Source organism: Poecilia reticulata, linkage group LG16 (genome assembly GCF_000633615.1).
Source record: "Poecilia reticulata strain Guanapo linkage group LG16, Guppy_female_1.0+MT, whole genome shotgun sequence".
Lineage (NCBI taxonomy): Eukaryota > Metazoa > Chordata > Actinopteri > Cyprinodontiformes > Poeciliidae > Poecilia > Poecilia reticulata.
The window spans coordinates 5,871,193-5,942,515 of NC_024346.1; the positions used below are offsets into that span (position 1 = coordinate 5,871,193).

General features: G+C 38.0%; 4 protein-coding genes across 7 annotated transcripts in view; 2 read left to right on the plus strand and 2 right to left on the minus strand.

Annotated features, from left to right (window-relative positions):
• The window catches only part of ica1 (islet cell autoantigen 1), a 10,087-nt gene extending 8,464 nt beyond the window's left edge, over positions 1 to 1,623 (plus strand). For both annotated transcript variants that reach the window (XM_017309418.1, XM_008430972.2), the window contains exon 13: positions 349 to 1,623. In XM_017309418.1, coding sequence (XP_017164907.1) covers positions 349 to 470 — 122 coding nt within the window. In that variant the 3' untranslated portion in view covers positions 471 to 1,623. The remainder of the gene's footprint in view (positions 1 to 348) is intronic.
• A 1,326-nt stretch (positions 1,624 to 2,949) lies between these two features.
• On the minus strand, positions 2,950 to 35,990 carry glcci1b (glucocorticoid induced 1b). 2 transcript variants are annotated; one of them, XM_008430975.2, is made up of 9 exons: positions 35,743 to 35,990; positions 35,205 to 35,593; positions 28,199 to 28,347; positions 17,020 to 17,109; positions 13,445 to 13,564; positions 12,083 to 12,220; positions 8,357 to 8,549; positions 7,552 to 7,672; positions 2,950 to 6,908 (listed from the first exon to the last, which is right to left on the minus strand). In XM_008430975.2, the coding sequence occupies exons 1-9, from the start codon at positions 35,757 to 35,759 to the stop codon at positions 6,587 to 6,589; spliced, it is 1,539 nt and encodes a 512-aa protein (XP_008429197.1). In that variant the 5' UTR covers positions 35,760 to 35,990; the 3' UTR covers positions 2,950 to 6,586. The 2 variants fall into 2 exon arrangements, with proteins under 2 accessions (XP_008429197.1, XP_008429196.1); XM_008430974.2 differs by having other exon boundaries at positions 13,445 to 13,567; positions 35,743 to 35,987.
• Positions 35,991 to 40,497: 4,507 nt separating this feature from the next.
• On the minus strand, positions 40,498 to 53,949 carry mios (missing oocyte, meiosis regulator, homolog (Drosophila)). Its single transcript, XM_008430977.2, has 12 exons — positions 53,830 to 53,949; positions 51,692 to 52,558; positions 49,428 to 49,917; positions 49,116 to 49,214; positions 48,781 to 49,035; positions 46,579 to 46,748; positions 45,327 to 45,392; positions 45,073 to 45,231; positions 44,421 to 44,573; positions 42,811 to 43,015; positions 42,511 to 42,640; positions 40,498 to 41,193 (listed from the first exon to the last, which is right to left on the minus strand). The coding sequence occupies exons 2-12, from the start codon at positions 52,508 to 52,510 to the stop codon at positions 41,103 to 41,105; spliced, it is 2,637 nt and encodes an 878-aa protein (XP_008429199.1). The 5' UTR covers positions 52,511 to 52,558; positions 53,830 to 53,949; the 3' UTR covers positions 40,498 to 41,102.
• A 3,056-nt stretch (positions 53,950 to 57,005) lies between these two features.
• Positions 57,006 to 71,323, plus strand: part of col28a1b (collagen, type XXVIII, alpha 1b) — a 24,383-nt gene continuing 10,065 nt past the window's right edge. Inside the window, exons 1-19 of one of the 2 annotated variants that reach the window (XM_008430976.1) lie at positions 57,006 to 57,106; positions 57,903 to 58,104; positions 61,062 to 61,627; positions 62,956 to 62,976; positions 63,063 to 63,113; positions 63,536 to 63,589; positions 63,676 to 63,720; positions 63,796 to 63,822; positions 63,902 to 63,946; positions 64,028 to 64,072; positions 65,729 to 65,782; positions 66,928 to 66,996; positions 67,880 to 67,948; positions 68,127 to 68,195; positions 68,534 to 68,602; positions 68,717 to 68,785; positions 69,326 to 69,394; positions 69,706 to 69,774; positions 71,046 to 71,117. In XM_008430976.1, the coding sequence (XP_008429198.1) occupies positions 57,074 to 57,106; positions 57,903 to 58,104; positions 61,062 to 61,627; positions 62,956 to 62,976; positions 63,063 to 63,113; positions 63,536 to 63,589; positions 63,676 to 63,720; positions 63,796 to 63,822; positions 63,902 to 63,946; positions 64,028 to 64,072; positions 65,729 to 65,782; positions 66,928 to 66,996; positions 67,880 to 67,948; positions 68,127 to 68,195; positions 68,534 to 68,602; positions 68,717 to 68,785; positions 69,326 to 69,394; positions 69,706 to 69,774; positions 71,046 to 71,117 (1,698 nt within the window). In that variant the 5' untranslated portion in view covers positions 57,006 to 57,073. The remainder of the gene's footprint in view (positions 57,107 to 57,902; positions 58,105 to 61,061; positions 61,628 to 62,955; positions 62,977 to 63,062; positions 63,114 to 63,535; positions 63,590 to 63,675; positions 63,721 to 63,795; positions 63,823 to 63,901; positions 63,947 to 64,027; positions 64,073 to 65,728; positions 65,783 to 66,927; positions 66,997 to 67,879; positions 67,949 to 68,126; positions 68,196 to 68,533; positions 68,603 to 68,716; positions 68,786 to 69,325; positions 69,395 to 69,705; positions 69,775 to 71,045; positions 71,118 to 71,323) is intronic. The other variant, XM_017309260.1, reaches the window with a different exon arrangement.

The window sequence follows — 71,323 nt, forward strand, 5'->3', positions numbered from 1 at the left end:
CTCCATGCAGAAAGACTGGGGCCGGGAATCGAACCCAGAACCTTCTTGCTGCAAGGCAGCAGATCTACCACTGTGCAGCCCGGATTTACATCAGCGATTTTTTTAACGCAGCATATAAAATTTAGCCTTTCATGTTATGGAAAAACTGTCGCTCCTCGTGATACAAACGAAAACTCCGAATTTCAAGAAACTGAATGATTATTAGTCAATTGACTAATAATCCACTTTAGATTAACTCATTAATCGATAACTTGCACCCATAGCAGGACTGAATTTTGACACTGAGAAACAAAGCAAGGAGTTTAGATTTTAATTCAATGACTCATGTTTTGTTTTCCTGCTGTGTAGAAACAAGCGGACCATCCAAAGACCTGTCAGCGTGGTTCAACCTGTTCGCTGACCTGGACCCTCTCTCCAATCCAGATGCAATCGGAGCAGCCAACAGAGAAAACGAGCTTCACACAGCATAGTTCTTCCTGAGCAGCGTGACACATTTAGAAACTACATCCATCTGTTTGGCTTCAGCTATAAACTGTTTCCAGTATGATGATAAACACTCATCAGAGGCTGGAAGGCTGGATTTTTAAACTTCTTCCAAACGCCGTAAGAAAATAAAACAATCAAGTCAGAACAAGTTACCATATATAAAATCAATCACAAATACTAGATTATAACAAAACATAATGCACCAAATGTGTTGCTCTAATAGCTGCGTTTCCATTGACTATATAATTTCGAAAACAGATTCACTTAATGGAAACGTCAATTTAGAAAAAAATACGTTATTGATTGAAAGTTTTGATGTTAGGTGGTTTGAAATTGGTTTATTGCTCAAAACTAAATTTGAAACTTTTTTTTTTTTGCATTATACACGAGTCACATGATCAACAATTGGATGTTACTACTGGCAGAAACCACAAAGAAGACAGGAAGTGACATGAGGAAGATGCCTCGGCATTTGTTTAAATGAATTATTATGTGAACAAACGTGATTTAACTGCATTTCTTATTTAGTAGAAATTGCAAAATTGTGTTTTTCTTTTATATTAGCAAACTATTAAAGTTTTGTGCACATTTGAAAACAGGAGATTGTCTTGAGGAATATTCCCCATGAAACTTAACCCTCCATTGCTGTTGTCATAACTCTTATAGATGAAATTCTGCAATTATTCTTCAATTAAAAAGTTAATGATCTAATTATTAAATATTTGAAATTACATAGTGCAACTTTTAAGCATTATTTTGTGTCTTAATTTGTATAACTTTCAACAAATAAAAACAAAATGTTGACTTGATTAGGGAATATTGTCATATAAAGGTGAAAAAATGTAAAATATTTAAAAAAGGCTCACCTACTGAAAATTTTAGCAAAAAGAAGTGAGAGAATCCAGCCTTCATCAGAACTCGGCTGTATTTTACAGCTGTAAAAGTTAAAAACTGGTCACAGAAAGTTGGTATTTTGGTTCTTTTTAACCTTTATTACAAAACTTTAACTTTAGTAATTGTTTGGAGATTTTAATCTAGATTTAAACCTGGTGGAATATTTAGGAAGTGTTTAAGATAATTTAAGTTTCACAAGGGATTTTATTAAAACGGCGACTCATGTTGCCATCAGATGCAAAATCTGTTGTTTCAGCTTAAATTTTTGACTTTTAAACTTGAATTTAAGAGTCTCTTCATTAAGAGCTGTAGAAAGCAGACATTTCTTCCACTCACAGTTCAAGCTTTCAATCAACTCAACTTAAAGGTTTCGCACTGTGAGTTTTTATAAGACATCCAGTTGGTGTTTAAGCCGTTTGCTTTATTTGAAGAGATTCCCTCTGTAGTTACATGAACTCATTACTGCATGACGCATGCTGCTGCTTTAGTTATGCTGTTGGTCATCACCGCTTTATTTATTTTCCTAAAGTCTTTAGACATGTATTTTTCAGGGCTGCTCATTCTGGGCAACATGCAGTTTTAATTTTATTTTGTGAGCCAGTAAAACAGAATAAGACACTATTTACTAATGTTGATGAAAATGCTGCATCAACAAGATGCATGTGAGGAGGGATGTCTTGAGACTGCCGTGTCAAACTCATTCTCGTTTTGGGCCATATCAGAACCGTGACCAATTTCAAGGGCCTGTTGTGGCAGAATATATTAATAAAACTGTTTAAATATTCACACTGATCAGTCCCTTCAGGATTTTCAAATTGTTTTTGTGATTTTTTTTTGTAATCACAGATTTTGTGATGCTAATTTAGAAATATTTTCATAGATTTTGTGATATTTCAGCTTTTGTATGATGGTAAATGCGACTTATTTACTTACCATACAAATCACACAGACATCAAGAAAAATTGAGGCAGCAGTGTAGTAGAAGAAATACTGCCACCTGCAGGTGGGAGTTGGCATTACAAATGTTTGCAAATCTTTGTTTATAGTCCGCCAATGTTGAGGACCACAGTTTTGGAATTGCAGTTTCCATTAAATAAGAAATGCAATTAAAATCACACACAAATAAGTTTGTTTATAAGGCGTTAAGAAAAAATGTCCCGTCACAGTTCTCCTTCATGGTTTCCACCAGTGGTAATATAGTTTTGGATCACATGACTTGTGTGATGCAAAAAAATTGTTTCTTTGCAAATTTTGATACGGTAAAAAAAAACAAAAAAAAGAAAAATCCCACCTCATCCTAAAGCTCACAAACAAATAAAAAAATCTGGAGTTTTCAAAATGTGCATGTATCCATTAAGAAAATATATTTACGAAATGTCAATTTGTGCAGTTATAAGGTAAATGGAAGCACAGCTATGCTCTTAAATGTTCCTGAAAATGTTTGCACAAAATTAGTATTAAACTAAGAATTATACATTACCATGGAAAAATGCAGGGATCTGTTGATTTTATCTACATTCCCACAATTGTTAAATCGCAAAAAATCTGCAAGGACTGATATAATTTTACTTTTTTTTTTTTAAACTGCTTTGATTTGATTGATAACATAATATTTGAGCACTAAACTTATCCTAAAGTTTCTATTTATGTGTCCGTTTGGAGTCAAGAGGTCCACATAAAAAACTACGGCGGGCCGGATTTGGCCCCCTGAGCCCCAAGTTTGACACACCAGCTTTAAGATATTTACAGATGAGACTCGTTTTGACTCTTGAAGCTACGCGTTGTTTTAATTTTTCATCATATCGACTACATGAATAGCCTTAACTTTACCTCAGCCTCTACATGTGAGATGTTACTGAATGCTGATGTTTGTCCATGTGTGTCTCAAAGCCCTTTAAAAAGAAAAGACATATCAATTCAAAAAGGCTTTTCTGTTTCCTTTATTGAAAAAAACAAGATCTACACAAAAACATGTAAAACAGGAGAATCAATTCATCATCGCCAACAATGGCAACTACTTCTTTAAACGTTCGGCACTGAATGGATACGGTCGAAGATTTTGAAGTTGCTGAACAGATTTAATTTCTGAGGAATTGGTCGTTATTTAGATGAATCTCAACAGGGTGTCATCAGCATACAACTCCAATGTTTATGCTTTAATATCTCTAAAATGTGCTGAGAACTCAGCAGCAATATCAGACGTTCTCCTTTATGGAGCCCAAGCTATAAAACAAACTAGTGTCGTTTTTCTGCTAAATAAAAATCAATTGCACATTCTTCTGATTGTTCCAAGTAACAAACTTGAATACAGCACAGAACAGTGATTATCTTTTCCTTTCCAATTAAGTGCTTACGCTTGGGTTTATTATTTAAAAAATAAAATAAAAAAATTGTTTGTGTGTTTCCCAAATTATGCAGCAGTGGTTTTATGTTGAGCACTGGTCGTTTTGCCCCTTTTTTTACTCTTATTTTTATTTCTAATAATCCCCTGACAGCCTAATGTAAAGAAATGTTTTTAAAAAACTTCATCAACTTTGTCAATTGTGACCCAAACAGGATTTATTTAAAGCCAGGAAACCAAAAAAATCTTGAAAATGCTACAAATAAATCACAATCTGTCTTTAGATTAAATTATAAAGCAGGTGAAGAATTTTAAAATGCACCTTTTTGAAACAAAATAACCCTTTTGATTGAAGCCGTCTAGAACAGGAAGGCAACTCTAGTAAAAACATTTTCAATATAAATATGTTGGATAGAACATAAAACATAAAAAAACCTATTGAGAACACAAAACAGATTAAATTAGCTCTTTTCCTAACAAGATAATTTGGGAAATCTATAACTGAAGCAGGAAGTCAACAGTATAACCAATAGATTGCAGCTGTTTTTGAGCGTTTACCTTTTTGGTAAAACAAACAAACAAAAAATATTTTCATCAATATTTAGCAGCATTTGTTTTTATTTTCTATGCATTTTAAATTCTCTCTGGTTCACCACATGCACAGCTTTAGCTCCAGAGGCGTTTTAGAGTCAGAAAAGTAGATTTTCTGGAGTTTGAGTGGCATGACGAAGACTTCATATTAACCTAAAAGCAGTTAAAACACGATTAAAAGGTGAGACCTGCATATGTGCTCACCTACTATAAATTATTCTGGTTGCAGGTATTTGATGGATAGAAATCAATACTGGTCAGGACAGGAGCAGAAGTTACAACGTCCATCTAAATCAGCGGTGTCCAAAGTGCGGGGCGGGGGCCATTTTGAGACTTTTTATTTCAAATCAAGATGAAATAAATTTCTTACAACAGAAAATAAAAACGCCACAACGTTTTACAAAGCTTTTGTAATATTAGAATCACATTTATTCATACACTTTGTTTTTTTTTTTTACGGAAAAGCCAACTTTAATGTACCAAAATCAGCTTTTTTTATTTATTAAATGTGGCAAACATAGCAAGGATTTTAAAAGAAAATCCTGTTATATATTTTTTTAAATATAGCAAACAAGCAAAATCCTTGTAAAGTTTGGGATCTACCATGAATAAGTTCCCTTTGTTACAATGGGACGCTTGCAAGTAAAATTTTGGCTCACATGTCAAAGTTTGAACAGCCCTGATCTAAAACGCTCCCTTATTGGTAAAATACAAACAGATTATGTAAAGAAAATGAGAATTTCACTTTATAGCTTGAAAATATAAATATTTTATCCTGCTGACATGTTTTTTGGGGCAGTGGGGATTTTTGCCTTTTAAATTTTAATTATTTTCACTGGTTTGAATGTTTTTCCCATCCCATTGTTAAATACTGGGCAGATATCATCCCCTTCTCCATTCTGCTACCATCAGAAAACATTTTTCCAATCTTCCTGCTCACTCAATAAACCACTTTTAAAACTTTTTGCACCCAAACAGGAAACTTTGCCTTCAGTTATTTCAGATTTTGAATTGCTGCCAGACTCCTTCAGCTTTTTTGTTTTTCTTCCCCACTTTTATTGATTTTGACCAGTGAAATAGATAGAAACCGTTTATTTACAGGTATGAAGTGGGGATGCCGGTCCTGAAAGGGGCAAATTGACCCAGAGCCTCATATGACACTGAATCACTTTACAAAAATGAAAAACACACAAACATTCTGGCACAAAAATTGCCCTGATATCCCGAATATGACGGTCTCTGTGCCGTTTTGTAGTTTGCTTTGGTTTGTGTTTAATATAATTGTTACATAGCTGCAAAATTCTCAAGACAAATCAAAGTAGCTGTGAATTAAAGTAGCTCATGCAGCTCGTTGTGGAATGTGTCGTAGGCACCTGGAACAATGTCAAAACCTAAAAATTCAGTCGGAATCAAACCTACGTTTCCTGGGAATGAAAAACAAAAGAGGACATTTTGGAAAAAAAAAAAAAAATCTTCTTGTGAGAAAATGACTATGAACACTCAGGAATGGCAGCACAGCCCCACCATTCGCCTCTGAACCACCTGAGTTACTGAGAACAGTCGGTTGGGCCCATAAGAAGGCGACAGGAAAGTCGTGTGCTTTGTGGTTACTTGGTCACTGATTGAACAGCTCGTATTTTTTGCATTTTGTGCTTAGCTCGTCCTGTTGCCATGGTGATCACACTGTGTACAGGTTCAGGCCTGGCCTTAAAAAAAACCCTGCAACTACACTCAACAAGTACTGCTGCTTCTCATTAACAAAACGCAACAAGTACATTCAAACATATATGTCAGAAATAATAACAATAATAACAATAAAAATGTCTTGTGCCCTTTAGAGCCAAAATGGGGTAAATTATAAGAAATCCCATTTGTGTTTTAGCTCCAACACTGAACAGCTGGATGATAACATGAACACAATGCAGTTTCTGCTGATATTGCATGGTTACAATTCTGGATGTTTTTATTTTTATTTATTTTTTATCTTGATAAGACTGCCAACGCTACATATAATTTAATTATTCAGTTCTATTTATTGCAGAATAAGCAAACGACTTCCTGCTATATGTGACGATGGGAGGTTAGGTTAGTGATGGGAGGAGAGCGGTCAGCAACAATGCCCAAACATCAAGTATTATCCTCAAACAGGAATCCATTTCCAGGCCGAGGGCGCCCCCTGCTGGCTAATGTTAGGATTATCAGAGTGCAATTTTTTTGTCGTCATTTTATTTCCTTTTTGTTTTTAAGCCAAACCACCAGGCTAGATGCAATGTTTTATTTGTAGGTGGTTTGGTCATGAATACCTGAGGACCAGCTGGTGAGGACTACATGTGCTGAGCCGTCTCCTGACTCAGCACTCAGGCCGCCGCCACCGCTCAGGTCTGCGGAGGACGAAAACGTAGCTGCTGGCGCTGCGGGCTGAGTCGGGGTCACCTGAGTTGTGAGGCCGCTGCTGGTGTGAAAGCTGGGGCTGATGGGGGAGAACAGGGAGGAGCAGAGGAGTTTGACGGGGCAGAAGGCCGAGCCTCTGGGGATGAAGTTCACCTTGTTTTTGTCAGGGCACGAGAACAGAGGGAAGCCTTTTGATTGGCCAGATCTGAAAAGGACAGAAGGTACTCTTAAATTACGATGGCCTCCATTTTGTTTTCTTATAAACAAAACATGGGAAAATAACAGTTTTTCTGCAATTAACAACAATTAATCAAATTAATCATGATTAATCAATTATTGAACAACTGGCAACTAATTTAATAATAAATTAATCATTAACTGGAGCACATAGCCTTTTAAAAACAAGACAATTTGCTTAAAAAACTATTCAGAACAGTAATTAAGCCAAACTTTACAGATATACCTATATATATTACATTTAAGAAATAAACTGTCTGTAAATATGTTTTACCCAAACAACAAAAACTCAAATCATACAAAGTCTTTGTGTCTAGTTTCTAGTGTAAATATCTTAGTGCACTTAAAACAAGACGAAACTAACTTAACTTTTCAGCGAATGTTTTAAGTGAATAATTCCTTAATACTGATGAAAAAGTGCTTGTTAAATTGGCAAATTATTTCACTTGTAACTTGGGAAAATGTCTTATGTTATCCTGTTTCTTCTACATGTAACTGTGGAACAATGCCGTGACAAAATGGAAGCTGCCACACCTTCAGAATTAAGTTGTTTTTTTAAAAATACATGTTAAAACTATGTAATAATGGAAACACATCATGATGCTACTTACACCAGCTCATCGAACACTTTGACCCTCTCACATCCCTCTGGAGGTTCCCGTTTGAACATGTAGCTGTTGTTTGGTTTGGGCGAAGTGGCGAACTTGGGAAGAGGAGAGCTGCACCCGCTGTCTGAAAACAGAGAAACACAAAGCAACACATGGTGAGCAGGCCTGTCACAATACACAATAAATCAATTAATCGCGCGATAATCAATCATTTCCATTTACATGATTTGTCATTTCTCTCTTTCTACCAAAAACTGGATGACAGTCTGGTGTTTTGGTCTTAACTAGCCTTTCTATGAAGCACAAACACAGACTTGATAATTCATGCAGCCCTGTGCATTGCATGTATTGCAGGGGTGTCCAAAGTGCTGCCTGAGGCCATTTGTGGCCCCCAACTGCAGATCAGCAGGAATACAAGTTTTAATGAGTTAAATTATTACCAACGTCATTTTCTTACAACGGAAAACGTTAAGTACAGGATAAAGTATTCATCATTTTATAACCAACAGGTTCGTCCAGAGTCTTTGACTAAATTTATTGAATTGAATTTGGCTAAATATTAGCAAGAGTTTTGAAAGAAACTGACCCAAATCTTATTCCTATAACTGTGTGTAAATTAGATAAATTGAGCCTAAAATAATTTGAAAACTAGACTCCTTTCTTTTAATATAGCAAACGTGCAAAATCCTTTTTACCTGTTAATGAATAACATCCCTTTTTCCTTCCAAAACATAAATAAATAAAATCGGACGACTTTATTTTAGAACAATAGTACAACAAGCTATCATCAGTTTAACTTGGAGCAAACCTTTATCGATGTCCTCAGCAGAACAGGGACTTCCGTCGTGGGAGTGGAGGTGGTCGGAGCTGCAGGGTCGGGGCGACGGGCTCGACTCGCCGCTGGACGGGGCCTGGGTGTCCGTGTCCCGTGTGTCACCGCTGCTGCTGCTGTGGCGGTTGGGAGGGAAGGGCGGGCGGCGGCCATCCACCGCCTCCATGGCCTGTGAGGAAGAGAGGTGGTACAAAAATAGGAATGCAAATGATCGATTATTGGGTTAATCTAGAGTTTGATCGATTTAAGATTAATTAATTAGTTTTCTCTTGTATATAGAGGGTCGACCATCTTTCCATAACAGGAAGGGTTAAAGGCAGAATTTTAAAAAATCATTTAAAAAATTTTACGTCATTTTGTGTTAGCTGTATTAAATACTCACTGAATAAACAGAAAATTGTGGTTTCCTCACGATTAAACTTGGATATATATAACAAACAGGACTTATAAGATTGCAGAATAGAAACATTTAAAAATTAAAATAAAATTTGTGAAACGCTTAATTCCCCATGAACAGACATAGGAACCGTCTTGTTGCTCTTAAAGTTAAATCTTCCCTCCATGAAGTGCGGTAACCTCTTTGCTTCTCTGTCGCCTTCGCAGCCCATCAGTGACTTTTGATAGAGAAGCTAACGCTACTCCGTCATGCCGCTCGGCTGAAGGAAGCGCCTTGAAGGTGAAGCTTAAGGAGCTTTTCGAGTGTTTATATTTCAAAACAGAACAACATAAGGTAAATTTAGCATTCCGAATCGGAAAAAGTCTGAATCGTTTCTCTTCACCGATACGGCTTCCATCTTTGTTTCTGAATCAACGGCTCCGCTTAGGGATGACCACCGCTAGCGGCGCCACCTGCTGGCCGGCGGCCACGCTACAACACAAAGTATAAAAGCTGAATGTTTTTAAAGGGTCGTTTGTGTCAAAATGTATTGATAAAACCCACTGAACTGTTAAAATATCAATAAATATCTGTTTGTTTCAGCATTCAGTAAGTGATTCTTAAAATTAAATAACATTTAACATCTTTCCACAAAGGTCAGTCGATTTCGTGATTGTTTTTGTGTTTTTTTTTTTGCAATCAAAATCATGGATTTTGTGGCGCTAAATTAGAAATATTTGTAAGGAATTTTTATGATCTTGGCGCAAATGCACGATGTTAAATGTGACTTTTTATTAATTGCTGTATAACTTGACATCAAGTAAGGCTGATGGTGTGTTCACACCAAAACCGTTATGCTCGTCTGGTTGACATTCAAAGTCTATGTGGAGGCTCGTCGAGGCACGTCAGACGCGTCACAATCACTCTAGCCATTGTTTGTCGTTGCCGGCCTATTTGTTGGATGCGCATGACGCATCAAAAGCTCCAAACGTGCCGGAACGGGCCCTTCACGCGCCTCCGCATACACTTTGAATGTAAACCCGACGCGCAAAACGTGTTTGATGTGAATGCAACCTGAGCCAGCAGACACTCTTTTTAGCCAATGTTGAGAAAAATCTGCGGTGAAAATCTGAAAAAAAAATGTGCTGATCTGTTGATTTTGTGTGAATTTTGTAGATTTGTGAAACTGGAGGGACTTATTGATATAATTTGAAGTCTGGAGGGCCACACAAAAGGCTAATGAGCCAGACTTTACACATGATCTCAGCAGACATTTTTAATTGATCAATTTGAAGTTGGAACTAATTTTAATCTAATAAATCATTAATGGACATCCCAGGTGAGAAGTGATCTGTTAAAGTTTGTGAATGTGGTCAGACTGTCAGAGGAGGCAGAACTTCCTCAATTGGACTTGATGAGTTCTTCGAGTACCGATGCCAACAGATGGAGGGACTTTCAGAGAAACGTCTCTCTCTTTGGATGACGTCACATTAAACTCAAAGTGCCATCTAAAACGCCCTAAATCTTAAAACATCTCCAACTAAAAGCCCTGTGATGTGTTTGTCTAAAGGGCAACTGCAGAAGCAAACAGCACACCAGATGGTACTTGAGAACAGCGTGATGTGAATTGTGTTGAGCTTTGGCTCAGCTGACTGAAAAGAGCGAGCAGAAGGAAGGCAGAGTGCACAGCAAGCTGTAAATCTGCAGGTTAGCGTGTGTTTGTTTGTGTGTTTAAGCCATGTGGGTGTGGAGCATCGCAGCCCTGCCAAGGTTTACAACCTCATATCAGGGCTGATTTACAGGCTTCTAAACAAGTGGACTCTCACGCTGTACAAATATGTGTAGAAACTGACTTTACAAGCTTGTTTTTGCACAAATGTAACGAATCCTAAGCATAACTAACAAGTTTAATAGCAGTTTCATGCCTTTTTTCAGTAAAGCCGTTAAAAAGGTTCTGAAATGTTTAGTTTATGCATTGATTACATTCTTAAAATGCAAAATGGAGATGATTCCTTCTGAGGTCCATGACAAAACTTATGCATATTTAATTACCAAATTAATAATTGACAAATGGAGCAAATGCAGAGCAGAGATCGGTATGCGTACGACTGAATTTACATGCACAATGGTGTGAAAAAGTATGTTCTCCTTATAGATTTCTTCTGTTTTTGCTTTTTTTTAATCACACTTTAATATTTCAGATCAGACAAATTTTAATGTTGGATGAAGATAACTTCCTTAGGAAAAAGTAACAGTTAAAGCAATTAACTGAGATTAAACTACTTTTTTGAAGAAATTTTTAAACAGTAGAAGAACAAAAGGTGTCCAGTTGTTTATTTACAACTTTAAGGCTTTATGTGCAATAAGTCATCTTTGCAGAACTTCACTTCCATCCCTTACCGACTGTTGGAAGCTCAAGGAACTGCCTGATTATGACACAATTCCACCTACAGCTGCAGTATGCAGCTTTTATTAAAAAATATATAAATTATAAGAGATAATTCGTGAAAAAAATCTAACTCCTCTTGCCTTCTCCAAGCGCTATCAAGAAACAACCAATCAGAGCCAGGAGGAGGGTCTTAGCGCTGTCAATCAGTCTTATTGTGGCGTTGCTCATCCCCATCTGTTCCCCCTCTCCTTCCTTTCTGTTATGAATGCTAAGGCTAGTTAGCACGGCTACAGATGTCGGCGAATAAACGGCAAGTTGTTTCTCCAACGTTACCACATTTAGCAGTGAGTACATGAGAATGATTGACAGCGCTGAGACCCTCCTCCTGACTCTGATTGGTTGTTTTTGGTGCATTTCTTCAGACAGCAATAGCAACTCAGGATGGATGTGGAGGAGATCGATGTTTTCACAGGTTATTTGTCTTATAACAAACTGTCACAACATGGTGACAGTTTCAACAAATATGTAAAAAAAAAAAAAAACATTTTATAACCCAATGTTTTTGTACCTGCAGAGCACATGCTCTTTTCTGCAGACGTCCTTACAAACATACCCATCGCTGGTGTGGTTGTGGACTAAATGTCTTTCAAATTGGACATTTCCTGTCAGATTCATAACAGTTTGTAGAAAAGGACAAAAACAAAGTGCAGATGCAGGATTGAGTCACAACTTTATGAGTTTTTCCCTCATGATTCAGGTCTTAAAAGTGGTCTCAAAATGCCGTTTGCAGTATTTTTGTTTTGAATTGTGAGCATTCCCATTTAATGACTGAATTACAACAAATAAATTAGTCAGATAAATAAACTTTACAGGACTTCACTGAGGTATAACAAGCAGTGAGCAGTAAATTACTGCACATCGCAGCCCGATGCTGTACCTGCAGGCCGTGCTCCCAGTCGACTCGTATGAAAACGTTTTCCAGCTCGTGGTTGATTCCCTCCACGCTGCTCGGCACTCTGCATATCAGCGACTTGGGCATCGGGTTTGACGTTAAAGTTGAAGAAGTTCCCTTGTACTGAAAAGAAACATAACACTGTTTGAAGGTGGAGTAATGATTTAGACATCTTGAAATAAGACAAAAGTAACTTACAAGTAATGTTTCAGCACAATATTGCTATAATTTATTTAATATTGATAAAAAAGTTTTAGTTGCACTGGCTGATTATTTCACTTACAGCATGAAAAAATATTGTTAGAAATAATAATCTACCAGTGGAAATAGTACTTTTTAGATCAATCTTAAAGGAATTATTGACTTAAACCAAGCTCCAATATTCAGCTTAAAAGTTACTTGTAAATTAATTTAGTCTTTTTTTCAAGTGTACTAAGATATTTGCACTAGAAAGACACGATTGGATGGAACCACAACACTGCAAAACACAAAATCTTACCAAGTATTTTGTCTAGTTTCTAATGCAAATGAGACAAAACAAACTTACAAGTAACTTTTCAGTGATTTAAGTAAATAATTCCTTAATATTGATGAAAAAAAGAATTAGTTATTTCATTTATAAAATGGGAAAAATATCTTGTTATAAGTGAAATAATCTGTAGTACTCCTTAGTTAATTTTAAGGGACTATTTAAGCAAATAAACCTCCTTTATCTTGCCGAAATGTTACTTGTAAGATAGTTTTGTCTCAAGATATTTGCACTAGAAACTAAACCAAAACTACTTGGTAAGATTTTGTGTTTTTGCAGAGAAGCGGTTTCAGTTAAACAGAACAGAGTTGTGGTCAGAAGCATCAGTATTAATGCTGTGTTAGTGCAGCAGCACAGCATCTCTTTTCCTGGGTCTAATGAATGAGCTGCAGCTCAGGGGAAGACATGCCCAGACACATTTCCCTCCTCTCCCTTCGTTTGACCTCAAAGATCAACTTCTCCTGTTTAGGAAAAGTCAACTCAACAGCACCCTGCATGTTAAACACATAATAAATCATGATATTTATTATGTAAATCTAAACTACATAACACTAAATATAGATGTTGTTGGCTTGATGAAAGCTTAAATAAATATGGAACTAAAGGTATAAAATAAAGTTACACTGAACTGTTTACTCAGTTTTCTAATCTCCAGCAGCTGTGTTGTAGGTTTGTAACCGTCCGTTTCGTTTGGATGTTTTCCTCCAAACTGCTGAGCTCCCTTATCATATCTGTGTGGCCTGTGTAAAATCTTGCATCACCAAGTTGAGTTAATGATAATGTTTTCACCCTAACGGAGCATGACATGAGAAGCCTACCTGTGATTGGCACGCGGCGCTGTGCTGCTGCGGCAGCTGCTGCAGGGAGCTCTGCTCTCTGTCTTTGTTCTGCCTGGTCACCTGTTTGCTGCGCTGCAGCTGCAGGCGCAGCTTAGCGATCTGCTGAAGGTGAAATAAGACGGAGACAGTAAACCAACAAGAAAAACTGTGTTAAATGTCACATCGACTGCAGTTTTCTGGCCGATCACTGATTACCAAAAGCCTGACCTGCAGACTCTGATTTTTGTCTGAAATGTTGCTAAATGTAGCAAGAAAGTCGTTGAGTTGGCAATAGTGGGGCGACTATTGCTAACTGCAGACATGAGCAGGTGAGCCGGTCCAGTGTTTCCCAACCCTGGTCCTCAAGGCACACTGTCCTACGTGTTTTAGAGATCTCCCTGCTTTAATGTGCCTAATTCAACTGATTGCAGTTCAGCAAACGCCTGTTAATCAGTCATTGATTGAAATCAGCTGGACTGAAGCAAGGAAATACCTAAAACATGCAGGACAGTGTGCCTTGAGGACCAGGGTTAGGAAACACTGTGTTAGACAAACCTGCAGAAGAGGACAATGGTTGGATTTTAGACCTTTGCATGGAAGTATCAGCCGATCACCCAAAATTAAGAAAATCGGTGTCGATAAATTGGTGCACAGTTCGTCACACGCATCCAAATATTTAGGATCAGTTAAGAATTTGTTTTGCAACAGTTAATGTATAAATTACACATTTCTTTACTGCAGCTGCTTTTCCGTTAATGTTCAATAAAGTCTTTGTTTTCTTATTCAAAACAATTATTTGCTTATTTGCATCTTTTAAAGGTGTTTCAAATATTGTGTCAAAAAGGCTTAACTGGTTAAACGAAAAATTTGTATTTGATTGTCGAAATAATCATTTAACAAAATACGATGAGTACTTTTGCATTCTTCTGAAAAGATTTACTGAAACAAACTCAACCTGAATGCAGCCCTGCCACCACAACAAATTTTTTGAACGATAAATTCCTCCAGAAGTTAATGCGATAAACAGTAATATTATTGCTTTGAGACAAATTTCAAGTAATATAATGGTAATAATGGCATAATAATGCAAGAACCTACTAAAATAAACTTTAAAAATCAAACAAATCAATAAACTTTAAATTCTAATGAACATTTAGAGCTGGAACATTTCAAATATCCAAAATAAACAAACAAAACAACAGAAACAACAAGTAAAATCAATTATAAAGTCTCTGTTAACAAATTGTTTTTAAAAAAGAGATAGTTGAGACCATAGTGAAGAATTTCATCATCCAGTTTTTGTAGAAAAAGAGAGAAAAGAGAAAGATCATAAATCATTGATCTTGTTTAAATTTATCATGTGATTTATTGCTTATTGCAACAGGAATAGCTGAATGTTGCTGCAACACTTCCAGAGTCAGCCTGCTGATGAAATGAGTTGGGTCAGTGGGTGTTGCTACATCAGGCCCAGTAAAAAAAAAACAGGATACCCTTTGTAAGACTAACAGACACAGTTGTGCTGTGCAGACAAAGGTGTGGTTCTTCAGCGCAGATCTTGTACTCCAGGCAACACAGTCAACAAAGAGACCTGCTCCTTTCAGATGTCCTCCCACTCGTTAAATTGCAGAGGTTAGAGAGCAGGAATCCTGCTGCCTGCGCTCGCTTAGTGGAAGCAGTCGATAATGACAAGTCCAGGCAGCCCGGGTGTAATCTTAGTTGATGGGAAAAGAGAGATTTTCCTGGCTGTGCTGAGCTATTGATTTCTAGGCCAAGTTGTTCAGGGATTGTCTGCAGAACAGTGAACGCAACATTTTCCAGGCAGGTCAAGTTATAAAGTTAGAGGTGTGCTTAAAGGTGATTTATGAAATAAGAGCAAGTCAGAGGCCAGAAGCTGCTGCAGATGCATTTCATAAAAGATTTCATAACTTGTTTTATACCTGCTGTGTTGCTCTGACAGTTTGCTTAATTACAGCTAAACTGGAGCTACTACTGACTTCATGCACTGCAAAAACACACAGTCTCACCAAGTATTTTCTATCTAGTTTCTTAGTGCACTTGAAATAAAACAAACTGACTAGGAACTTTTCAACCAACATATGAGCTTGGTTTAAGTAAATTATTCCTTATTTTTTATTTAAAAACATTAATTCCACTGGCAATTTATTTCATGGGCTGCACAGTGGCGCAGTTGGTAGAGCTGTTGCCTTGCAGCAAGAAGGTTCTGGGTTCGATTCCCGGCCCCGGTCTTTCTGCATGGAGTTTGCATGTTCTCCCTGTGCATGCGTGGGTTTTCTCCGGGTACTCTGGTTTCCTCCCACAGTCCAAAAACATGACTGTCAGGTTAATTGGTCTGTCTAAATAGTCCCTAGGTGTGAGTGTGTGTGTGCATGGTTGTGTGTCTCTGTGTTGCCCTGTGACAGACTGGCGACCTGTCCAGGGTGAACCCGCCTCTCGCCCGGAACGTTAGCTGGAGAGGCACCAGCAACCCTCCTTTTACACAAAGGTGTAAAGAAAATGGATGGATGGATTTATTTCACTTACAACAAGACATTTTTTCCATGTTAGAAGTGAAATAATCTGCCAGTGGAACTAATATTTTCTAATCAATATTAAAGGAATAATTTACTTAAGCCAAGCAGCGTCCTGCTGAAAAGTTAATTGTAAGTTAGTTTTGTCTTTTTTGAAGTGTACTAAGAAACTAGATCAAAAATATTTGGTGAGATTTTGTGTTTTTGCAGAATAAAGTTCAAGACCAGGATCTGCTCTTGACTGCGCACTGCAAAAAAATACAAGAACTTACAAAATATTTTTGGTTTAATTTTTAGTACACTTGACGTAAGACAAAACTAACTTATAAGTAACTTTTCAGAAAGATATTGGAGATGGTTTTGAAAATTATTCCTTATTTTTATCTAAAAAAGTTCAAGATCCACTGGCAGATTATTTCACTCATCAAATAGGAAAAATGTTTATAAGTGAAATAATCCACCAGTGAACTAGCACTTTTTCAGGAATTATTCATTAAACTGAGCAATATTGGGCTGAAAAGTTATTTGTAAGTTAGTTTTGTCTTACTAAGAATTAGACCAAACATATTTGATAGGAGTTTATATTTTTGCAGGGTGGAGCGAAGGTGCAGCTCTCTAGGAAGAAAAAAAACAAACAATCTGCTGATTTTAAAAAGGGAAAAAAGCGGCTGTATACTCTGCCCTCCTTCAGTGTGGATCCTCTATACTGTCTGAAAAACAACAGTCCATGATGAGATTCACACAGTGCAGCCATGCAGAGAACAGAGCAGGATAAATTTAGCCTGTGGTCTGGAGGCCTGGAGTCCATGTGGTCGGCCAGACGGGCTGCCAAGGCCAGCAGATAGACAGGAGTGGAAACCGGCTTTAAGGAGGGTAATATTTAGGCTGACCTCAGACTCTGACAAATAAAAACACACTTTAAGTAAATGAAGAACCTCAAGAATGACAGAAACATTTTCTTTACCCAGCTGTGTGGATATAATGATGCGTTAGCTGAGAGCAGCAGCAGTGACCGGATCGTCTGGGAGGTGGAAGAAGGGAAAGTACCTCTTTCAGATGATCTGCGCTCCCCCACGACGCTGATCGCTGGTGAGGACTTCCCAGTTCGGCGGCTTCGTCGATCCAGAGACCTGGAGTCTGAAAAACAAACAAAACAAAGCACATTACACCACATGAGTCAAAATTAAGACTTTTTAAGACCTTTTTTTAATACCAGCTTGAACGAAATTTAGGCTGACGACGCGATAAATATACAATATAAGTGGAAAAAACAGTGGCAAAAACAGTTGATGATACATTTGCACTAATTTACCTGTGATAGATGCAAAAAATAGCTAAGTAGCTAACTAGCAAGCGTATATTAACAGATAGTTACAAACAGCCTCTGCAACTTTTACCTTGCAGAAAAATCCTGCAGGAATAATTAAAAAGAACTGCAACAGTCCAGCCAAACAAAATTTAAGACATGTGATTAACGTATTCAAGACCGACTTACATGTTCTTAAATTAATTTAAGACATTTTAATGCTTTAATTTTAAGTACATGAGTTTAAGACTTTTTAAGGATGTGCGCACATCTCATATTACTAAAATGTTACCAAAACTTCTTGCATATCTGTTGTTCCCACTAAGTTGCACCTTTTCTGCAGAACAGGCCGACAGATTTGAATGCTTGTTTGTGCAATTAAAAATGGGTGGAGTGCATGTTTCTGCATCTGGGCGAAAGTAAACAAAAAGACGTGTTCACATTTGATTTCACTGCCTGTACATGAAATGCAAAATTCAAATACTCATAAACACAAAGAACAAATGTTTACAGCTGTTTTAAATCTACAGGAACACCACGAAAAACTCTGAAAATTGCGTAAAAGTGTCATATTTTTACCAGTCATCTTAGAAAAGTGGAACTTGTATGTTATATAGAATCATCACACATAAGGCGTCTTCGCACTGCAGGGAACGGTATGGAACGGAACGGTTCCGACCGTGTTTGCATTACAACTTGCGACCGGTTCCACCCGGCCCGATTGGAACCACAAGAGCTGTGGTTCCAATCAGACCGGCCAAGCGGTTCTGCTTAGAACCAGCAGCTGATTGGCTGCTGGCTGCTATGGAGTCAGACGTTGATTTTCCGTTGACAGCTGGCTCTCACTAAACTGTATTTTGTAAAGAGTGCTCTTTTCAATATGTTTATTGTTAGTTTTAATTAGCAATGGATTCGTCTCATTATAGTGCAATCACCTGGTCTAATGATGAGGGTTTTTATCCTCCGCTTACTCGCTGATGAACGAGTACAGAATGAACTAGATCGGTCAACGAGGAAAGAGAAAGTTTTCCGCCGCATCTCTGAGGAAAAGGCTTCGGCCGCTACATCATTGTTTAGTTTAAAAAATAATAACATCAGGTTCAGCTTCGATGTATATGCAGTGTATATGCAAACACAACAGGGCTGGAACCGTTCCGTACCATTCCCTGCAGTGCGAAAACGCCTATAGAGTGATCAAGCTTCTGTTACTCATAATTCTTATAATTATGGCTTATAGATAATGAATACCCAAAATTCAGTGTCTCGGAAAATTAGAGTTGGAAACTCCTGGCGTCACTCCCTAATCAGCTAACTAACTCTAGACACCTTAAGATTAAATTTAAATATAACTGCATTGGTTTTTTTAACATCTTTTCAACAATAAAATAGATATGCAATAATTTAATGAAAGTTGTGGATTTTTGCAGAAAAATCTGCATTTTAAGTTTGTTTTTTGGTATAGAAAGAAATTATTTTGTCCACTTTTCAGCAAAAAGAAGAGGCTGTGGATCCCGTTCTGGTCAGAAGTTTCCATCCATCCATCCATTTTCTTGCACCCTTTTTCCCTCAGTGCGGTCGGGAGGGGTGCTGGTGCCCATCTCCAGCCAACGTTTCGGGCGAGAGGCGGGGTCACCCTGGACAGGTCGCCAGTCTGTCGCAGGGCAACACAGAGACACACAGGACACACAACCATGCACACACACACTCATACCTAGGGGCAATTTGGAGAGGCCAATTAACCTGACAGTCATGTTTTTGGACTGTGGGAGGAAACCGGAGTACCCGGAGAAAACCCACGCATACACAGGGAGAACATGCAAACTCCATGCAGAAAGACCCCAGGCCGGGAATCGAACCCAGAACCTTCTTGCTGCAAGGCAACAGCTCTACCAACTGCGCCACTGTGCAGCCTGTCAGAAGTTTCCATTTAAGTAAAAGTTTGGATATTTGTGGTTCTACTTGCTATGAAAATAAAAAAGCAAGGACAAATGTGATTGATAACAGATTAATACTTTTGCTTTAATTTAGCATAATCATAAATAATCTCACCCAAAACATTTTAAAAAGTGTTTCATCTGCACAAACCACCAAATGTGGACCATTTTGAAAGCCATTCTGAGGCCTCCAAATGGCCCACGCGCTGCACTTTGCACTCCCCTGATTTAAGACCTGAAACAGAAACTCCATTTCAACCAAAACTAAACTCCAAGAGTCTAAAATGTTCAGAAAAACCCATCTGAAAGCATTTAACAAGTGGTGTGCGTTTCAAAATAAAGCTGCATACCTGGAATCAGTGAAAATAAGTACAGCAGTCCCTGGGGAAAAAATCTCTTAAACAACAAAAACCTTTTCCTTTTTTTTCCTATTGCGGAGTAGAGTTGCACCAAACTGTGTTGCAAGACACTGAGCTCACATATTTGTCTTCTGACAAGAAAAACACTCCAAACAAAAATCCAAACACATTTAAAGAGCATTCATGCTTACTTGCCATGAAGACATCTCTGTTAGTTAAAGGTGACATAAAGTTTCCGTCTTTATGTTCCTTCACCTTCAGCAATACAATCCAGAAATTATCCAATAATACTGACTCTAGTTACAACTGCAGGCGTATCAAAGCTGAATGAGCCAAGCAATAAACGTTGAGATGTTTGTAGATGATTACAGAAAATCAGCTGATAAACGAGATATTTCCTCCTAGAGAGCATAGAGATAGTTCTGTCTCGATGAACTCGCCTTTTCGACCTCTGCTGAAAGAAACGAGGCAACGGTTAAATTATGTAAATTAATGCAAAACCAGAAGCAGGGAGCGGATCTTTCATAGGCCTGCAGAAACCACATACTTCCCCCTGATTGTGTCTATCAGCGGCGGCTCCGCTCCGACAACACGAGCACAGCGGCGCAACACATCGTAAATGTCACCGCCTTCGCCCTGCCTTACGCCCGACTCCGCACAAACAACATCTTCTTTCTCTAAACAGCGCAGGGTGATATGGAATATCACCCTGTGAATAATGACGAACACCCATGGAGCTGTGTGAGCCGGCGCGCTGGCCACGGCTCCCCCAGAAAAGGACACACATTAAATGGATGCTTGTGCTCTCGTAAAAAGAGACCTCTGTGCTTGGCCGCGCTGGATGGCAGATGTGTAACTAGCCTTTAGCATTAACATTTCGTCCATGGCCTCTGGAATGACTTGTGCAGTTTGAAGTTTCTGCCAAACATTCAGGAACTGGAAGCTGCAGTCGAATCTGTTCTTACCCGATGCAAATGGCTAGAAAGGGCACAGTGGCTTCACACAGTTCACTGCTGAGGAAAAAAATTAAGCTTCACTGGCGAACTGCATCAGAAATACAGCTTCAACACAAGGCATCTTTTAAACCTTTTATGATTTAAACAACTCTGAAAGCTAAAGATCTGAAGCATCTGTCTGGATTTACAATCTGCAAACTGGAACCACGAGTGGCTTTTAACAACTGGTTTAAAATGTTAAGGAATCAACTAATGTTTTTAATACAAATCTGATAACAAATGTCGTTTAATGCAGTTTTATCATGTAATAAATATTTATTTCATGACAAAAATCACACAAATATTACAAGATGCTGTTTTAATGTGAAGCATAGATGTTTCTTTTAAACTTTCTATTATTTAAACAACTTCAGTTGTTAAAGATTTGGTGCATATTTCTAGATATGCAAACTGCGGCTCTGGAGCCACAAGTGGCTTTTAATAACTGGCTTAAAATGATAAGGAATCAACTAATGTTTTTAATATAAATCTGATAACAAATGCTGTTTAAAGTAGTTTTTAATCATGAAATAAATATTTATTTCATGACAAAAATTACACTAATATTTCAAGTGGTGTTTATTAGATTTAGTTTTTGTTGTTAAGTTGTAAACGATACATTTGCTGCAGTTGAATCAATGCAAATGGCTAGAAAGGGCTTCACACTGCTGAGAAAAAAACAAAGTTTAACTGGTAAACTGAGTCTACTTTCGTCAGAGATGCAGTTTTAATACGAGACATAAAACTATCTTTTAAACCTTTTATGATCTGAACAACTGCAGTTGATTTGGTTCATATTTCTAGATATGCAACCTGAGCTTCTACATCAGGGAGTCAAACTCATTTTCATTTTGGGCCAAATCAAGATCATGAATGCTCTTAAAGGGCCGGTACGTATTGACAAAGCCTGTTAAAATATCAATGCATTCTTAAAATTAAACAATATTATTTAACATCTTTTCAGTCCCTCCAGGATTTTGTGTTTGTGGCACTAATTTGGAAATATTTGCACTTATTTATAACGGTAAATGTGACTTTTATTAGTCGCTGTATAGATCTTGGACCTTAATCCTAAGTTAAAGCTGAAGTAGCTGTTTAGTACAAGTAAGAAGGTTTTTGACAATTTTTGAGAAAAATCTGCTGTAACCTCACTATTATGTATTAGCGCAAAAAAGTGTGGGGATTTGTTGATTTTGCGTGAATTTTTACAATAATTCTCAAGAAACTGGAGGTCAATTAATAATACCAAAATTATTTATTTGTGCATCTTTTATTCAGACTTTGTTCCATTTTATAGAATGTTTTTTTAAACCAATTACTTGGGTCACATTTTAGGGCTCTGCTTGCTGTGATTTCGGCTCATTTCTCCTGCCAGAATGATCATAATCGGAGATTTTCATTCTGTGATTTACACATTTATTACGCTTCACAGTCAAAGAAATGTCCCAACTCAGAATGATCCGGTTGAAGTCGACCCACCAGCATCACGAGTCTGATCCGCCTCAGCAGGTCGTTAAAAACCTGCAGCACCAGAAGGGTTTTCAAAGATCGGCACAGAGCGGAAACACTTTATCATCCTCCACCGTTTATCTGATTCGAGAAAATGTGCTGATCGCAATATTTAATGCAGATGACAGGCAACGGATGGCACGCCACAACGCTGCCTGTATTTGGAGCTTTTTGGATTTCCTGCACACATAAAGCACAGCTGCGTGAGGATTCACCAAAGGCATCTTATCAAAGCATCTGATCAGCTTCAATGTGAAAGGGCAAAGTGCTAACGCGTTTACTGTAGCATGCTACAGTAACGGTTACATCATTCATTCATTCATTCCCAGGCTTTTATTTGACATCTACATCAGTGGTGTCCAAACATTTTGCATCAAGGGCCAAAATTCCCACGTTGAAAGTGTTCAGGGGTTAAAATTTCAATTAAAACACAAAAATATTGAGGTGAATTTTTTTTCATTTACCTGCACAACAACAAAAGACATTTGCCTAAATGTTTAATTATTTACCTTTCTGGGGCTTGTTACTTTCCGCTTTTTAAGTCTATGAAACGTTTTTAAGTTTATTCCAAATGTAATTTTTTGATATTACACATTCTTTTTTTTTTAACTCAAAAATATTTATGCTTTGACTAAAACCTCCTGGATATTAGTGGCACGACTTAATATAATAATGAAAAAAATACTATAAAAAAGTCTTTGTGTTGTTCTTAACATTTTCAGTTTTAGAAGACATGAACTAAAAAAAGTACAAAAACTGTTAAATGGCCAAATTGGTGGCATTCTTGAATTAAGGTCAAGGGCCACACCAAATTAACCCAAGGGCCACAAATGGCCCCTGGGCCACATTTTGGACACCCCTGATCTACATGATCCAGTTGACTCTCAGATTTACTACATCAACAGCAAAACCTTGGCGGATGACAACTTCCTCATTCCGTCTCCAACAGTGTCCAAAATACCGACGATCAGAGAAAAGACTGAAGCCTGTTTTAGCAAAAATAATAAATAATGAAACAATGGACCCAATCTTACCAACTACATGTCGTTTAATACGACATCAGTCATCGTTAGAGCATTGCCAGAGTAAAGGGTTTCCTACCAACGCCTGGTCAAAAAGCTCACATGCTTTCAGTTTTAGTAGGTTAGACAATTGAGATGGTCAATAAAGCAGGACTGGAAAAACCAATCAGGTGGCTGCAACTTATCCAAAATCCTTTCTGAGTCCTGAACCAACACCAGGAAAAGAAATCAGTCAGAAAACCTGAGAGGAGCAAAACCTGCTGGTTTCTTCAAGCCAGAACTGAGAACATTATGGTTTACTGTAGCTTTCCTTTAGAGGCAGATCACTGCTGCATCATTGTTTTAAATTTGTATTTATGTTATTCTTACATTTCTCTGTTCCTTTATTTCCATGTAAAACACTTTGTGTATGTTTACGTTTTTGACAGTAAACTTTGAGCAAAAAGAAACGTTTCAACTTTTTAAACAACACGCCAGTGAAGTGAGAATGTTGTGAGGTTTTTGGTTCCAATTTTTGCATTTTTATTTAAATTAATAAGAGATTTTGTTCTAAAAGAAGTCAAGCAGGCACATGTGGTAAAGCATGGCGTCTAAATCCCAATTCAATATGCTTCAAGGTGACCCGTTGATGCTTCCTGGAACAGGATAGTACAAATCTACCGGCTGTACAACATGTTCACTACATTATCTAAAGTCATTCTTAGATAATGTGATTTTATAGTGCGCCGCTGTGCACACTAAAAATCACAGTTTAGGATCTCTCGTCCTTTAAATCCAAATAATCTGCTGCTGGCCACACCCTCGACTCAACTTTTACACTCGCACGTAAAAATGGCTGCAAGCAGATGTACAATTACACAACCTTACTTCTTTGAAAAGCAAAAGTGGAGCCTCCTGCACAACCAACAACAATGCAGGAAGTGGTTTCTGGATGCCAACAAACCCCTTGTCTTTTCCAGCAGCCATTGTACAGCCTTTTACTCACCTGAGCCGGGCAATGCGCTCTGTTGAACCTGCAGCCTCAGCTTGGTGCCTTGCGAACAGTGAAGCGTGCCAGGTGTTGTGCCTGACAATGTAATGCTGATAAAACTCATAGCCTGCAGCTCGCTTCCTATTGTGATTCCCACCCAACGGGTTACATGCCGACAACATCCTCAAGAATCCAGCTCTGCTCCAAAGCAGGAAATAATGACTGGGCTTCAATTGAATCACAGTGGAATTTGGGCTGTTTTGTTTAGATTGCACGCCGAGACATGCATGCAGAGGCCTGCTGCTATCATTTGGTGGGAGTTTTTTAAAAGGTTGTTTATCTGAATGTTTTAAATTCACTTTTCTTTATAGAAAGCAGTTGATTACCTGTAGTTTTGTGCATTGGTCTAAAAGTCGCATCAGTTTTTGAGAGAAAATGCCAAACTACTAACAACCAAAACCAGGATTTTAGATTCATTACCAATTATACTACAACTTGTCGTCCAAAATAAACAAACATTTTAACCTTAAATCAATCACACTTTCAGAAATTATATTTCAGGTATTCACAGGATTATGTGGATAAATTATTGGTGATTTTAAGGCGTATTCCACTGTAACCATTTGGTTTACATTATTAAACCAAATTTAATCCTGAATGCACAGAGCTTTAAAAAAAAAAAAAAAAAAAAAACCGGTAATGATTATTTTAAGCCTAATAATCGTTTGTGTCAACCTTGGCAGCAACAATTGACGTCAAGGACTTGTTATAACCAGCAATGAGAAGGCCTGTCATTTTGCTGGACGATAAATTATCCCAGTAATTATTGCAATGCATGATAATATTGTTGTTTTGAACCATTTTGAGGTAATATTGTGATAATAATTGCATAATAATATATTCTCAAAAACTATAAACTTTAAATTCTAATGAACATTTAACACAGGAACTGGAAGATATTTCGAATATCCAGTTGTAGGATTTCTCTCATCTTTGATAAAAGACCACTCTAGGTCTTGACTCGAGCTTTTGTTTTGGTTGTATTTACCCAGAATGCCCTGGAGAAGTCTCCGGTCCGCCTGGCGTTCCAAAGTTAATTTTAATTGGAATGAAACGTTTTTACCAGGGTTCGTTTTCTGGGTTTTCTGTGAGGACTTTGGTTTCTGTGTATGTATTTTGGTTCACTTAGACCCGTGTTGTCGCGTCATGCCCTTGATTGCTTCTCCTGCTCCCTGATGTGTGTTTAGTCTGTGTCGTCTCTTGACCGCTGGATCCTTCACTCCTTCTTTGTCACTCTCTTATCAGTTAACTGGTTTTTGGACATCATTAAACACATTATCTCTCTTTACTCTAGATCTGACCGCGTTCAACCTCATCTCAACTAGAGCCGTAACGATTCCTCGAATGACTTCAGCACCTCGAATATTAAGGTTCCTCAATAAAAATGATCTGTCCTGAAGTTTCATCAAATTATGTTTTATTATTTAGAGCACCATGTTGTCATTATTATTGTTGCTCTGTGCTCTCATTTCTGCCTGTGAGTTGTTGACAAAAGCTAAGTGTTAGTGGCAAAACGTTCAATTTTCAAGTTCAGTCTGGGAGGATTTTATTGATTTACGATAATGTCCGAGTTTTATCATTTTGAGGGCCCAATAGACATCCTTAAATTGACTGTCGCGATGCCGGTTCAGAATGAACGGTGGTGAAGAGCGCAGCGGGTGTACTTACACAGGTGAGTGGGATAACCTGAACACGGTGAGCAGCTCCACTGTCGTTGATGCTTAACATAAGTGTAACGTTACGAACGAATGAGAAAATACATTTCATATCATCCTGGTCTCAACATTACACACCTGGTAGGTGAGTTTCTGTGTGTGGCAAACGACAGCATCAAATCCCGTTGCTAACATGAACACAAAAGCTATGAATGGCTGGACAAGGTGAGAGTTCAGCTGTTAAACTCACTGAAGATGAATACATAAACCAAAAACTGGAGTAGATGGTCTTTGAACTTACCAATATTTTATTTGATCAAATTTATATTTGATTACTTGATTAATCGTCAGAATAATCAACAGAATACTCGATTACTAAAATAATCGTTTACAACAGCCTTAATCTCAACCCTTCATGACATTTTTGGTCATTCACTCCACAAACCAACAGGACTTTCCAGACAAATGGACTGGGGTTCGATTAAAGCGGAATGAACACAACTGGTGTGAATGCACCCTTATTTAATGGTTCAGCACAATTGCAACAGTGTGTTTTTTTGACAAAGACTTGCACTCATCTGTAGTGGAAACGCAGCTACTGACGATCTGTGGTTTGTGCTCACATATAACTAATAATGTAAAATGTCAGGCTACACAAACTGTTTGATCAGTCTGCCTTTCTTGTGTGTGAATTGGTGTGTCAGAGCTTTAATCTTCATACGGATTCTCTGTGCTCTGTAACCGCAGGGTCTAGGGCTTGCAGACATATCCTGGAAGCGCGATTAGCATATGTATGGACCCTCTGCTCCTCAACTCCCACACAAAAGGCAGGCAGCCATGAGGGCCAGGTGGTAAGCAGTGGGAATTCTCCTCGCCTCGCCTGGGGGACAGGTGCAAACAACTTCACCTCCATGCAGAGCTGCATTACAGCTCAAAGGAGAGGCCGTCTTGAACTGGTGCAATGCAAAACAAAAGAGAGCAGGGACCTTTTGTCTGCTGCTTTCTGCTGTTGTCTTATAAAAAAAGAGAGATGGGCTCAGGCAGAACTTGCAAACAGGAAGTGGTCTATGACTATTCCTTAAGTGGGTTCGAGCTCCGACAAATCGCTCTGGGACTGTGATGTGCGTCGCATTTTCTCACATTACAATTTTTACTGCCATAACAAATGTTTTCCATCATCCACAGCTCTGTGAGTCAGACTCTTATGAGCTCATCTCACCAGGACAGGACAGGCTCAACATCACTTTGTGCCAAAAAGCATGAAGTCTATGAGATAACGGCGTGCCTAGATGTTTCTCTGCATTTTTATGCTCTCTTTGATAATTGTCAAACTGATTTTCCATACTTTCCAGATCCAGACAGGAACCCTGTAATTAGATGTGTTTACTTTGCACATAGCCACTTCGAGAAACCTCACCAGCTCCCCCCTACCACTTCCTCGGAGAACAAACAAAGAAACGCAAGGCAAATGAGGGGTAAAGGGACGAAGCCCATGTAAATTAGGCTTGGCGGTCTTCATTCAGTCACATGAAAGGCTTCTGTTAGCAATAGGGAGAGCTGCCCTCTTGCAAATCATACATATTCAGTATTCTTTCATAACACAAGCCCGCAACAAGCCACGGTCCTTCAAAAATTAAACTCTTTCTGAAACTGGATAATCATGCGTGGGCTGCCAACCAACAGTGAGATCAGGCTAAATGTAAAACCGATGCATGGATATGGAGGGTCAGCGGCAACAAACACCAGAAAAAAAGACTAATCAATTCTGGCAGATCAATCAATTCTGAATCAATTTCTTTGGTTGTCAGCCAATAATTTAACAAATCATTAACAAACTGCATCCAAACTTTTTGGACAATTATGCTTTAGGTAGTTGGACACTTTTGTTTTTTGTTGTTGTTTTTTTACAGTTGGTAGCAGCTAATTAGTTAGCATCTTAAAAGCTAAAGCAATACCTGAACTATGACCCCAAATCCCAGAGGAGGACGTTCAAACTTCCAACAATCAAAATGACGATGAGCTCATATCCCCTACTCCAACGTCTCTCTGCCACTTACAACACTTATGAATTTCACTTATAACAAGACATTTTTCCCATCTTGCGACTTAATTTATCTGCTAGTGTAACTAGCACGTTTTCATCAATATTTACTTAAAACAAGCCTCTGTCTGTTCCTCAAAAGTTGCTTTTAAGTTAGTTTGTCTTATTTCAAGTGTATTAAGACATTTGCACTAAAAACAAAACTAAAAATATTTGGCAAGATTTTGTGTTTTTGCAGTGACGGAATTGCATGCAAATGTAGAAAGTTATAAAAATCCTTGTATTATCTCAATAATTTTGGTAAAGTGTGGTGATAGCCTGTCATAGTCCCAGTAAACACCTGGTTTGAGCTGGACTCTGCTGTGGTCTGAGTACCTGTGTGGCTTTGTCTTTCATACAGGAAGGGTACGGTGCGTGGGAGTCCCGAGGCCACTGGCCAGTGAGGTAAGGTCCTGTGATGGCGTCCAAGGAAGACGCTCTCCGTATGGCACTGGAGCTACGCACCTGTAGTTTGGATCTTTCCGCTGTGAAGAAGGAAACATTTGACTTAACATACCATCTATATGCAACCCCAAACAACTTAAGCAAACCAATTTCTCAGTTGGTCCATGTGTGAGTGACGTTACTTCAGTTTTTCGTGTTTGCACTTAGGAATTTGACCTTGATCCCTTCTTGTTTTCAAAGATGTTGTTGAACCACATGAGTGAGAAAGAGAGAGAGAAAGAAAGGAGCTTGAAAGCAGAGAGAAATGCCAAAGGCTGAGCAGGAGTATCTCATGTTATGGGAGCAATCTGCTGTGACCTAGAGCAGTTAAGCACACACCACCCACATAAAGAGCTCATAAGCCACCACACTGCAATGCACATCAAAACTGCCTGCATCCACACAACAATCCTGCAGAGGCACGCAATGGAAGACCAAACAGGACAAATCCAAAGTAACCACTGGACTATCTGAGGCCGCAGTGAAACGTGTTTGTTAGCCTAAATGAAACCATTCAGGTGTGTAATTACTGCAATTAAGCTGCTTCGTTTTGACGTCAAATGCTGAAGGACGGAGTCATATGTGGGAGATGTGTGCATTTGTTTTACTTCTTGCCAGAGGAGCCAAGGCAAAGGCCTTTCACACACACACAAAGCACACACAGACTAAACCATCTACATGAGGCGCCCCGTCCCTCGTGGAGCTGCACAGCCAGTCATTGTTGTTCTTTGTTCATAAAACACACAAGCCTACCCACCCAAAGGTATTGCCTAAGTAAGCTTACTGGGCTACAGTAAAATTCCCTGAAGCATTGCAGACAAGGGAAGCAGGCTAAATTTCCATCAATATTGATATAAGCGAAGCCATCGCTCCCTGAACTGGGATTGTGGTTATTTTCCATTCCCCCACTAACTCCCTCCTTCCCATTCACCAGACTACAATAATCTCCTTATGAGAAAAAAAGGAAACGGTGAAAGAAGTCGAGACATCAAAGAAGTCCATCTGCTGATTTCAGTAGTAAGAAAGTGGCGTTGAAGGAAAAGCTTTATGTTGGATTTTAACGTGAACTTTCCCTTCACAAGACATTTCCAGGCTTTTAGATGTTTGGCTTTATTAACTGAGAGACAGAAGAAAATATAAAAACAAACATGCGGTCAGCAGTTTCCTGTGGGTTTTCACAAGGGTTCATCCTGACAACATCTGAAAACAAAATTCCCAGAACTTCGCTTGATCTGAGGATCGCAAAACAAAAATCAGTCAGCATTTAGATTCACGCTTCACCTGGGGTTACACACCTAACCCCAGGCATTTCCCAGACTTTATTATGACAGCAAAGTTTGGTTATGTTTATTCTTCTACTCCAGTGCTTTTCAAACTTTTTATACCAAGTAATGATGCAGCACATGCTAACATTACACTGAAGCTTTTTAATGCAGAACTTGGACGTTACCAGTTGGTTGCTGGTCATTTTGTCCCTTTGTACCAAAATTTTCACTTACAAAATGGTGCTATAAGTAATAAGTTTTTAAACAACATATACTGTGCAAGTAAATATTTCAGTGTTTTCATGACCATTTATCTCCATAATTCATTAACTTAAAATAAACTGATATGCAGTCATTTAAGGTATCCTTTCTCACTCAAACTAGCACTAAAAATAGCAAATTTTTGCTTTTTTTTTACAGTTGGTTTTGTTATGTATAAAAACATAACAAAAGTTTTTTTAAAAATCCAGCGCCACTCCCTTGTTTGAAGCACATAATCCATTTCATTTTTACTCTGAAGAAGAGATTTCAGAGTTTTTCAACAAAATTATCAAAACGGTTTTCCTGATTCCTGCAGTCCAAGAAGGAAAATTACAGATGAACATTGTTGTATCGCCAACTGGCAATAAATTTTACATGATATTGCTAGATGCAAAAAAGTTAGCTAACTAGCTAGCAAGGGTACATTAGAGGCTAATTAGCAGCAGCCACAATCAGCGCAAGTTACAGAACAGCATAAAAATGTCTGTGGGCGACTCCAACGTTTACCTGACGGAAAAAATCCAGCAAGAAAATTAAACTACACAGAATGTAGGAAAGTAAATGTCACAACAGAATTTAAGACCTGGCTAACATATTTAAGGCCAACTTACATTTTTCAAGTAAATTTAAAGACATTTTAAGGCCGTAATATTAGATTCAAGAATTTAATACTTTTTTAAGGATACAGACACCTGGAGATGCATTTTCTAAAAAGGTAGTTCCTTCGATGACAAGTCCTGCAATTTTGAACATTAATTTTAGGAATGTCACAACAACTAATTTTGCTGTACTATAAATTGCTCCAACAGTTACAGTAATATAATGGTAATGACATAATAATGCAAGAAGACGTCTTCAAAGATCAATAAACTTTAAATTCTAATAAACATTTAACACTGGAGCTGGAAGACATTTTAAATGTCCAAAACAAATAAACAAAACAACAGAAACAACAAATAAAATGAATTATTTGTTGTTTCAAAACTGATCTTCAAAGAAATGGCAAGATGATATCAAAACACCAGACTGAAGAATTTTATCATCCAGCTTTTGGTAGAAAGGGAAAACGCTAAATCATGCTAATGGAAATTATTGAATTTGTTTTATTTTATTATGTAATAAACTGATTTATTGCTTAGTGCAACAGGCAAAAATATCAAGATGATATTGTGCAGAAACAGCTAACATTTAGCTTGGTAAAGACAACATTTACACTAACAAATGAAAATCCAGAAATTATTTACATTCAAGTAATAATGTTATTAGAACAGAAATAAAAACTAACTTCGACAGCTTAATTCAACAGAATCAGATACTTAAACCTTTAAATCTGTGAGTTTAAAGGTTAAAGTTGAGCTGTTTCAGCAGAAGCAGCATTTTGACTGTGAGCAGTAAGCAGTGTGGTGAAATGACGTCACGCTGGTGAACCTAAAAGGTCACAACAAGTTAACATGAAACTGTCGGTGCATCCAGAAAGCAGGACCATCCTAATCCTCTGAACACAGAATAGCCATAAAATCTGTGCTGATTGGCCTTCTGATTGTTTGGATTTGAGAGTTCACATGCATTTAGGAAAACCTTGCCTCCTCCATCACAACTGACATGAACAACCAGCTGGGGTTAGAGGTAATCTCTTTTGGAGGATTGAGGAATGTGTGGCATGCAGCTGGAGTAGGAAATCAACACCAAGAGCTAGCTGAACATGGCTAGCTCATATTCACCCTGCCTGGCAAAAGTGACTTCAGAGTTGTTATTGACGGGACTTTGCTTCCTGCGCTGCATGGCAGGCTGGCCATCAAGGCTGGAGGTCATCCCGTTCAAAGAAACAAGGAATGCAAAGCACTTCGCAAGCATAAAGTCCCCCAGTTACACCACCATGACCTGTACTGTGAAAAGTGGAGGACCGTTTCAGCTAAAGGTAAGACTATAAGCTAATTTAATTTGATTCAAAAACACTTTATGTATCCCAAAGTGAAAATAAATGTTGTCATAACTCATATATCCAAGTATTCTCAAATAGTCATTGTGGTTGGTGAGGCTGTGGTCAGATGGCTCTGACTTAAGACTGTAACTGTATAACAGTTTTATGGCTGTCATAACATGCTAACAGCTAATTATCCAGGCATCAGAGACGGTATCTGACGTAGCCTGTCCTATATGGAGGTTCACACAGCAGGCAGATGTGAACCAAATCCACTTTTCCTGCCTGTAATGCGACCAATAACAGCTCCCACAAGTTTGAGCCGGAAGTGATCTGTGCCACTGAACCGCCATCTTGGTAGGCAAAGCGTAGATGAACCATGGCTTAGAGACCAACAAAATGAAAGTAGAGTACTCAAAACTGTAATCGAGTAATAGATGCAATCTACATATATTCTTTATAAATTAGATAGGAACTAGGCAAGCGCTAGTTCTAAAGCTGCATTAACACCAAACGCGATTTGAGCGTCTGGTTTACATTCAAAGTCTACATGAACGGACGTCAAGGCCCAGCGCTGCGCGACTGAAGCGACGCACGTCACACGACTTATTTTTTGCAGTCTAGTGTAACAGACTGTAAAAATTATCAAATGTATCATTTATAATGAAACAATAAATTGTCCCAGAAGTCACTGCGACAAACAATAATGTTGTTTTAAGACCATTTTTAAGTAATATATTGGTGATAAAGTCATAACAGAACAGAAATTCTCAAAACTCAATGAACTTTAAATTCTAATAAACATTTAGCACAGAAACTGGAAAACATTTTAAATATCCAAAAATAAATAAACAAGACAACAAATAAAATTAATTATGAAGTTTCTGTTAGCAAAATTGTTCTTCAACAAAAGCGCTAGTTGAGACCAATAAACTTGTTTTAAATTATCATGTGATTAATTGATTTATTGCTTATTGTAGCAGGCCTATTTGTAACACTAACATCAGAAAGAATTGCTAATTATATTCTCACAGGCAAGGAAAAAAGAAAAATGTTGATTTTCCATTTTTAAGCATTCATACAAAATCTGCAAAAACAACTACGAGAAGGAAATAAGTTAGAAAGGCAGATGAAAAATGGATAATCAAATAGATAAATGAAAGGAATAAAGTCGTCTGAAAATAAAAATACCTTTGTATATTCTAATTTTCCACATTTTTCCAGACTATAATTATGGTAATAATCCCTAACTCATATTCCAGACCGTGTGGGAGCCCTGTTTATATCCTATTAACGATACACAATAGAATTGCAAACACATGATTTTCTAATATCCTGCAGGACAAACTGGGGAGTTCTGTTTCTGCCCTTTCCAGTGATACCAGTCATTAGGTAACATTCCCTCAGCCGTGTTTCTGCAGGGAATGAACTGGACAGATTACAAGTGGCAGCATGTCTCTCTGCCACGAGGTCCTTTCTCTTCTTCCTTTCAGTAATGGATTTACAGAACTTCTTCTAACCACATCATGAATGCCTAGCTGTGCGTGGAAAAAAGGCTTTTTCCAGGCTTTTAGATGATGTTTCCAAAAGTTACATCCAGGGATGATTGTTAGCAAAGTCCTGTGCACAAAATCTACATTTTTAATGAATTAGCACTTTGTAAACACAGACTTTTACTATATACGTTTTCAAATACAATAACAGCAAGCTTTAAATTAAGAATCAGCAACTTTACTGTGACATTGTGAGTCGTATTTTCAGCATACAGATAAACACAAAAGGGATGCAATACTACTGTTATTATTATTAGAAGGTTTCTTAGAGTGGACAAATATGCTTTTGTCTGGAAAAACCTCTAAGACATTGGTCAATGCGTTAGCTACTAGGCTAGATGTGGGAGTTGTAGTTTGTTAGATTTGTAATAACATTTTGATTCCGGGTGCAAGTTATCAATTGATGAGTTAATCTAAAGTTGATTGAGCTTATTGATTTACTAATTGTTAATTAATAAGCGGCCATATTCTTAAAAATTTCTGCTTTCTCTTGTATGAAGATGGCCGACCGTCTTTCCAAAACATAGAGTTAAATTTTTAATAACATGCTGACTTGGCTGAATGAGCGCTACTCAGGTGAAACTTAAGGAGTTTGTCAAGTGTTTATATTTCAAAATAACAATGCAAAAAGTAAATTTTCCATCCCACACTGGACTCCGTTTGGAATATTTCTCTTTCCAGTTCTGGTATTGCCGCCATCTTTGTTTCTGTATCACCAGCTTTGCCAAAGGATGACCAGCGGCGCCCTCTGCTGGATGGCGTTCAAACTATGACACTAAAATAAGGTGTAAGCAGACATTATACACAGTTCTCAAAGCGGGCACATTTAGTATGTAGCTGACAGCCATGTTGGTAGGCATCCCTAACCTCCATGGCAGTTGCTATGACAACAATAAACTAGCTATAAGCTCAGAACTAGCTCATCGATTACTCGATTCCAATTTTTGAACACTCTACCCATCTTTGTGTAATACCAAGATAATTATCAGTGATATTTACTGTACTACAAAACTAGCAAGATTATCTTAGCTAATGTAGCTTTTAGCTGCTAGCTAAGACGGACATATAGCCTATGTGTATGTTACATGTACTTACTCTGCCAGTAACCAGAACCTTATTTACTTGAAGAGTTCGCAAGTCCTTTACAAATCCGTTTAAACATTGATTGTTTGCATCCATGGTGTAGGCGCTCCTCACTAGGTAGTTAACTATGTCATAGTAAACCGGAGGCAGCTTGTCCACATCATGTTTCCATGACGTTTCTCTGTCTCATACAGGTGCACCCCGACAGCAGCAAATTTGTTGATATATATTTTTCTCGCACACTAGTCAGTATATTTTCTTTTTGTTGGTCTTGAAGCCATGGCTCAGCTATGCTTGCCCTGAGCTTGACTACCAAGATGGCGGTTTATTGTGATATACATTATGTTTAGGCACAGAGTTTCTCCACTCTCCCCAAACTTTTTTTGTTTTTTCCCCCACTGTCTTGACTCTTTATACAGTGGCGATGTGCTACCTCAACCAAATTAATTTTTTAAAAAGTGAACTGTACATCCAGGGAATATTTTTCATCCAATCTTCAGTAGAGCAGATCTTCCACTGCACTGCATGGCAACCAGTCCCAAACGCCGATGTGTACCTAATAATCAACAATAGTGTAATCTGCATTCCTGAAAGAAAGTGTGTGTGCGTGTAGGCCTCCACGACTGGCTCTAGCCCAGGAGCCCACATGCTCCTAAATCCAGCCCTGAAATTTTAACACACATTCTCACTTTCCACTCTTAATTACATAACAGTAACAACAGAAAGCACAATGACACGCTCTAAGGCGACCACACACGTGGTGATATATCATTTATGTGTGTAGTTAAGTATATAAAACGCTCTTTTCGTTTTACCTTTTGACACTGGGGAGTCTGGGGGACAGGAAGCCTCCTTATTTTCGGGTGACACTCTTTGCTTTGTACTTCCTGCAGTGAGCGGAGGGCTGGAGGGGGGACTGCTACTCGAGACCCGGCTGGTTGTTGTCCCACCGTGCAGGTTTTGCGGCCGTGTGGGGCTGCTCGGACCCCCACGCAGGAGCTGGTAAGGCACAGTGGCGCGGATGGGGTGCAAGCGGCTGCAGCTGCTGCCGCTCTGGGTGAACGAGCCCGGGGAGCCCGCATTGCTGCGCCTCACCCTCGGCTGCTGAAGGGAGTTACTGGGCGCTGACATCTTCCGAAACTGGCTGCTTACTCTTATCGCAGGGGAAAAACACGCACTGCCCAAGGCTGCTGCTGCTGCTTCTCTAGAAAAGGAGGAGAAGGTTGGAGGACTATTGAGATAAACATCAGCCTGTTAGCGAAAAACGTTAGCTTCCTTTAAAATTTCTCAACTCCTGCTTTTAAGGAGGGTAAAAAAAACAATCCGACATGACTTATTTTGAAGCAAACTTACCTGTAGGTTACTAACATGTGCTGTGGTAAACTCCAAACATGGCATGGATAACTTTTAAAGTTGTTTTTACAACTTCTCGTTACATTTTTTTACGTGTTTTTGCTGCTATCAAGCCGTCCCCATCCTGCTCACTCACTTGACAGTTTTTTAGCTCGACTACTGGCTGGCGTAAGTAGGCGGGCCTTAGCTATGAGTCTCTTGGTTTCTGATTGGACAGTCACCGTGTACAGTAAGATCAGTGATTGGCTTCTGCCAGCCCATAAAGAGTTACTTTCAACCAATCAAAATTACATTATGTTAAACATTTTTCACCCTACAATCAAATGTGTAAAGTTATTAATCCTTATTCATAAGTGTTTTAAGTTTTCATAAAAATACTTAATTGCAGTTAAAAGCTGTAGCTGTTCTGGAGCTTTCATTCATTGTCAATTGAAATGATAAAGTCATACATTTACGCATAATAAATTATTTTCCCAAAATGTATCTCAAAAGTTTACTTCTAAACTATCATATTGCATTTGAATTGTTTAACCAGTAGAATATAACAGATTAAAATGCTAATCTCATTGTTTATATACATTAATTTGACATAACTACATACATTAAAGACCCAATGTTTACTTATTACGCTGTGTTTTTACTGCTCCTTATTCTGCGTAGAAATGCTCTGAGAGCTTCAAGAAACTTGAGTCAAATTCCTTTTATGCCTTAACATGTGTAGCCGATGAATGTGGTTAGACAGATGGGTAATGGCTGCTTTCCGATGGCTGGACACAGTTTCAACCTCAGCCTCTGAGACTGGACTGTTCCATGACAATATGCCAACATGTTCACACAGAAAAGCTGCACTGTGCTTCAAATGATCTGTCAGCTTCAGTTAGTTTGCTAGAAAGACGTCAGAGTATCATGTAAACTTTCATAACTCAAAGGAAGGACTTGTAGATACACAAAGAACCACATTTTGTTACACCACAACCACAAACCTCAGTGTATTTTAAGACTGCAACATATGATTATTTTAGTAATTAATTAATCTGATTTTAAAAGTTGGCATATTCTGCAGATTTTGCATTTAACCACGTAAGCTTATTTGGTACGATATAAGACATACAGTAAAATACGCAAATAACCATATATTTATTTTTTTATTTAATAATGAACATTTTACTGTCTAAAATGCAATAATAAAGCATTTCTTTAGTTTACATTTGATTATTTGTAGTAAAAGATGCATCTGCAGCTCTTTCTGCTTAAGATCTATACAACGTAGAGCTTATCTGTTGGATTTATTGATTAATAACTGGATAGAAAGAAGGTGTCCAACAGGAGATTTATTTAGCAGAATTTGAACCAGAAGAAGATAAAACTGCTGCTTAATGTGTTCTGGGTAGAACATGTTTACATACAAAGTTTTTTTTTTTAATCTTAAATTAAAAATATACCAATTTTTTAGTTTTGACTTAATTACTACTCTGAATGTGCTGCTCTTTCAGTAAATGTTCTGATTTTACATTCTCCAGAAAACGATTAATCAGTTATGAAATTATCACAATTAATCAGATTAATCGTTTCAGCAATAGTGTATTTTATTTAAATCTTATGCTTTATATACAAGTCAATACTGTCTATAATCACCTATAACTCCAATTACAGCTGTAAGTTTTTTTGGTTGTTGCTTCTAGCTTCCCACATTTAAAATTCTAATTTTTGCAACATGATAAAACAGGAAAAAGTTCAGGAATGTGAATACTTTTGTTTTCTTTTAGGTCTAATACTTCATACTTTGTCCTCATTCTCTGTTTTTGAAGCTCATACTGCATAAAGTTTTTGTACTTTGAGGTACCACAACTGAATAGGAAATGTGTGACAAACTCCAGGAGATTTATTGATTACCGATTTGAAAGATTACAGGGAGACTAAAAACCTATCTCATTTAGAGGATGAGATTTTATTCTGTCATTTTAAATCCAAATAATCTGCTTCTGGCCACGCCCCCCAACTCAAAATTTACACTCATACATTTTTAAGACGTCTTTGAAAAGCAGAAGTGGAGCCTCCTGCACAACCAAGAAAGTTGTAGCAAGAGGTTTCTGGTTGGTAAGTTAACAACAAAGCACTTGTCTTTTCCAGCAGCCATTGTACAGCGCATACAGCGGTAAAAACCAGCCGACCAAACGTTCTGGAACTCAGGTTGGGTTGCTAGGTAACAGCACAGTGGCCATCGAACAAGACTTAAAAATCAACAGCAGATACCAAAAAAAATTAACATGTTGCCAAAATAAGGGCTAGGTGTTTTTTTAAGTGCTTAGGCTGTTTTTAGAAGCAGTTGCGACTCTAATGGAAGTATAAAAATGTGTAAAAAGTTAATTTTGTATAATAAGTCCCCTTTAAAACTTTTTGCAAAGCACTGTGTTTGTGTGAGACTGTTGGTTGGATTTTGAAAGGAACGTCTCAGTGTCCAAAATATATCGAATTCCCAGTTCTTCTGTAGTGAGGTGAAAATGTGACATTCTGTGGAAGTTTCCACATAAGATGAGGAAAAGATTCAGTAAGCACAAACCCACACCATCTGCGTCTGTAAAACATAACATAAAACAAACCATGCAAACGTATGGAAAACACCTCCATTCAACAGCAACTTCTATTTGTCAACTGAGATTTATTTAAAAGGCAAAAACACAAAAAAACGGTTGAATAGGATGAAATTCCAGACGCTGTGTTTTCCAGGGCTCACCAATTTGTCCGCCCCGATCCAAGATGGTCCACAAAGGGGAACGCAGGCCTTTAGAACCTCGGAGAAACTCCTCCTCAGCTCTCCATGACTAAGTGATTTAGGCAGCTATGGGGAAGGCCGCCCAATTTACAATCAGTCCCTGCGCTGGAGACCAAGCAAAGAAAGACACAGACGCCATTTACAGGCGACGGCTACCCCACAGATGGCGGCCATCCCTGGATTCATGTGGTATGCATAGATTTTGGGTGCAATTTGGACATCGGCGAGGGGAGAAAAGAAAGAGCAGGGCAGTGTGTTGATGTTGAGGTTGTAGGAGGGAGGGGAGTCGCTGTTCTCTCGTTTTCTCTTTGAGTCAATAGTGTTCCGGCAGCTGAGCTTCTTTATGAGGGGAACAATCTGGAGGGTCTTGTCAGGGTGCCGAGCAGCTGCAGTTTTCTGGGGAGCTTCTTTCACAGACCACAGGCCTGGAGTAGGCTGGTGAATACAGACGCACCCTCCCACACTCCTCTTCCTCCACAACGTCTCTAATCCGCCCCCCGTCCCTCCATCCCTCCCTCCACTGCAAACCTTTCATACTGGAGAGCATCACTAGAAAAACACCAAAGCTCATCAAGTCTAGTTTCTGATGCAGAGGTGTCAAACTCATCAAGATCATGGATCTCCTTAAAGGTACAGTATGTAACTTTAATTAAAAATATGTCTTTGTACATATTAAAACCATGTTGTCACACTTTGTTATGAAACAGATAATCTGTGAAAACATGAAGCTCCTCCACCTTCTCCTTGAGCAAATATCGTCATCTGAAGAAATGCAACGCTCCGCGTCGAAAACAACCAATCAGAGCCAGGAGGAGGGATTTAGTGCTGTCAAACATGCTCATGTAATTGCTGCTAAAGTCAAAGAAAACACTTGCCATAACAGGAAAACCATTTATCTGTCATCATCCATATTAGTTAGCCTTAGCAGGCAGAGAGCAAGGGGTGGATAAGCAGCCGCGTACAGCGGGTGATGGACAGCGCTAAGACCCACCTCCTGGCTCTGATTGGTTGTTAGCACTGTGAGAAGACAGAGGAGCTCAACGCCTTCACAGATTAGCTGTCTCATAACAAACATAGTGACAGTTTCAACATATATGTAAAAATATATTTTTTTTTATAAAAGTTACATACTGTGAATTTAAAGGGTTGTTTGTGCTGTTACCATCTGAAGAAATGCACTACTCCTAATCAAAAACAACCAAAAAAAAAAAAACAATACAAATAAATAGCTCTCTGCATTTGATGGGAAGTTCTTCAAATTAAAAATATAAAATTCTTTTCACATCGATGCCATTTGGCAATACACAGTTAAAAACTGGTTTAATTTGACTTATAAAATAATGTTATGAGATCTACAATAGGATCTAGTGGGCCACAAAAATGGCTATGGTGGGCCAGATTTGGCCCGCGCGCCTCGAGTTTGACACGTGCTCTAGTGCAAATATCTTAGTACAATTTAAATAAGAAAAATATAGGTTACTAGTAACTTCTCAGCAATAAATAGGAGTATATTTTTCCTTAATATTAATTTTTAAAAAGTGCTAGTTCCACTGGAAGATTATTTCACTTATAACAAGACATTTTTCCTTGTTATAAGTAAAATCTGCAAGTTTAGCTAGAACTATTTAATCAATATTAAAGAATTATTGAGTTAAAACAAGCTCATATGTGTTTCTGTAAAAATACTTATATGTTAGTTTTGTCTCATTTCAAGTGCGCTGAGATATTTGCACTAAAAACTAGAATAAAATTGCTAGGTAAGATTTGATGTTTTTGCAGTGCATTATTGTAATCGCACCCCGAACATAACGTTTATGAGGTATGTGGAGATTTTCTTTTCTCCACCAGACGATAAATACGGACTAAAACACAACAAAACTCACTTTAGAAATAATGGCACGACCTGATATCTGACTGTATATTAAAAACAACAGCATCCTGATTCAGGTTAGACTGGAAGAGGCTGGAAGCAGCACAACCTCTTGTGAGATTCTCCTGAGAGTGATTTTTATTAGTAGAGCAGTAAATTAGTAGTTGCTCCCTTTCTCTCGTTAACATGGTTAGTCAAATCATTACCCACACTTTGATTCCCTTCTTCATATAGACAACATTCCCTAGACTAATGCTTAACTGCATCACTCCAAATAACAAACATATTCATGTTTTTGTTTAGTTTCTAGAGCAAATATCTTAGTAGATTTGAAATAAGACAAAACTAACTTACAAGTAACTTGTAAGTTTTAAGTCAATAATTCCTTAATATTTTTGAAAAAGTATTAGTTCCTCTGGCAGATTCTAAGATTTTTCATCAGTTCTAAGGAATTATTGACTTAAACGAGCTGCTATTACTTGCTAAAAAGTTACTTGGTAGTTTGGTTTAATTTCAAACATACTAGGATATTTGCAGAAGAAACTAGACAAAAGCTCTTGGTTAGATTTTGTGTTTTTGCAGAGTAACTTTCTATCCAAGCAGCGTCTTCAGAGCGGGTCGTCGCCGACGCTCGCTGGTGTGGCGGCGCAGCAGCCGGTCTGCACCCGTTGGCTCCCGGCTCGTGTTTAGCTTCGGTTTCCGACACGCGTGTCCCGTTTAGCTGCTGTCTGCCGGCACCAGGTTCCCTGTGGTGTCCAGCTGCATGCATTTACACGCACAGGCCGACACCGGGCACTCTGTGTGGTCTCTGTGGGGCACATATGAACACGTTCTTATTCACAGGTAACTGTAATGTGTCAGGGCTGCAGCACAGTTAGGGGAACTGATGAGGATTTGTCGACTGTACTTACTTTCTCTTTGGGACCAATAAAGTATGTTTGAATTTGAATTGAATTTGATTCGATTACATTATCGATCTCGCTTATCGAGTCGATTCCTCATTGAGTTAGGAAATAAACTCTTTAATTCAACATATGCATCGAGTTTTCATTTTGCTTGTTCGATTCAAACTAAATTAAAACTTGCTTAAACGATAAAATCCCCCTGTAATTTTAAAACGAAATGCAACATTCAGGACATCAACAGTTTGTGTTTTTAACATAATAAATGAGCCTCGTCTGAAACCATATTCTAATTTATTTAATATGACTGTAAATGTTGGAGATTATTCATTCGGTATGGCGTTAATATTAACACAATACACAGAAAGTGGAGGAGTTTAACGCTAACTGGGACGTTCAAAGCAGGAGCCGCTGGGATCGAAGCTCCGCCCCCTTGAGAGTCACCGCCGTTGCTAAGCAACGTATCAAACACTTTACATTCATACAAATCGGTTGCCGGCTGTGTGGTGAACTGCTTGAGGATGCTGGAGGGGTTTCCTCCTTCTATTGTGTTTAAAGTTTTTAGCAACCGGCCCGACAATCGTCTTTCTTTTTGTGTAATACATATTTTAAAGCGTTTCTGCCGCGACGCCATCTTGGATATTCTCTAAAGCAGAATACGCAGCGTGTTCAATACGTCACAAGTTACGGGAACCGACAACGATTCCAAGTAATTGAACTCCTGAGAACCGGTCCTCGGTTCCTAACAATCCATCAATCGATTTTTAAAAGCTGCACCATCTGCCAATTTCTAATTTAAACCGTTATATACAATATTAGAACCACATTACAATATATGAAAGAAAAACTGCACTGTACTTTAAGTCGTCTCTCAACTCGAATTAGTTTGTTGGGAAGAAGTCAGAATATCAGGTTACCTTTCATAAAGGCAGGACTTGTTTTCACATGTTTGACCAAGTTTGTGAAGCCAGTGGTGTATTTAGCTGGTGCAGAATTATCAAATACATTTTAAATTAAGTAAATGTATGTCTGTATTTTTTTTTATTTTTTAAAAGACGTTCGATTCACCTCTGTTTTTCTGCATCGGATCGTTATCAGTCGATACCAAACCTCTGATATCTGTATCGATAAGTGAAAGCAGTGAATCCCTAACTTGAATACCATTTTTGGGTGTTACATGTGAATTTCAAAAGCATGAAAATAGTTTTCAAAATGTCGCCCACCTGAACCAGCTCAGCATGTGACCAGCATGCCCACCATGTCGACAGTTGTGACACCAGGTGAACCAGTTGTTGAACTGGGCGAGTTTGTTCTCCCTTGTTAAGTCCATTTTCTCATCCGACTTTCCAGTTCCTGAATCCAAAACATTCAACATTTAAACCCGACTATCAGCGCTGTTAGGAGTGATGTCACAGCAGTAAACGTCCAGGTGCTAACGGGTTTTAAACGGCGACCAAAGTCCAGTCATTCCTCCTAAAGTTAAGCATTACAGCATCTTCAGCTCCGCGTCCAGCTGATCCTACCTGAGCAGCTGGAAACAGGTGTGCCCATGTTCATGAGGCAGAGCGCACAGCGCGGCAGAGGCTTCCTGCAGCCAGGACAGCTGGTGACTTTTGATTTGGTGGGTGACCCGCTGACCCCGTACTGGCTGAAGCCCCGGCCCTGATGAGGCATCGCAGAGCAGCTGTAGGAGATGGACTTCCCGCAGAAATTACAGCTCACAAACACCTGCAGAGAGCAAAACACAGGGCTGGGGCTCAAACGATTAATCAATTAATCATGATTAACTGATTATTTAAAGTGCGTTATATCATAAAAACATAATAGACACACCGACTGTGAAAAAGCAATAAACATCACATTTGTCAACATGAAATATGTTGATCAATATTCCACATTCTACTCGGGCTGCAACTAAAGATTATTTGATTAATCCGATTTAAAAAATGGCACATTCTACAAATTTTCTATTTAACCTTTTTTAAAATATTATATTAGAAATACATTAAAATAAGCAAATAGTTCAATACATTTTTTAATAATAAAATAATCATTTAATTGCCTAAAATTCAATACCTTAGCATTCCTTAGTTAATCTGAACCAGTATTTCAGATTAGCCATTTTTGGCTAAAACGTATTTACAGACAAATGTTTTTACCTTTGATGCTTTTGGCTTAATTCCTGCTTTGAATTTGTTGGGTTTTTTCACCAAATGGCCTTTATTGAGACTATAATTCAGTTAACGATTAATCGATTAATAAATTAGTTGACAATGACTTCAATAATCGATTAATCACGATTAATCGTTTCAACTTTACTTACTAATCAAGGGCAACTCAAAACAGGAACTCAGTGCTTCGGTTTTGAGGTTTTCTGGGAATCAACTAATTTAGTAATTGATTAATCGTTAACTAGAGTACACAGACTTCAAAAAGGCCCTTTGCTGAAAGAAAAACATACTAAGAGCAGTAATTAGGCCAAAAATATACCAAAGAAATATGTTTTGTATTGTTTATTTTTGCAGTTATCTTTATTTTTTTATTTATGTGACCCATGTATGTTATGTATTTTTTGTTGTTCATGTTTTATGTGTAGATTCAGGGAATTGCCACTAATGGAGATCCAAATGGTTCAAATTCTTAAAAACAACCTCCAACTAAGCTTTTGTTATCCAGTTATTAATTGGTTAATCCAAAAATCAATCCCCAGATCAGCCCTACACTGCACTGATAAGCAGAAATGTCTGAGCTTTTCACATGTTGAGGTTAGAAGTATTTTTTAAGTTGTTTAATTGCATCATTTGCTACAAATGATCAGGTATTTACAAAAGGGATGCCATGTTATTGCATTTTAGGCAATAAAACGTTTATTTATTTAAAAAAGGAATTAAATTGCATTTTTAATGTGCTATCATATTGTATTAAACATGCTTAAGTGGTTAAATGAAAACTCTGCAGAATGTGGTCATTTTTAAAATCCGATTAATCGACAGAAGAACTGATTATTAAACTAATCGATAGTTGTAGCCCTGGGTAGGCCTGGTATAATGAGTATAAAACCAACAGCTTCATGCTGCCTGGGTTTACATTTTGTTGGGATTAAAGGCTCTGCAGCAGAAACGAGCGTCGTTACCTGAGCTAGAGGTTTGGAGCTGGGGTCCAGTTTGCCCCTGAGGATGTCAAACTCGGCCCGTTTGTGCCAGAACCTCCATGCGTCCAGCAGGTTGCGGTAGTTTTCGATCCAGCACTGGACCCGAGGGTCTTTCAACACGTCGCCAGGGGAGCCCTGGCAGCAGAGATCAGCAGGTGTGAAAACGCCCTTTGACCTTTTCATTTCAGAGCAGTTAGCAGAGCAAAAGGCAGCCTCATGCTAGCAACATGTTGCTCTGCACAGGCTGAGTGGTGAGCGCTTCAGTACCAATGGCATGTTGGTACAAGACAACTAAAGTAATTAAATAACACTTTGATGTTCTAGTGCTGCTTCATCGGAATAAGTAGATTTGAAGGTTTAGTACATTAAATTAAGTTTTTTTCCTCTTACATTTACTGTAAGTAATTACTTTGCAAGATAACAAAACTTTCTGGAAAAAATTTTGATTCACTGGTATTTAGCTGGAAGCTACTAACTATATATCATCTGGGCTATTATGACTATTTTAATAATCAAATAATCTATTGGATATTCTGATGATTAATCAAGTGAAACATTATCTCGTTCCATAGTAGCTACTTAAGCTATCACAAGAAACATATGGAGGAGAAAATGGCAGTGTTCATCAGAGTACCTTCAGCATGCAGAAGCTGGCGGTCTGGACGTCCCCGGTCCGGTCCACGTAGCTCTCCATCAGATCGACGCCATCTTTAGTGAGTCCGGTCAGCAGGATTCCCTCCAGGTTTCCTGCCTCCTTCATCTCAGCGGTCAGTTTGTCGATGTAACGAGGCAGCTGCAGGGAAATCAGCAGCAGACTCAGATGAAGCTGCTTCGCTACATGCGACACTTGGCACGTCGATGTGCTGCAGGAAGCTTCGCTCTGGTTACCTGAGCATCGCTGAGAAACATGCAGGCGAAGGCGACTCTGTCCCGGACGGCAACTTTGCTCTCATACTGAAACGGAAACAGAGGTAACGCAACACAATGCTTCTCTACCAGGACATGGGGGGGGGGAGCAACTACGTAGTTACATTTACTTAAGTAACGTTTTGGAAAATAAATAATTTTTACTACTCTGTGCTTTTTATTTCTACACTCACTTGAGTAAAATGTATGGATTCTCCAGCAACTGAATGAAAAACAAAAAATTCCCTAGACAGAGACCTTCAGTTTTTGTTAAAGTTTCATAAACTTTATATTGAAAGCAAAATATATTTTGCCTAATTTTGTTATTTTGTAATTGTGTTACGTCTATTAACCATTTTCATTTTAAAATGCCAAAATAAGCTCATTTTTAAACTCTTTTAAATCTTTTTCAAGCACATTTAACACTAACTGTTCAGGTAATTATTAAAATTTAAAAACATTTCACAGAATTAAAAAAAATGAAAACAATAAGCACAAAAATTTAAATAATTAAACCTTTAGGCAAACATAAAATATTGTATGTTTTTTTCTTGTTGTGCAGGTAAAAGAGAAAAAATGAACAACAATATTTTAGTGCTTTAAAATTATATTTTGGCCCCTTAATACTTCCAGCCTGGGGATTTTGGCCCTTGGACACAACTGCAATACATTTTGTTAATTTTCCTTTTTTACCTGGAATACATTTTATAACGTTTGATTGCATTCCTTAACATATTATCAGACCATAAAAAGTAGATATGCAGATTTTTTTAAGACTGTGTGGGAAGTCCTGCATGTGTTTTAAACTTTGAGCCTGATCTGAAGTGGAAACATTTCTGAAAGCAAACATCCACAGCAGCCCATCATTTCTATAAAAATCCAACCAGCCCGGCTTGGAAATGACTCACTGGATCGTCTTATCTCATTACGCGTTTTTACCAAGAAAAACTTTGAGAGAAATTTCAGCTGGAAGGGAAAACAAACATGGATTCTGGCCTTTCTCCTTTACACAACAGTTTTATGACTTATAAAGCCAACAGTGGAAATGGAAAACAAGTCTCTTCCTGTGCACCTGAATTTTTTCCACATAAAACCTCTGAAGTAATAGCAGCCAATTTATTACTGTGTTAAGTATAAATAAACCTCCTTATGGAGTCAGAACAAAAGGGCCACTGTCTTGGCTTTTCTGTATCAACTAACTGGCTCACTAAAAGTCGAAGGCGCAGATATTTACCAGCACGCCGTCGTAGGCTCCAGGCTCACTGGTGAGGAAGGCGAACATGACGCAGAGGTAGGGGTTCTTCAGCTGCAGCCTCAGAGAGCTGCACATCTCCCTCCACAGGGACGACTTCTCGTCGGTGTAGCCCGACAGCGCCATGGCAACAACGTTCAGGTTCAGGTCGCCTGTAAGTAACACAAAACTATTGATACCGAGTCGTTCACAGCCTGCTGTTAAGGAGGAACAATGTATGGAAGCAACTGATATAAGCCTTTATTTATACTTTGGTTTGTTTGTCTAGAACAAGGGTCAAACTCAAGGCCCGGGGTCCAAATCCGGCCGCACAGCTTTATATGTGGCCCTCTGGACTCCAGAGCTTTTAAATATTATTTTATGAGTCAAATCAAACCAGGTTTTATTGCTATACTGCCATATTGCATCAATTAGTCCCTGCAGTTTTTCAGGAATCCACAATCGCCAAAATTCATGCAATAATAAACAAATTCCCGAACTTTTGCATGCTAATAATAGTAATAATAAAGTTTTTTGATAAAGTGTTTTCAAACAAAGTGCTGAACAATAACAAGGAGATAAAACTAAAAGAGAACAATAAAGTTTATAATGAATAAATGTGAGTTTATTGGAATTTTTCTGCAAAAATGGTCAAAAGCATTGGGGTCAAGTGATGCTACCTCCCACCTGCAGGTGGCAGTATGGTGTAAAGTTATCCAGGAATATTTATCTATTTTGTACAGATGTGGTTTAATTACTGCTCTGAAAAAGTTATATTTATTCAGGAAATAACTTTTTCTAATATGAATACTCTAGTTAATGATTAGTGAATTACTAAATTAGTTGACGATTATCTGAACGATCGATTAATCCGATTGCACAACTAAACAAAAGATAATAAAAACATTGTTAATCTGCAGATTACATGATTTTTTTTCAACGAGTTCTTACATAAGTTTGTCGGGTTAAACATATTTTCTCTTGAGTAAGTGTGTGCAGAGGAATCACTCAGTAGGAACTAAAGCAGCGGCTCCGGCTGCCACGGCTCTGTTGACGCACCGTATCCACAGAACGGCTCCGTCAGTCGTGATCAGGAAACACAGCAGAAAACTCTTGACCTACTTTAGTGAAATTTTTCCTCGTCACACGTGTGTAAACAGCAGCACAGTGAACGCACTGTGTGCCGTGGAAAACATGACTCCAGTCGCCACATTCTGCTTTATTCTCCCTATAAACTTTATTTTACTTTATTTAAATATTCAGTTTGGTTTTTAACTTAATTTACAGCCTGTATTCATAACACATTTGGAAACACTGGCTGATTTGTTGAGGGGCTCTTCAGAACGAGTGATTCGCCCTACCACAGACGGAAGCATATCTTTAATACAGCCAATAAATAACATTAAATACAATGTGATTTATAAAGCATATTGAATACAAAATACAGAGTTTATTGAGTAAAGCAAGAAGAAGAGCACTAAAATATTTCCATAAACAAACTCCTAAACCTCATAGACAGCCTTCCTGGAAGCTGCACTGGATACCATATTAAGGCTTTTGTATTGAAAATAGGACATTAAAGTGTATAAAGTTAAGTGACTTTACTTTTGGTAACAAAGTGTAACTCAACTCCAAGCATATCCGATTAATATCCCATATTGTTGCGTCGTTCTTTTGGTACCTTATCAGTATTTTATCAACTTGGATTTTATTTTAAAGTTAGTTTGTAACCAGTTTGTCTATTTAATATAATTTATTTGTTGGCGCTTTATTACAGCATATTGAACAGGCACAAAATATCAAAACATTCCTTTAATTACATATTTTTGATAATTATTAAGTCAGTAAGTGAAACATTTAATTAAGCATGTTGTCATGAGATTTCAGTTAACAGCTGAAAATATCAGTTATGAGGGAAACTCTTTACCAAAGAGCTTCTTGTTTTAGTTGAGTTTGCTGCCACCTACTGGATGAAAATGGAAACATATTTGAGCATCAGAGGAGAGGAATGCATTTTGTTTCCATGTTCACAGTCTCCATGCTGGATAAGTTTAATTTTCCAGGTCTTTCCAAGCAGAATTCATGTCATTACAAGAAATTTAAGACTTTATTCTGAGTTATATTTCCTCTGGAGGACGCAGACAGTTTATTCTGTAATGCAGAAATGTTTTCGCCGTGTTCATTCAGCCTCGATCTACCGCTCACCTTTTTCGGTGACGGCTCCCTTGCTGAGGATCTGGATGGCGCGGCGGATATCCAGGTTGAAGAGAGCGATGGCCGCCGCTCGCTCCCACTCGCGTTCCTGCTCCAGAGAACGCAGGAAGGTTTCCACGTCGATGTCGGGACCGCGGCTGATCCATCCGCAGAGCCGCAGGGCGAGACAACGCTCGTCGCTCTGGAAGCGGGTTACGTCCGTCTGCCGGTCCGAGCCGCTCCAGCACCTGCGGCTCTCCGTCGTGCCTTCAGGAAGACAGAGAATTAAAGAGGAGCGGCAGCAACAACCCAGACAGATGTTTCAGGTCAGCGATTTGTTTTCTTACCCGAGCTCGTCTTCACAATGTTCTTGATGCCGGAATAAACCGCAAACTGCTTGTTTCCCTGCAGTTTCAGCTCCGCGTCCTCTGAACACTGCTTCATATGTGATACTTGGATAGGAAACAGTACAAATGTTCCAGTTTTGATAAAAGAGGAACCGATGTGTATTGATCCCATTACTGGTATTGAGAATGAACCCAATCCAAAACGGCAGATCTATTCAGTCCTCCAGACCGCTGCTGCTGGAGTTCTGACTAAAACCAGGAAGATACGACAGGTACCAAGACAGGTGAACAGGTTTCCTAGTGAAAGGATATAGAACAGGTCGAACCATAAAGACCTGAGCTGCGGGTCGCTCCCTCCGGCCAGCAGGTGGTTCCTCCAGACCTGGACGGTGTCGTGTCCGTACCTGGACTGAGCGCGCTCCCTCATCTTGGTGGCGATGTCCTTCTCGGCTGCACCGTCCGTCCCTTCGGCCTCGTCCTCGACGCAGCTGTACAGGTGTCGGCCGCAGGCCCACATGAGCGACGCCGTGGAGCTCCAGGCCAGAGAGATGCGCTCGAACACGGTGAAGTCAGTCATGACCCGGTTGGCAGCGGAGACCACCACCATGCGGTTCTGGGAGGAGGGGTGCCAGGCGAAGCTGCCGATCTGGCTGTCGCAGGGCTGCACGCTTCGCTCGATGATGGTGGGCTCCGTCTCGTCGCCGATGGGGGTGGGAGTGTGCTGCATGTCGTACAGGCGGATGATGTTGCTGTCGCGCGTCAGTGTCGCCAGAAGGCCGGTGCGAGTCGGACACCACGCCACCTGGTGGTAAGAGAGGAAAACTGGGATCAACAATATAAAATGGACCCAGTAAATCAATAGAAACATCTGTATCGGCCCATATCTGTCATTTTGGAACATATTAGTGTTGGTCGGGTAACTTAAACTGTTCTGACGTTAATAAACAATCTAACTTTCTCCCAAAGTAAAGTTCAAGCACTTTCCAAGCACTTTTAAGGTAAGTTTTCAAACTTTTCCAGCACCACACTTTGGAGATAAAAACAATACAAACGAAGTAGGAATGAACCGATTACAATTTTATGGTCGATTGCTGATTACCAATTTTTAAAAAGTGTCCAACCTGCCGATTCCGATTTTGGCTGATGCCAATTTTTTATGTCTGAAATGTCACTAAATATACAAAAGCAGCAAACCTCTCTCACTGCAGAGCAGAAGAGAACAGTGGTTGACCTTTAGACCTTAGCTGAGGTTCATAAGATCAGCTTCACATGTATCAGCCAATCAACAATCTCCCAAAATAAAGGAAAACAGCCAAAGTAAATTAGTCCACAACTAAATTTAAGTAATAAAGACAGTTTTAAATGTGTGATTATATGATGTAAATATCCCTAAATTAAGTTTTTTATTTGCTTGAATCCATTTTTGGGCCTTATCGCCTTTACTTAGTTTTATCTAAGAATAACTTCTGGTTTTATGTTTGATGTTTTTATTTTAAGTGACCATTTGTTATGTGTTAAACGGCAGTTTGACAACATCTTGTTTTTAGCAGCCCCTGATAGCGGCACGAGGTGTGCATGATGTAAATAAGAACATGTTTTAAACATGCATTTCTTTCATTATGTGCTAAAACTAAAGTTGCTTTTAGATAGTATTTTAAGTTGCAAACATAAACTTTTCTAAGTTTGGATTTTTGGCTTAGACTTTTTTAATGTGTGCATTTCCTGCTCTTACAGTAAATTTAAAGGTTTTTAAACCTGCATGTTCATCAGTAAAGTCGTCCTTATTTGTGAGGTATGCAAAGTATAACATCATTTAATAGTTATTAATGTAAAATGTTGTTTTGAAACATCTCTCACACATGCCTGAATATTCAGAGAACAAAATACTGATTTAACAGAATTTTTTTTAAACGTCCTATTTTAATAACATTGTTTAACGTATAAAATATAGACAATCTTTATTTCAATTACACAGATCAAAATGCCACTGAGAAATTCGAAATAATAAATATTAATTACATTCAAATAATCCAAACAAATTGTGTTACAGTAAATAATCTTCCTGCTCAAATTAAAAGCTTAAACACAACATATAAAGAAAGTTACAAAAAAATTCCACACTAATTTATCTGGCATTTAGCAAATAGAAATAATTTTGGTAATTCTCCCTGACCTAAAACAAGAAAAGTTTTATCTTCTCTCACTTCAGACAGTGATAAAAAAAAAATGTGTGTGTCTTTTTATGATTTATTTATCACTCATAACTTTTTTCTGAAGTAAAACTGGAGTTTTTATTTTTGCATTCTGGTATAAAGTAGAGAAAATAACAGCAGCGTGAATCTCTTTCAAAGACTTTTATAACCGACGAGCGCCGCTGCTGTTCTTAAACTGGACCTTGTACCTTTATTATGTTTACTTTTTTATTTTGTTTATTCAGTTTGATGATCATGTCAAACTTTTCTCTTGTAACGTTGAGCCTTATTTGATTCATTTTGTTAAAAAATAAAGAAGTTATTAATCTTGAAGAACTTCCTGCTTGAATAAATCAATAAAACAGAGAAAACGTCAGGCCGTACCTTAGTGAGAGGTTTCGGCTGTTCTGTGAGGGTCAGCACCGGCTTCTCAAACTTCCTCAGGTCCCAAATGGCTACCTGGCCTTCAAAGAAGGACGCCACGCGGTCGGGAAAGTGCGGATCGACCGTCACCCCCTGGATGGCCTTAGTGTTCACAAACGTTTTCTGGCTCGTGTTCCTCAGATCAAATATTGCGAGGTTTCTGTGCATGCCAGCCAAGAGCAGCTTTGTGTCTCGAAGCAGCCAGCAGAGGGACAGGCAGGCGTCGTTTTGGCCCAGCTCATACAGCGGCTTGGTCACCACCGTGCTGGAGTCCAGATCGACAGACGAGAGGCGGATTTTCTCAGCTGCTACGCTGGTTTCTGGGGCAAATTTGCTGCTGATATCCCATATGAGGACAGAGAAGTCTGCACGGTGCTTATCCAGCCCAGCTGCCAGTAGGTTGCTGTCCACCGGGTTCCAGGCCAACGTGTTGCACTGCCGGGCATGCTTGGGCACAAACTCTTTTCCCACCAGCTCTTTACACGTAGAGTTGTGGTTCTGGCCCAAACTGGTGAGCACGACTCTGCCGTTAGCTTGTCCCACAGCCAGCAAACATTCAGGCTCATGTTTTGGGTACCAGGCCACACATTTCATGTATGGAGTGTCAGAATTTATGGCTAGTAATGTAGCAGCAGTTTCCTCAGAGAGGGAGAGAGTGCCGGGTTTTGTTTCGGTGCTGCCCACAGGTCCGATGCTGTACAGGCCCAGCTCAGAGTCGCAGATGACGTAGCGGTTCGGGTGGTGAGGAGACCACAGGATGTCCGGCTTTGAGCCACTCATGATGGAGAAGCAGTGAGGAGGATTTCAGGAGAGTCCGTCTTCTGCAGCCTGAAGAAAGTCACACAAAGACACAGAAGAATTAAACATATAAATTTAAAAATTAAGAATCTCTAGCCTCAGAAAAAAACAACAGTATACATGATAAAACTAATAAAACAACACTTTGACTGTGTTACATGTAAACTATTTATTTATTTTGAACAGACAAAAAGTAAAAGCAAGAAAAACTACAAAATAAAGCAAATTATCAAAACCACTGATATGCAATTTTACATTATTTTTAAAAGGAGCAGGTAGAAGATACAGGCTCTTATGATTTCCTTCCCCTCTCATACTCATAACCTACAAACATTTAAAAGTTGCCTGATTTTGTTACTTTGCAATTATGTTATATATATAACATAATTATTTCCATTTTGATCCTTAAATTTCAAAATTTCCACATAACCATGTTTTAGTCCACATGATTTTATAATTTTTAAATATTAAATTACTGATATTTTGGTCAGTTACTCAGTACTTGAGTAGACTTTTTACAATTTTTTTTTACTTACTTGAGAAATTTCTTGGATGGCTACTTTTTACTTTTACTTCAGTCTAAAATATGTTGAACTCTTAGTTGAATAGAATTTTTGGGTACCCGTCTCTGGTTATTTGTTTTTTTTTTTCTTTCTCATTTGTGTTTAAAACATCATAATTTAATATTTTTGTTTATTGCATTGCATAATTCTTAACTAATCGATCAGATGTTATGCTCACTCAGGTCTATAGAAGCTTTTCTACTAAGTACTTTTTTTTTGCACTTAATTAATTAGTATTACCAATGAAAGTAGTGCTACTCTTACTTTGGTAAAATGCATAGTTTCTCTAGCTACATCTACTTGTAAACTCTATTTTTACTGTCAATCACCAACCAGTACGGATATATCTAGTAATGGAGTACTCTCTATTTTGCTCAGAGACCGATAGACATGTGACACGCGGGTCCATAAGCGTTCACTGTCCTCTTAAAGTTACAGCAACGTGTTCATTAGCTGAAATATTACTTAAATTTAAGCGACTAACTTTAATCCGAGAAATCAAAACGGCGCTAAATGATTAATAACAGTAAAGTTCCTACAAATTACATTATCAATGTGTGGCTAAATCGTTTGGAGGATCACAAAAAGCCAAAAGTTTCACTCGGTAGAAGAAGAGTTCAAAGTTTGTTGACAAGCTAGCACCGAGCTAATGCTAAGGAGAGCAGCTGAACCGCTTCTAACAGCTTAATGCGGAAGTCAAAACTATTTTTACGATATACGACTAACAACAGTACTTACACCGAGAGCGACTAAACTACAGGAAGTTTTACGTTTTGATGCACACATGTCTCCAGAAGGAAGGTTGCAGCACCGCGAAGATGTTGTGGGTTACACCAAAACAAGTCCGTGTTGTGTGACGTGTTCACCACATAAAGTTCCGCTGGTTGGAGAGGCTTATCATCAACCAAGTGGTAGAAAATATTTACTTTAATATAACTGAACGAACGGTTGATCATTTTAAATGCGAAATTTTACCATTTCGTAACTGAATTAATACATTTATTATTAAAAACCATCCTAGATTGATGAAAGAAAAAATATATTTTTCTTTTTTTTTAAATACTGTGGCTTTGCTGACTCTTAATGACGAATTCAGTTAATAAATAACTTTAATAATAATAGAAATATTTTTCTTTATCACGCTAATTTATTGAGAACCTCTTAGTTTTTTTTCTCTTTTCAATTCATGAATACTTACAAATAATTCAGTTATTTTGACCGTATAACATAAAATGCTTTCCATAAAGTAAAAGCACGGGGATCACCACTAGAGGGCGCCGCATGCGACCAATTTGATAAAGAAAATGATCCAACACCTTTTTAGAAAACTGAATGTCATGAATATTATCTGAGGCAAATAAAAGTTTTTAAACGTGTTGATTTCTGCCATGGGAGTGTAAAATTCACCCCTTAAATTATCAAAACCTGAGTACGATACAACTAAAATAACTATTATTTTATATGTATTTATCTATCTTCTTCATGAATACAAACAGTTTCATAAGCTACAGGCATGTTTTGAAGACATAAAAAAACTGGATTACTCTACAGATAGAAGTTGTCATCTTTGGACCAGAACCTCTGAAACAGAAAGTCAGCTTTTGTAATCATTTGAGCTTTGACGGCATTAAATAAAGAACCTCAGGGTTGTTTATTTAATGAAGTTAAATCCCATAATAAGCAGGTTTCTCAGATTTTCTTAGAATATTTGCAAAATTAGAAACATCCTGTCCAGAAGTGATGATAAAAACTAGCCCATGCATTTGTTACTTGAAAGCTGGACTATTGTAATTCTTTACTATCAGGAAGTCCACCAAATGCAGTTAAACTGGGAGTTTTCCTCTCCTCTGTCGCCACATGACTGACTGATTAAAAGTCAACACACAACGCAAAGGATTGTCGACTGTCGCTGCGTTCCCATCCAGGAGGACTCAATGGTGCAAGTCAAAAACTCTGTCTGCTGGGTTTCCTTAGATAGGAAACATTTAAAACTGAATAATAAACTGAGCTTGACTGCATTGTTTAGTAGTAGGGTTAGTTTATTACATACTGGCAAAAATATTGCTACAATATATAGTCTTTTTTTGTCTTTTGGTGAATTTGTGTCTTGCCAAAATCCTTCAACATAAAAATGTATCTTTAAAAACCAAAGTTAAATTACTGTCGTGCAAAAAGTAAAAGTAATTTGTGATAATGAGAGTTCTTAAAGTACTTTATTGTGAAGCATCTTAAAGTGATAAAACTAAAAATCTTTAAATGTTTTCATCACAGATTCCATTAGAAAGGCCGGTGTAAAAAATAATCATCTTCTGTAAAATACTCCAAGTTTCTCTTAGTGTTCACATTCATGGCCTTTGTACAGAAAAAAAACACAAAATGTATAGAGTTCTGGAAAAATAAATAAGAGCCCACTGCACTGAACCCCATAGAAAACCTGATGGTTGTTCCACAAAATGTTGATTTCTTAACTCTCCCCGAGTTAAAACATTAGTATTGTCGTTTATAAATTAATTTGAACTTGCTTTCTTTGCGTTATTTGAGATCTGAAAGCACTACATCTTTTCTTATTATGAAGCCTCTGCGAAAATTCAAACTGGACGCTCTATTCATCTCACCTGCTCAGCCAAGCATCTCGTCATGCGCCTCGACTCCAACCTACCGGTGACGGTACCGGGGACGGTCTCCTCCTCCAATCAAGCGTCGCTCCCTGGATCAGGTCCAGCTGTTCGTCTGCTTCCGCTCCTTGGCTGAGCTTCAACCTTCCTCCACCCTCCGCCTTCAGCTCGTGGTTTCTTCACCATTCTCTCCACCACCGGTGTCCGGGCCCGATGGGGGAAGACGTCTCTAATCTTCATACGCAGCGGCTCATTCTCTCCGGCAGCGTTACCAGCGCATCGTCTTCCTCCTGGGTCCGAGCGCTAAATACTTTCATTTCAATTAAACTTTATAAAAACCACCATCTCTCTCTGTGTGTGAGTCTTTCCAGGTTGAATTGACCATTTATAATTTTCTGCAAATAAATACGAGATTGTTGCTTGGAATTTCGGAGACATGTTGTCAGTAGTTCATGATAAAATAACAATGTTCATTATACCCAAAACTATATTTGTAGTAAAATCAGAGATAATGTTTTTCCAGAGGTGTATAGAAAACAAAAATGTGTCAATGTCGACTTTATATTTTTTTTTACAGCACTTCACAACAAACAGGTTGCACCAAAATCCAAAAACAATAAAATAATAGTAGTTAAAAAGAAAAACATGCAAAAGACATGAACAAAATTATTAGTTAAAAAAAAAAGCCCGAAAAGATTTAAACAAATCCCAAATATAACTTGTAGTTAAAAGCAGGATCTCTATTGTTGCCCCATTATTGCTGAGGTTTCCTGACGAATTTTAAATCAACGCTCTACCAAATCTGACTAAACTGTATTAATCTGTGTAATTAGATTAGATTAGCCAAAAATTGTACTCCAGTAAAACTAGCACTACTTCAACATATTTTTACTCAGGTGAGTCTGAAGTTAGTCGATTCCTCCCAGCGGCTTCTGGAAACCAGCCAAGACAGTTTCCCCATAATATAAGTGAAATAATCTGCCAGTGGAACCAGAACTTTTTCATCAATATGAAGGAATTACCGACTTCTGCATCTTGCCGAAAAGTTACTTTTAACTTAGTTTGTCTAATTTCAAGTGTACGAAGAAATTTGCACTAGAAACTAGACCAAAGGATTTTGTGCTTTTGCAGTGAATTACATCAAATATTTCTCACGTGAATGTGTAGCTTACGATTTTAGTTCATTTTTATCAGCTTCATATTCTGAAATAACAAAGCCCAACATTACTGTGACTCACCCAAGATTAAAAGGTTGGCAGTAAGCCACGGCGTATCAGCTCGCCTGCTGCTCCTCTGGTCATGTCTGTCGGGTTTATAAAGACCCGATGTTGTGGGAACGGAGAAATGCCCCGAAGAGCCTCAGATGAATGAACAAGAGTCACTCACCATCACTAAATGAGGTAAAGCAACATTCCAGTCCATTTAAAACCTTTTTCATTTTGTTTAAAATTTTATTTTGTACTTGTTTGCAGACAAATGCAAAGTTTTAGCTGCAGTATGTGACATCATCAGGTCGAAGTGGATGTAGAACCCAAAAATTGTACTCAAGTAAAAGTAAGAGTAAAACAGTATGTGGTAAAAAGCCTACTCAAATACTGATCAAATTATCAATCATTTAATATTTTAAAATTGCATCATCAGATGGAGCAAAATATGAAGCTAAGTGGAAATGTTGTTATTTTAAGGACCAAAATGACAGTAATTCATATAAGTAACAAAAAAATAACATGGCGTGCAAAATGTTTGTTTTTTTTTCCAAATCAGTGTCTTTCAATAAAAAAAAACTTTTGAAACTTTGACAGAAACTGCAGGTGTGTGTCTGTGTCTGGTGAATGTTTGGTTAAAACATGTTTGTTTTTCATTCAGTGGGTAGAAAATCAAGAGCAGAAATACTTCACAATAAAATAACTAACGTAAAAGTAAAAAGTACAGCATAGTAAAAATACTTCTAAACAAGTTACTTAAGTAGATGTAATGGAGTAAATGTAAGTAGTTCCTACCCGCCTCTGCTGTTCAGTGTTTAAATCCAAAGTGAAAGTTGTTGTTTACCTGCGGTTCCATGAAATGAATGACTAACTTAAATTAAATTAAATTAAAAGTCTGATCCATTTTTTGTCCGGATTCTCTGAATCTACAGTCATGCAAACGCCGGCTCTCTGCTTGTTTTGCGTTTTAAACACTTATTTCTTGTATCAGTCTCTCCACCTGCTGCAGCTGCTCAGTTTGAAAATGTTCCTGCACAGAAGTCCAATCAGAGGCCTGGGGCTTGGGCTTCTCCTGCTCGCTCTCACGCAAGGCGCCTCAGGCCAGAGGAGGAAGGAGGCAAAAAGTAGCAACTACAAACTGCAAGACGAAGGAGGAAATGGTATCTTTGTTACGAAGTCTTTGTATCCCATTGGTGAGTTTAACTTACTTGATTATTGACAGATTAAAAGGGGTAACATTTACTTATTGGAAGGTCTTTAAAAGTCACGTTCGACACCTCTTTTAATAGTTGTTTATTTTTCCTCTGAACGGACCCCAAAGGACTTTGTTTTGTTTCCAAACTTTCACCCACATCGGCCTCTTGTACTTATATTACTAATATTTAATCAAAAACACTAAAAAAAACAAAACTCACACAATTAACTAAAACAATTACACACTTCACACCAGCTACAATTAATTCACTGCAAAAACACAAAATCTTACAAAGTATTTTGGTCTCGTTTCTAGTGCAAATATCTTAATGCACTTGAAATAAGACAAAAGTAACTTACAAGTAAATTTTCAGCAAGATGTAGGAGCTTGTTTTTAATCAATAATTCATAAATATTGATGAGGAACTACTTGTTGAATTGGCACATTGTTTCACTTGGATCAAGACATTTTTCCCTTGTTAAAAGTGAAATAATCTGCCTACTTTTTTGTCAGTACTAAGGTCTTGTAGACTTAAAACAAGCTCCTAAATGTTGCTGAACAGTTGCTCGTAATTTAGTTTTGCCTTTTTTCACCAAGTGCATTAAGATATTTGCACGAGAAACTAGATGAAAATTACTTGGTAAGATTCTGTGTTTTTGCACTGTTAAACTCCTTGATGGAAAGTTATCAAAAAACACACTTCAATCTGATTTTTAACAACCCGATCATCAATTCATAAACTTCAAAACAGTATAATCAGTTTATATTGTTGAATGAATTGACCTGGAGGGATAAAGATGGAAAAGTACATTTTCTCTGCTATCAACAACATAAATCCACCACTAAATCTAAAACAAACTTGGGTAATAACTCACCGGAATCAACTAAATTATTAGATATATTAATGAAAACAACTAATACCAGTTATCCAGACTATTTTAAATAACTAATACAAAAATATGTAGTCTTCTGTCACAATCATACTTCACTGTGCAAAGTTAACAGACTACACTGAAATCTTTAATATAATATTTTTACACTTTTTGTCTGTTCACTTGTTCTTGCTGACCTTATTCATCTTGTTTACCCTATAATAAAGAAAAAACTAACAGAAATGTAGGACAAATCTGATCTATGGAGCCCTAATATTATATAGCAAACACTCCTGAACCATCAGGATATCAATTTCATGACAACGAAGCCATCCTGTAGCTTTGTGCGACACATGCAGCAAATCCTGCGCATTGTTTTTCCAGCACATCCCTTTGAGGTCAGGCCAACACTTTGTTCAAACTAATGGCAGCTACTTTTCTAGAGCGGATGCGATCTAAAGCCGTGTATGATGTGTGTAACCAAGACTGCCAAGAAATATGCACATCTTTTGTTTTTTAGCAGGTTTTATTAACTTGTAGAAAACTTGAACCCACCAGTGAAGAGAGTGGGTGACAGGACCCAAAAGAAATATGTTTGTTGTCTAGGGCTGTTGTAAAAGAATATTTTTACTATTATCTGAGGGATGGATGTCTCTCTCAGCACCGTTCCTACCGTTTGCTCCAAAACCATGACAACTCGATTCCGACACCACAAAACCTGTCGTAGTACAACCATCGCACCGCAAAACGCAGCACAATTCAACACCATGCTGCTAGCACTTCACAACAAGTGCTAGCAGTATTGTTGTGCTAGCAGCATTGTTGTGCTAGCAGCATTGTTGTGCTAGCACACAATGCTGACAATGCTGCTAGCACTTGTTGTGCGCTCACCACCACAAATAATGATCCGGGCGGAACACGGTGTGCTACATAATAAAACATAATTTAACGAAGCTTCAAGGCTGATACTTTTTCCTCGAGGAATTTTAATAATTGAGGTACTCCAATCATTCGAGGATTCGTTTCAGCCCAAATGGGACTTAAGTTACTTGTGAACAAGAAAGCATTGTCACAACTGAAAGGTTTTTGGTTAAAGACCCCAAGTGTAACGAGCTACAAGAGAAAATCAGAGAGATTTTTAATGACAATAAATGTGAAATTCAGGATAAAATCCATCAATAAATGAAAGAAGACGAGGAGCTGAAATACCAGGGAGCTGAATTACTGGAGGCGGCTGATTAAAAAGAGGCCGCAGCTATGAGGAGGGACTGGGCAGGCAGGCTGAGGGAGAGCAAAAGACACAGAGAGTGAACATGACAAAGGAGAGAGGAATAAATAATCTAAAAGATAGAAAAAATAAATTAAATATGAAATGACTAGTCAAGTAAGATCTAGGTGTAAGTAAATAAACGGCTGGAGAAGACTGATCCAGCATGAAGCAAGAGTGTCCGAAACAGAAATAATAACTAAGGAAAAGCACAAAATGAACTAGTGATCGAAAAAGCACATCCTGGTTTTTTGTCCATATTGAAATATTTCACAAAACTACAATGGAAACACTTTTTTCACATCACACACATGAACAGCCAGATGTTTCTGCTGGTGCAACCAACGAAGAAGATGACAGGAAGTAGTTGGAGGATGATAGTGCGGCATGTTTTTTAATGACTTATCACACGAACAAATGCATTCATGTGTGATTTTAATGGAGTTTCTTATTTAGTAGAAACTGCAATTGTAAAATTGTCTTTTTCGATATTAGCAGAAAACTTACAAAGATTTGTGCACATTTGTAATGGAAATGCAGTTACTGTGAAAGTTGTGCCAGTGCAGAGATTCGATTTTGGGCATTCATTGAAAAATCATAACGTGAGGATTTTGTTTTTGTATAAAACATGTTAAGGATGAGGGATAGTATCTCAAATAGGAAAACCGACTTGCCAAGTACTAAGAGAGTAGCACCACAATAAGCAACTTAGCACAAAAGTATTTTTGTTCTTGTAAAAAGTTGTGCAGCTCAGGAAAGTAGATCCAGTTTCAGCGCTTAGAGTGCTTCACTGTCTTTCATTTGCTTGACTCGCAGGAAGTAACTGTAGCCTGGAGGTGGTTTTCATTCTGGATAGCTCTGAAAGTGCAAAAAATAAACTATTCCAGCAGGAGAAGATCTTTGTGTTGAGGTTCAGCACGCAGCTCTCTATGCTCAAGATAACAGGCGTTTCGCTGAAGATCCGAATGGCTGCACTCCAGTACAGCAGCTCTGTGTCCGTCGAGCACAGTTTTGTTGGCTGGAAAGACCTGGACTTGTTCCACAGTAAAATAAACGCCATGAACTACATCGGCCAAGGAACCTTCACCTCTTTTGCCATAACCAACGCCACGCAGATGCTGCTAAAGGAAACGCAGAAGGAGGCTGTTAGGATCGCGGTGCTCCTGACCGACGGAGTCGACCATCCCCGCAGCCCCGACGTGATTGTGGCTGCTGAAGAGGCCAAGCGCCACAGCATCAAGATCTTCACTGTTGGGTTATCAGATGTCTCCTTTCAGAGAGAGAGCAAGGAAAAACTCCAGGCCATCGCAAGTTCCCCTGCGGAGCGGTTCGTCCACAGCATGGAGGACCCCAAACTGCAAGAGAAGCTGCTCAAAGAGATGGTGAGTGCAGAGGTCAGATGGCATGGCAACAGGGCTGCCAGACCTGACTGACAGTTTCCAGCCTACAAACAACAAAAAACCCCACCCAACTCCCAAAAAACCAGCCCGACTCTCAACCTTGAATGAAATTCATGTTGGTAGTGCCAGATATACTAACATATGTGTAATATACTGTATTTTTTAAATTATAAGCAGCTACTTTTTCCCACGCTTTGAACCATCCGGCTTATAGCTTGATGCGGCTTTTCTGTGTATTTTTCTTCAACCACCAGGGGGCTCTTTAGCAGGAAGTGAATCATTGGAAGTCCAAACTGGAAATCAAAGATGAAAGTGCTAATTTTCCATTTAGAACAAGCACATGCTAGCAGCAGGCACGACTGGGAAATTTCTTCAAACTCATATGATGCCGCTTTTAAGTTGAAGGCAATCAATCTGGTAGTGCAGGAAGAAAATAGAGCCACTGTACTTAAACTCGGCGTGAACGAATCCATGGTTTGGTGTTGGAGACGCATGGCTGCGTCCTTAATAGCAGATTTATGAAAAACTGAGAGCGGCGGAGATATCAGCGGCTTATAGCCCGGTGCAGCTTATACGGTTCCAGTTAAAAAAAATAAAATTAAAAAAATGCTTAGAAGCGGCTCTAAGGTGCGCTCTATAGTCCGGAAAATACGGTATAGCCTATATAATCTCGTGTCCCATACGTCAATAGCTGAATTCAGACTTTTGAGAATTCACGACTTTTATTTATATATATCATTAAAGCTTATCTTTCTGATTGGCTGCCAGTCAAATTTATCAAGCTGCTTTGCTCCCCAAGGATGAAATGGAAAATTTTCTAACAAGAAAAAGGAATCGCCCAGCAGCGCTGCTGTGGAGGACTCTGCTGCAAAAAACCCTAAACTGTTGAGATTAAATAAAATTTTACACCAATATATCAGATATTTACAGAAGAGGCTTAGGGCCACTGAAAAACAAAACAAAAACAAAAAAACAGTTCTCAGAATTCTGAGAAAAAAGTCTGAATTCAGACTTTAATCTCAGAATTCTGACTTTAATTTCAGAATGTTTAATCTGACTTTTTTAATCAGTCCCTTTTTAATCTGATTTTTTAAATCAGACTTTAATCTCAGAATGTTTAATCTGACTTTTTTTAATCAGTCCTTTTTTAATCTGACTTTAATCTCATAATTCTGAGATTAAAGTCAGAATAATAATAAAAAATTCCCAATGGCCCTAATCCTCTTCCATAGATATTCATCACTGTTATTGAAGGACAATAAAACTGTACCAAACAATTTCTGACAGATTTTGTTTTGTTTTTCTTGCAGGGAGCCATCGCAGTAGAAAACGTGAGTTTGTGGACGAATTTAAACATTTTATTTTGCTACTAAATAAAATGTTTAAGTTACTGCACTAACAGTTATTTCTTTTTCAGTGCCCACCATGTGTGTGTGAAAAAGGAGAAAAAGGCAGTTCAGGCAGTCCTGTAAGTTTATAATCTTTAAAAACAAACATGTTCGTGTTTTGAGTTGAAGTCACAAAAAAAGCTTCAACATTCCATGAAATATTCCATGATTTTCTTATATTGCAAAACTGTTTGTTTGGGTTTTTTTCATGTATTTTAATACTTTTTTCATTATCTTAAACCAGCACTTTGAAAGCAAATGTGAAATGTTTTTATTTCATAACGACAAGTTAAAAATGCAATATCTATGTGAATCTCTGGTCTATATAACAACATTATTCAGTTTTGTTTACGTTACTAGAACAGCTGGTGCAAAAGTAATGACAGCTTTAGGTTGGTTTACAGAGAGATTTTAAAAGCCAACCTTGAAGCTTACATGAAGTGTTCTTGAAGAGTGGAAACCGCTTGGTTGTTCTTTAATGTTGTGCTTTTTCTGAGAGCAGGGAAGAAAAGGAGACCAAGGCGACGAAGGGCCATCGGGTCAAAAAGGAGCGAAGGTTAAGTTTTAACAAAAAGAAGTATTTATAAAATGTTTTACTGTTTAATTCTGCGCAACTAAGTGTGATGTGGGTTATTTTTAAAGGGTGAACCTGGATTAAATGGCAAACCAGGAAATGATGGCTCAAAGGTAAAAATATACCAAATCATTGCTTGTTCTGCTTCCAACATCATGATGGATCTCTTATGACTGAACTCTTTCCAGGGATTTCCAGGTTTTAAGGGCAACAAGGTAAGTTACGTTGTTGTTTAATTGTTTAATTTAAAATGTGATTTTCCTCAGACATTAAGCAGCTGAGTCTGTCTTGCAGGGGATGAAAGGAGACTGTGGCCTTCCAGGAGAAAAGGGTGGCACTGTATGACTAAAGTTCATTTAAATATTTTATTGAACGTCACGGTCACTGTGCCTTTGTGGTGAGATAAGTCTTATCTTTCAGGGACCTGAAGGACCTCCAGGCCTACCAGGATTAAAAGGAGAACAGGTAGAGCTTTCAGGAGTCTGAATTTTTTATATAATTCTGAGTTATGCTTCCTTGAACAGGTTAGGATATGTTTACTGGCTGTAAAAACATTTTCATTACATTCATTACATTCTTACAGATTTTGGTCTGGTCAGTTCTGTCTATTTTGAGTTCTTTTCAGAATGGCCTGTTTTAGGGCTCTGTCACTTTAAATCCAAATAAGCTGCTGCTAGCCACGCCCAACAACTCAACGTTTACACTCACACGTCAAAATGTGTGAATTGCGGACCCGCAATTATACAAACCGTACATTTTTGAAAAGTCAAAGCCTCCTGTACAACCAACAAGAATGGAGAAAGCTGTTTCTGAACGGTAAGTCAACAAAACACCTGTCATTTCCAGCAGCCTTTGTAGAGCGCACACAGCGATAAAACAAGTTGACCAAAATTCCTGGCACTCCCCTTTGGTTGCTAGGTGACGGGGCTGGGCTTGACTGAGGTTGCTAGGTAACGGGGCTGGGCTTGGCTGAGGTTGTGTTTTTGCTGTGCAGACCGTGCAGACCCTGGTTCCAATGCCATTTACCACCCTCCAACACTGTGACAACCCACTGGCAGTAACGTAGTATATAAACGTTCAGCCTAATCCAGTCTGTATCATTCTAAGCTACACTGGAAAAACACAAAATTTTACCAAGTATTTTGGGTTGAGTTTCTACTGCAAATATCTTAGTATACTTGAAATAAGACAAAACTAACTTGCAAGTAATTTTTCAGCACGATATAGGAGATTGTTTTAAGTAAATAATTTCTTAATATTAGATTATATAACTTGTAGCATGGGATAAGTGTCTTGTTATAAGTTAAATAATCTGCCAGTGGCGCTAGTCCCTTTTTAATCAATATTAAGCAACTGTTTATTTAAAACACAATCCTATATATTGCTGAAAAGTTACTTGTAATTTAGTTTTGTTTTGCTTCCAGTGTATTTAGATATTTCCACTAAAAAGTAGACCAACAACACTGATAGTGTCTTTTTGCAGTGTAAGTGGCCTTCACAAGGTCACATCCGCTCCGATTCTCCTGTTCCACCTGGTTGACATTCAGAAGGGTCCGATTCCCCTCCAGCTTTTTTATTGTTCTTTGAGTATCCATGTTCTCCACTACAAACACCATGACAGTCATTTTGCTATCCAGCAGCCACATTAAAACAAGAACATCAGGATTTGCCCTCATCAGACAGTCTGTCTTCCACTCATTCAACCTGAAAAACTTTAGTCCTGTCTGCACTAATGGAATGTGAGTTTTGGATTATTGGTAATCCCGACACCAAAGCTGTGGAATCCAGGCTTGCAGGATGTTATTCTTTATCGGGATCAGACTTTGTGCTGTGAGATTAGTGGAAGGACCTGGCCACCGTTCTTTTTTCTCCTGCGCTACTAGCAAAGAGCCGGTCTAGCCTTGTTATTTTGTGAGCATGGTCTGATAATCAATTGGAATGAAAGCCATGCTTGTTGATGTTGGCTGGCCACCAAATGCAACACACAATTTTTAACCCATTCATGAACGATTTGATTAGATTTTTTTTCTATCAGATGACAAAGAAAAGAAGTTGCACAGAAAAAAAACTTGTTGATGATAGTAAAGAATGTTCCCATGCGGGGCTTTTGTTTTTTTGCAGGGCGAAATAGGACCAGTGGGAGACATTGGGCCTGAAGGCCCAGCAGGACCTAAAGTAAGACTTTATGGTACTTCTAATTTCAATGATTAAAATCACTTTATTTTTTACTGACTGCACGATTTTTCAAAGCTTGTTTCTTTAAAGTCAATTTAGAAATATTTGTTTTTTCAAGAACAAAAATATGTTATACTTTAAAAATGTGAAAGTTACAATTGCACAAAAATATGTCTTCACAATTGTCATGATAAATTTTGCTGGACGATAAATTGTCCCAGAAGTTATTGCAATAAACAATAATATTACAATTAAACCATTTTTAAGTAATATAATGGTGATGGCATAACAATGCAAGAACACATTAAGAAAGATCTGATTGAAGGCTCTGTTTATCTATGACAGACTCATGAAGAGGTTCGTCCAACATATTCTTGCTGATTATTATTAATTATTTTTACTTTTAAGTATTTGCTGAGATGTGTTGAAGGACAAACTGAAACAAAAAAAAAAAGCTAAACGTGCATAAACATGATAACATAACAATCACACTATGAAGATATTTTATTTAAATTTTTACAAAATAAACTTTATTATTCCTTTAAATGTTAAAATCTTTTAATTTATCAAAGCTTAAAGTCAAACTTTATAAGCTTTGTTCTCATTCTCTGTAAACAAACATTTTAAATCTATTCTCTATGTTTAAATCCAAGCATTTATAGGAAACCACTGAAGCCATTGGTTTTCTAATATTAGTTTACATGTGAAAATTTAAATTTTGGAACTTTTGCACATGTGAAACATGGTTTTAGAATATCTTTTGAATGTGAAAGATTAGTTATGTTTTTTTTTATGTTTATCCATATGTGAAATGTATGGATTTTGAAAATGTTTTCTTCAAATATGAAAAATACATTTGGATATTCTTATTCTCAAGTTAATCAAGTTGATTACACCTGAGTATTCATGTGTAATCCACATGTATAAAATGTGTAAAATATGTGGAGTTGCCATTGAAATAGCTTTCAATAAGTTTGTGTTTTGATTTATGGAGACAGAACAAACTTTGTTCAAAGTTTTATTTATAAATTAATAGCAGGTATGTGGTTGGGTTTCTGTGTAATGCTGCTGGTTACTGGTTGTGATTTAATTCAACATTTTATCAGCTCTGTTAATTTGCCGTCATGTGACCCTGCCTCCCTCAGGGGGACAGAGGACATTCTGGTGAACCTGGACCACCAGGAGACTTCGGGATCGGGCCTCCGGGAGCCAAGGTAACTTCCTTACTCAATCTCAATAAAACATGTGATCCATGTGTAAGCTTTCATTTTTACTTTCAAAGAGTAAAATATGAATTTAACAAAACACACACACAAAATCCCAATTTATAGAGTTCATGTGTAACTGAAACATTTTAAATAACTTGAAACTGCAGTTTAACCTCAGTTTTTGTGTCGCTGGATTTGGTCTTCAGGAAGGCTGTGACTAATAATGACTTGATAATTGACTTTTCTATCAATTAATCTGTCGATTAATCGGATAAAATTGACATAACCTGGAGATTTTTCATCTAACCACCTATGAATTATGTTATACAATGTTATAAATACATTGAAAGATGCAAATAAGAAAATAATTTAATTATTTTTTAAATAAGAAAATAATTTTATTCACAGCTGTACTTTAGTGTACGATTGATCATTTGTAGCAAAGACTGGATTTGCTGCTTTAAAAAAAAATACTTCTAACATGTGAAAAGCTCAACATTTTCTGCTCAACTTAACACCGGGGCAGTGTAGAGCTGATTTGGTGATTGTTTTTTTTTGATTAACCAATTAATAACTGCATAGAAAACGGTGCTTAATAGTAATTTTTTTAAGTATTTGAACTGGGTGAAATAAAACTACTCCATTCAAGGAGTTTTGGTTACAACATATTTACAGACAAAGGGTCTTTTGTAAAGTTTTGGCTTAATTACTGCTCTGAGTGTGTTGGGCTTTTTATCAGCAAATTCACTTTTTTTGAGTCTGTGTACGCCAGTTAACGATTAATCGAGTACTAAATTAGTTGACGATTATTTCAATAATCGATTAATCATGATTAATTGTGATTAATCCAAATAATCAGCCCTAGTTTGAAGCTTTTGTCTGCTTACAGGGTGAAAAGGGAATTCAGGGAAGAACCGGTGGAGTAGGACCAGCTGGGAAAGGAGATCCAGGACTGCCTGTGAGTATCAATATACCAACTGAATTGGGCTCTGACTATGTGTTCCATCAGAAACACTGAAATGTTAGTTTTCCCTCACACTAGTGACAAAGTTGACAGAAAAATAAAAAGAAATTATGGATGGTTTTTCCACAGCAGTATAAATAAATGTTTTTATTCAGATCAGTATTTCTTTTAGGGCCCCCAAGGACCAGCTGGACCCCAAGGAAAACCTGGAATCCAAGGAGAAGGGTTACCAGGACCAAAAGTGGGTAATTCTACATATAAAAACCTTCTGGTATCCAGCGTTGTACAAATTTCTCATGTTTATGGCTGAAAATATTTTAGCACTTAAGGTATTACTTCTAATTTTTATTATTTTTTGCAGATTCATTATTAAATTAAATTTGTGATTTGTTTAATTTAATGATTCTGTCAAAAACACCCAGAGTGATGTTTGACTTCAGTATCTTGTAAAAAGAAACATTTAAAACATCTCCTTTACTTAAAATGTTTTTATGACATCTAGAACTTAAAGCATACATATATTTACAACCTGGATATTTTGTGGGCACTCTATGCTAAATTTTGTAATTTTTGTTGCAGGGGGACAGAGGATTTGAAGGTCCACGAGGAAACCGCGGGCCTCCTGGTATCGGGTTCAAAGGTGACAAGGTACAGAAATAAAACATTAATTATTAATTAAGGATAACTGTCTCCATTGTTTTGTTGTTTTGTTCTTGTGGTTGTCACATTTTTCAGAACTGACTCTGTAATCAATGTTTTCAGGGTAATTATGGGCTTCCAGGACCCCAAGGTCCAGTTGGTGATCCAGGAATTGGACTTCCTGGGGAAAAGGTACAAATTAGACAATTAATTGACTTATGATTAATTGTCATTAGTTCCTATCAAATCACTAAGAACGTCCAGTTAGACCTGCTTTTCAGTGTTGTAGTTTGGCCACCGTCCAACAGAGGGCGCCACTAGTTATCCTTAAAAGCAGCTGAGTGATGCAGGAATAAAGATGGCGGCCATTACCAGAATGGTAAAGAGAAACGGTCTAAATGGTGTGGGATACAAAATGCACTTTAAGTAATTCTGTTATGAAATATAAACACTCAATTTATGTATACACAATCAATTTGTACAAAAATGAAGCACTTTCCAAACCTTGAAAACACCGCATACAAGCACCTATACAAACCCTGTGATATTTTTTTCCTTTCTTATGAATGTTGATGATGCAGAACATAGTAGCACATTTGTTTCAGTAAGTCTAACTTAAATTTTTGTGGAATAGCTCAGAAAGAATAGCCGCAAATGAAAACCTCCAGAAACCTCCACTTAATTTCTGCTATTTATTTTTTAAAGTGTAAAACCTAATGTTCTGTTTCTCAGGGAGTCCAGGGTCCAGTTGGACTTACGGGACCCAGAGGAGCTCCAGGAATAGGACTAATGGGGCAAAAGGTAAGAACTGTGTCTAAATCTAAAGGTTATTGTTGTTTGGACTGAGTTAAATTTACACGAGCTGCTGTTGGCCAAGTAAAACGTTTTGACTGGAGTCTATTTATGGTCCAAATTTTATCATGTTTGTTTCTTAAAATTCCAGTTTATTTTCACAAAAACCAACAGCACATGTCACCCAACAACAGACGAATGTATGTTTTATATGTTTGGATAATCTTTTTGTGCCATTTGAACTAATAAATGGAACAAAACAGTGTAACACAGACCTGCTACCGCAATGTTAAAAATACTTTCTCACTGATCATTTTTAGGGAAATCAGGGTCCCCCGGGTGAGCCTGGACTACCAGGAGAGAGGGGAGTGGGAGCACCAGGTCCAAAGGTATGTGCGACCACATCTGGAGCAAACAAATAAACAAGAGGTGGTACATTAACATGTTAATTTCAATTAATTAATTATATAGATTTTAATGCAATTAATTGCTTCTTTTTTTATTTTTTACATACAAAAGTGCCAAGCCGGAACCTTTGTTGTATGTTTCTGGTACGCCCATAAATCTGACACACAGGCTAAATCCACAAAGCGATGACTGACTATGCCGCTTCTCTGGGCCCACTAGGGGTTAATTTTCACTTCCAAAAACGATCTGATGGGACGATGGAAAAGACTGTCGTGTGCAATTTGTGCTAAAAGTAAATGTAAATGCTAAGCAAATGTTAGTGTCCATAATCCACATTTCTAAAGTATTTTTTAAGGATTTACATGAATGATCAGTGGTTGTTGAAACAGTTAGAAGCTGAATGGGTTTAATTGCACTTTTCACCAATCTGATGGTTGAATAACCTAACCTAATAAACAGGTTAGAAACAATAAATATGTCTATTTACTAGGGTTGCACAGTGGCGCAGTTGGTAGAGCTGTTGCTTTGCAACCAGCCTGGGATCTTTCTGCATGGAGTTTGCATGTTCTCCCTGTGCATGCATGGGTTCTCTCTGGGTACTCCGGCTTCCTCCCACAGTCCAAAAACATGACTGTCAGATTAATTGGCCTCTCTAAATTGTCCCTAGGTGAGTGTGTGTGTGTGTGTGTTTGTGTGTGTGTGCATGGTTGTTTGTCCTTTCCGTCTCTGTGTTGCCCTGCGACAAACTGGCAACCTGTCCAGGGCGACCCCGCCTCTCGCCCAGAACATTAGGGGGAGAGGCACCAGCACCTCCTGACCCCACTAGGGACAAGGGTGTACAGAAGATGGATGTCTATTTACTAATTTAGCACCAAATATGGTTTTTGAATTGTAAATGTCTATTTTGGGGATGTATATTTTCAATGAAAGTGGAATTAAACTTGATTAATTACAAGCCCTGCAATTAAAAAAATTAATAAATCAAGTCTCATCACTAAAACAAATACTTTTCTATTCTTATACTAGGTATTAGCTATTAGATACACCATCCAACAGAAATATCTTTATTTTCCTCAAATCTACCAAGAACATTTTCTGATTGCTCAACCAAGACCAAGATTGTATAAATTAAATGGGCAGTCCTTGCAAAAACATAACTTATTAGTTCTTTAATATGTATCCCTATTTTTTTTTTTTTTACAAAACTGAAACCAGTGTAATCTTCATTTGTATCTCATTTTCCTCTCTTTAGGGTGATCCTGGATTTCCAGGTTCATCAGGACTCCCTGGTACACCCGGAGAGGACGGGAATCCAGGACAAAAAGTACAATTTTCTCTTTTGTGAAAATTAGGGATGCAAACAATTAATCGACTTACAATTAATGTTCATTTAAAAAATAGTTCCAAATAAATAACTATTAACGTCCACTTTAGACCTTTTTTTAGTGTAGTTTGGCCGCCATCCAGCAGGGGGCAGGTCATCCTTAAGTGGAGTCATTGATACAAGAGTTAAAGATGGCGGCGGGGCCA

What these genes read in the sequence shown, in the direction of transcription:
- mios (XM_008430977.2), bottom strand. Translation starts at nt 52,510, where the DNA reads ATGAGTGGCTCAAAGCCGGACATCCTGTGGTCTCCTCACCACCCGAAC. An exon ending in TGTTTCTCAGCGATGCTCAG is followed by an intron (nt 45,232 to 45,326) that starts GTAACCAGAGCG and finishes ATTTCCCTGCAG; the next exon opens with CTGCCTCGTTACATCGACAA. An exon ending in CACATGCTGAGCTGGTTCAG is followed by an intron (nt 41,194 to 42,510) that starts GTGGGCGACATT and finishes TGTGCCCCACAG; the next exon opens with AGACCACACAGAGTGCCCGG.
- glcci1b (XM_008430974.2), bottom strand. An exon ending in TGAAAGACAAAGCCACACAG is followed by an intron (nt 17,110 to 28,198) that starts GTACTCAGACCA and finishes TTTGTTTTTCAG; the next exon opens with ACTCCAGGTCTCTGGATCGA. An exon ending in TGCTGAGGACATCGATAAAG is followed by an intron (nt 7,673 to 8,356) that starts GTTTGCTCCAAG and finishes CTCTGTTTTCAG; the next exon opens with ACAGCGGGTGCAGCTCTCCT.